General features: G+C 36.6%; 3 protein-coding genes, 1 long non-coding RNA gene and 2 pseudogenes across 6 annotated transcripts; 3 read left to right on the plus strand and 3 right to left on the minus strand.

The window, feature by feature from the left end:
* Positions 1-6,261: 6,261 nt before the first annotated feature.
* On the plus strand, positions 6,262-7,559 carry LOC132610711 (auxin-induced protein 22D-like; annotated as a pseudogene).
* Positions 7,560-9,121: 1,562 nt separating this feature from the next.
* On the minus strand, positions 9,122-13,203 carry LOC132610712 (protein OSB2, chloroplastic-like). Its single transcript, XM_060325068.1, has 5 exons — positions 12,706-13,203; positions 10,326-10,464; positions 10,146-10,230; positions 9,936-10,042; positions 9,122-9,533 (listed from the first exon to the last, which is right to left on the minus strand). The coding sequence occupies exons 1-5, from the start codon at positions 13,107-13,109 to the stop codon at positions 9,348-9,350; spliced, it is 921 nt and encodes a 306-aa protein (XP_060181051.1). The 5' UTR covers positions 13,110-13,203; the 3' UTR covers positions 9,122-9,347.
* A 2,172-nt stretch (positions 13,204-15,375) lies between these two features.
* LOC132610713 (NADH dehydrogenase [ubiquinone] flavoprotein 2, mitochondrial) lies at positions 15,376-26,079 on the plus strand. The gene is made up of 10 exons (XM_060325069.1): positions 15,376-15,557; positions 15,651-15,683; positions 15,763-15,828; positions 17,697-17,813; positions 18,190-18,267; positions 18,364-18,469; positions 18,584-18,630; positions 25,429-25,506; positions 25,612-25,677; positions 25,763-26,079. The coding sequence occupies exons 1-10, from the start codon at positions 15,492-15,494 to the stop codon at positions 25,871-25,873; spliced, it is 768 nt and encodes a 255-aa protein (XP_060181052.1). The 5' UTR covers positions 15,376-15,491; the 3' UTR covers positions 25,874-26,079.
* Positions 26,080-28,413: 2,334 nt separating this feature from the next.
* On the minus strand, positions 28,414-33,276 carry LOC132610716 (transcription factor UNE12). 2 transcript variants are annotated; one of them, XM_060325070.1, is made up of 6 exons: positions 32,633-33,275; positions 31,470-31,577; positions 30,818-30,883; positions 29,866-29,931; positions 28,939-29,016; positions 28,414-28,856 (listed from the first exon to the last, which is right to left on the minus strand). In XM_060325070.1, exons 1-6 carry the CDS (start codon positions 33,029-33,031, stop codon positions 28,620-28,622), a joined length of 954 nt encoding a protein of 317 aa, XP_060181053.1. In that variant the 5' UTR covers positions 33,032-33,275; the 3' UTR covers positions 28,414-28,619. The 2 variants fall into 2 exon arrangements, with proteins under 2 accessions (XP_060181053.1, XP_060181054.1); XM_060325071.1 differs by lacking the exon at positions 29,866-29,931 and having other exon boundaries at positions 32,633-33,276.
* A 2,182-nt stretch (positions 33,277-35,458) lies between these two features.
* Positions 35,459-50,613, minus strand: LOC132610717 (uncharacterized; annotated as a pseudogene).
* A 6,603-nt stretch (positions 50,614-57,216) lies between these two features.
* LOC132610063 (uncharacterized) lies at positions 57,217-59,805 on the plus strand. 2 transcript variants are annotated; one of them, XR_009571002.1, is made up of 3 exons: positions 57,217-57,414; positions 58,564-58,610; positions 59,364-59,805. It is a non-coding gene; the product is annotated as an uncharacterized LOC132610063 (long non-coding RNA). The 2 variants fall into 2 exon arrangements; XR_009571001.1 differs by lacking the exon at positions 57,217-57,414 and adding an exon at positions 57,871-58,229.
* Positions 59,806-72,089: the final 12,284 nt, after the last annotated feature.

Consider the following 72,089-nt stretch of genomic DNA (forward strand, 5'->3'; position numbering starts at 1 on the left):
AGGAGATATTTGGTTCTTTTATTTAGTCCTTTTTTCTAGGAATTAAGTAAAGGTACTTCACTATTCACTAATGATTTACCAAGTAATATTACTACACATCCTAGTATGATAAAAGGTCCTTTCCAAAAAAAAAATATATATATTAACATGAGGTAATGTTGCGATTGACAATACGCCAATAGTTTTTTCTTTTTAATTATTAATTATAAGAAAAGTTGCAACAAAGAAATCACTTGTTAATTAACACAAAACTCCTTGAAGTTAAATTCTCGTATGTCACAAAACATATACGACCAGGCCAACGTGCAAACTACATTTATAAAGGCATTCTGAAAAGGTTATTACATAAGTAATTAAATAAAGAAACTCTTCACGATGACCTTCCTTCACAGTCATTTTTTCCTTTTGTTTTCAATTTTTGTGGGGTGTGGACGTGTGGTGTTGGACTAGCACTGGAAAAGGGAAGTAATTGTATTCAGTGGCGGAGCCAGGATTTATGTCAAGGGGGTTCAAAAATATAAAGAAGTCATAAATGAAGAAGCTAAGGGGGTTCAACGTCTACTATATATACATAAAAAATAATTTTCACCTTATATATACAGTGTAATTTTTCGCCGAAGGGGGTTCGGAACCCCCTCGGCTCTATCTACATCCGCCACTGATTGTATTGAGTGGCCATGCTAACTCAAACCTTATCTAAGTGATGGAAATTTGGGGATCGATCTCATCAATTGAGCAGCCAATAATTCCCATATTAATTACTATTACTAAGCGCATTGTCAAGTTACATCAATGTTTAAGATCATATTAAATGCAGGAATGTGTGGATGAAATTCCCTAATGTAGTATACTAGTAGTCAGCCAGTTAGGTCATTTAAACCTCGAAAGAAGACTCGTCCGTGTGGTTTGTAATGTCAAAAAAAGACCATCTAGGTCTTTTCTTATTTAAAGGTTGAAAAAAACGAATTAAAGAAGAAGAAGTACAATTTATTCTATTAGCTTAGTTTCATTTCCTTGAACTAACTATAATAACGTAATGTAGTGTTGTTAATTTGGTGTATAATTAACTAAAGTTTTAAACCAAGAGAGTATCTTTTACTTTTATTTTTGAGCCGTCGGTCTATATAAGTTAAACTTTTCATTTCAGCTTTTTACTAGTATTTTTTTTTCTACCGTTGATTTAGTTAATGAAAAGAGATTCAAGCGATAAATAGTGATCATATACACTATAATTTTACATAAGCATTAAAAAGATTCACGCAACAAGTTTTGCAACAGATTAATGTAAAATTAACAAGTTTTTTAGCTAGATATACTTTGTTATTTGCAAACGACGGCTTGCAGGTACGCTATCATTTGTGTTTATTCCAATTCAATCAAATTAATGCGATTTCATTAGATACCGCAAGGTGGATTAATCCACTGATTTTGACTAATGATCACCGAAAACTGTGGGTAAGAAAAACTTAACCCCCACAGCATAGTGCCCACTTGCTAAACAGTGGGAAATTTTGCTGAGTGATTGGAGATTTTTTTTTATATGTATGAAAAAAGTAAGTACTATTTAATTTTGTATATACAATATAATTTTTAAAGAAGGGTATTTAGTTGATCACCCCCAAGTTCCTAGGAAATGATTTTCTATGTCCGCTCATAATTTAAACAAAAGAAAACGAATTTACAAAAATCTCCTAAATTTTATTTGTAGAATTTATGTGTTATCTTTTACTATTAATTTTTTGTGAAGAGAGATCACATAACTAAAATATCATTTGTAATGGACACCAAAAATAACATTTCCCATTATTTCGTACTGCTTTATACTCCATCCGTTCCATATTAGTTGTCCACAATACTATAAATATCCGTTTCAAAATACTTCTTCATTTACAAAATTAAAATAGAATTAGTTAAGTTTTTCCTACTTTGCTCTTAACATTAATTGTTTTTTAAAGTAATCAATATTAATAAGAGTGTAATTAATTAATGAGAGATAAGGGTAATGCAGTAAAAATATATTCTTATTTATAAGTTCTTAAAGAGCGCGTAGAGGAGAAAGTGGACAAGTAATATGAGACGGAGGGAGTATCTATATATTCTTCCGGTTCATCGAAATTCCTTAAGCTTGGTTTACTCCAATACGCTTCCCAAAGAGTCCGGAACCTAAATGACCCCAAAAAAGTGGAAATAAACCAAAATACCCCAAGAAAAAAATGTGATACCAAAGTACCCTTAGCGCTGTAAATTACTGCGTTGTTGGACTTAACTGTAACGGCTCAGTTAAGTCCAATAACGCAGTAAATTACTGCGTTATTGTGTTTTTTTTCTTAATTACTCACTTTCGTTTAAATTATCAAACTTTTTCCGTACTTTGGCCCATAAATTAATCATGCTTCGAGACTTCGGAACTTCAATATTTGATATAGAACCTGATTTGTTTTTGTGCGATTAATAATGTAGGCTCAATATATAAAGAATACGCAAAACTACGGATCGTCCGTTTAGTGGTTGAAAAGTGCTCGATTATTAGTGATGTTTGATGGTACATTTGTCTTTAAGCAGCAAGATTTATGATTGTTTGATTTAAACAATGTGGCATGAACTTAAGTAGTTATACAAATCCAATTTGATAAGATAAAATTATAAAATAAAGAGTATAGGGAAAAAAAAGTAGTTGTAAATTGGTGAAACTTTAAACGGTCATAACTTTGCGCTCAGATGTCCTATTTACGCAATTTTTTTTTTTTTGGTTTTGGGTAATTTTTTGAGATCTAGCCGCGCAAACGGCCCCAAGGTGGTTTGGCAAGACCAATTTTAGGAAAATGTCCTTTATCCCATTCATTTTTTGCTTTTCCCCCAAATTGGTGCACAATTTTCATTCATATCTAATGATAAAAAATATATTTCAAGATGGTAATCCCGTGATAATGATGTTTTGAATGTCAATTTCAAGGTTCGAAATTCAATTTATGAAAGCAAGTTAGATAGCATTAGTGAACATTATAAATAATAAAAAGTGTCTACATTATCACTTTCACAAACTTGGCTCGGTGGTTTAGCCTTCTCCTTTTGACTTCTTTTTTATCCCAACCACCGGGGATCAAATCTAGGCAGGCCTTGGTTGGGTGCATGGTGCATGATGCATGGTTTAAGTAAATATTGAGTATATTTTTAGGTATTTATTTCTTCATGATAAATCTTATTTTACTCTTTGTTATCGTTTATAATTAACTCGTATGACATCCTAAACTAATTATAAAAAATATCGCAACATATTCGAAATAAAGTTACGCATTAACTAAAAAATAACACCCCTGAATCTAAACCCCTAAAATAAAAAACTTAAAAGTTAATGATAACAAGTTTTCAAACAAAAACTTACTTCAAGCACTTTTCAACCACTAAAACGACGACCCGAAATTTTGTGCATTCTTGATATATTGAGCCTACATTATTAATCGCAAAAAAAAATATTGGGTTCTATATAAAATATTAAAGTTCCGAAGTCTCAAAGCATGATTAATCTATGGCCAAAGTACGAAAAAAGTATGAAAATTTAAACGAAAGAGAGTAGTTAAAAAAAAATATCACAGTAAATTACTGCATTAAGAGTACTTTGATATCACTTTTTTTTGTTGGATATTTTGGTTCATTTGCACTTTTTTTATTTGGGTCTAGGTTCCGGACTCCTTCCCAAACCATACATACTTTTGTCAAAAAAAAAGTAGATGACTTTTTCCAAAAACGCTTTTAGGTTTTTGCAACCCATACGCTTCCCAAGCTATGATTTATCAAAAAGATCATGACTGGGTGAGAACATAATTATAGAGTATAAAGCTATACAACATAAAAACTTTTAATAGGAGTCCTATACTTCAAGAAAAAAAATATTAGCTGTTATATTCGAATAAGCTACGCTAGTGCAAGATTAAATTGAAATGCTTGCAAATAAAATTACCGTGAATATAACAAAAGTTCTGTACATGATCTTTTTGTCATATATTTCGTTTCAGAAAATTGTATTAGTTAGGCATGTGCTGATCTAGTAAGTTCGATTCAAATATTTTCTGTGTGCCCAAAAAAAAAAAAATTAGAAGTTGGTGGATATATTTCCACTAATCTAACTTTCAAACTTAAAATTGGTAGCGGAGCTAGAGCCTAGAGGAAATTAAAATAGAACAAGGAATTAATTGAAGGACGTGGCATTATCTTATGACATGACAAATCTGAACAAACTGCTAAGGCTAAAGGCTTAATTTATTATTTGTTCAACTTAACTTACAGTTAGTTATTTATCCATTCTTCAACACTTAATTAGCTTACTGTTTTTAGAAGTTTTTAACTGATCCGATTTCCTCATTGTATTTAATACGTATACTTAAAGGGAAACCAATGTTTAAGTGCAGGCCCACCTCTTTCTAAGCCAAAGTTTATGCGTGGACGTAAAGCACATGATGAGCCATGAGCTGGCCGTGAACATGTCTATGTCTAACACACAATTACAAAATAGTTTTGCTGAGAACTTAATAATTTTTAGTCTAAATTTTATTTTTATTACAAAAATCACCTAATGTATATATACATACTTTATTTAGAACTTAATAATATCTTTTTGAGTATTCAAAACTGGTAAATTCAAAATTTTAGCCCACCGATTATATTCACATTCAGACATTCCGTACTAATAAAGTGGAAAAGAAATAAAATTTCAATAGGTGGGCCCTAATTACTAATTGGCCTAAAACTCATCAACCGACACCCATGGACCCCTTTCACATGGGATTGCTTCGCCTCTCACTACCTATATCCTCCATGATCTGCCTATCAAGATTTTTCATATTTTTAGAAAAAAATACTTATTTGCCTTAGTAATAATACTCATTATCTTCTTTTTAACAATCTTATTAATTGACACTCCACTTATTTGAATAATCAAATAAATTTAAAGAAATACTACTAAAAAACAACAACATATTCAATATAATTTCACAATTGGGGTATGGGGTCCAGAGGCCATGTACGCAGACCTTACCTCTACATTTACGGAATAGAGCGGCTGTTTTAGATAGACCCACAGCTCAAAAGAAATGTAATTAATGCAGGAATGTAGGAAAGAAAAGAGACGTCAAAATAGAAAATGTATAAAACAAAAGTACTAACAGATATCAATACATATTAGTGAAAAAGAAACTACGGGACTACCTAAATCATAAGACTAAAAGTACGTAAGATAACACTCTGTTACCTACTAACCATCTACAATGATCCTCGACCTCCATACCTTCTTATTCAAGGTCATGTCCTCAATCAACTGACTCTGTGCCATGTACTATCTGATCACCTCCATCCAGTATTTTTTCTTCAGCCTACCTCTATCTCTCCTTACTCTTGCTATAGCCAACCTCTCACACCTCCTCACTGGCGCATCCTCACACTTCCTCTTCACATGTCTGAACGTCCTCAACTTCGCTTCCTTCATCTTGTCAGCCACTGAGGGCACTCCACCTTGTTCCGTACAACTTCGTTCTTAATCATAATATCCCTAGCTCCTAGTATGCCCACACATTTATCTGAACATACTCATCTCTGCTACATTCATCTTCTGAACATACACATTCTTGATTGATCAACACTCTACGCCATGCAATACATAGTGATGGTCTAACCACCACTCCGTAAAACTTACCATTAAAACGTCAACTATTTTGGACTTAAATCCACAAAAACACAAATAATATGGACACATGATAGTTAGAAATAAAAAGTACATATACAAGAACAAAATTTACGCATGTAATCACGCACGTATTAAATGTTCTATGTTTACATACATCTGTACCTGTAATCTGTATCTTATACACATTACCCTAACCGAGTTTCATGTAACGTAACGCTATTCCTATATTCATCCAGTCAAACTAACTAATCACAAATCAATCTCAACCGTCGATTTTCCGGACCACAAATTTCAATACTGGTTGTTGATTGTCCCTCTTGTGTTCCCTCATCTAACTTCAAGTGACCCAAAATTGCCGGTCATGTGTAACCAACACCAGTAGCTGTGCATGAATTTTGAGTTCCAATAAACGTAACCTTTGTCCAAAAATCGCATAGAACGTGTGTATTCAACACACTGTCTGTTTAATAGGCTACAAGCTAGCGCGTATTGACAAAGAAGCGTGAGCGAGTCATTTTACGAGCTATGAAATTCATGCACATTGGGAATAATACGCCTAGATATTGTCTCGCATTACTCTTCCTATAAAATTATCAATCCCCCATTCTCATAATTCATCATTCACAACTACTTGCCAATTTGCAAAACAACTAACTCTTCATTACCGGAAGTCAGCAATAACTCATCCATAGGAAAATATTTGGTTAAATCTACGACCAATTGGTTAACAGCAGACCGATCTATCACTGAGCTACTGAAGAAAATTGTTTAGAGATGGAAAGAAGAGCGATTTACGAGAAGGATCTCAATGATCTTGAGGCAACTGAATTAAGATTAGGTTTGCCTGGAAGTGCTGAGTCAGAGAAGCAATCTTCTACCTCAACTAGTGCTAAAAATAGCAAAAAAAGAACTTCATCAGAGATGGATAATAATAACTCATCAAATGAACAAGACTCAGCCCCTGCACCAAAGTAAGTGTTGTTGAATTTTCTTATAAGCTCTTTTTTTTTTTTGGGTTGATTTAATTTGATTGTTATATGGAGTGCGTGTTAACAAGTTTTTGTTTGATAATTTCAGAGCACAAGTTGTTGGTTGGCCACCAGTTCGATCTTACAGAAAAAATGTTTTACAAGCCAAGAAACCAGAATCTGATAATTCCTCAGGGATGTACTTAAAAGTAAGCATGGATGGAGCACCTTACTTGAGGAAAATTGACCTTCAGGTTTACAAAAGCTATCCAGAGTTACTCAAGGCTTTACAAAACATGTTCAAGTGCACAATTGGTAAGTTCAGTTAAAAAATTTACATTGTATATATAAATTAAATCCTATGCCAATGTATATTTTTTGTTGTTGGATCAGATAATCTTATGTGTTTGTGTTGAATTCAATTTTTCAGGGGTATATTCTGAAAGAGAAGGATACAATGGATCTGAATATGCACCAACATATGAAGACAAGGATGGTGATTGGATGCTAGTTGGAGATGTACCATGGGATATGTTCATCAATTCTTGCAGAAGGCTTAGAATAATGAAAGGATCTGAAGCTAAAGGTTTGGCATGCCTATAGGTTGTGGAAAAAGATCCATTAAGTTCATGAAGTACCCTTGTAAAGCAACATGGATATACATACATACAGATCTGCATGGCAGCTAGCAGATCTAGGATGAACAAGAAAGACAAGGCTGAGGATTTTGATATCTTTATGATTTCAGTTTTGTAACAGCTAGCCCAGCAATGCAACATCGATTAGTTGCATGGGATAGATCTAGATCTATTTGTACAAAAAGTTTCTCTTTTTTTTTTTTTTTTGGAAGAACTTGCTGTGTATTATTTACGAGTATATATATACAGGAAGAATACAAAATTTAGAACAAGGAACATTTTATGTTGATTGCTAATTACTCCCGATACATCAAATGCAGGGAAAAGATCTATGAATTTTATCGTTTGATTTTTTTATTGCGATGACTCCTAACGAACTAAGACTTGCATTAGAAAAGGAACTACTGGTATTCTTTTGATCATCAATTCCTAGAAGTATATTGCTGCTATTTTGATTTGCACCAAAAAAAAATGGTCATTAAATTTTTAACCAAGTAATTTGCCATGTCGTAACACATATTTAAGACAAAAAGGGAGCATAATCGCAGCAACAAGGTCCATTATCATATTCATACTAATGTTGGAAGCTCATGAACCTCAAACTCCAGCTGATTGTAGTAGCTAGCAGACCTAACATGCTACTATTATACTTTCTGCCCAAGGCACGATTGTTCAAAGTTTAAAACGTCAACTATCGGTGGGATTAGGAATATGCAGTATAGGATTAGCCAAACTCATGCTTGGGATTGGGACACAGGGCTCAATTCTGATCTTGAGCCTACTGGTTATGAGCTATTCAGGGATTATTTGAACCGGATAGCCTTTTTAGAGGCCACTCTTTAAAAGTAATTGGATGAATTTTTCTTTTTGCAGATAAATTTAGTCCCCTGGGTTAAACGGGAACAAGATTTTTTAAATATAAATAGTGGCGTCAAAGAAAGCCATTTGGGCAAACGTCCACTATTTCGGTCGACCAGTCCAATTTCCAAATCCACTCCCACAAACAGGGTCGCCTGACTCTAATTCATTGAATTATTGGAAATGGGAAAAGGTAACCATCCATCCCACACTGTAAGTAATCGTTTGACAGTGAGCATAATTCGTTTTGTTCTTCTTGCTCATGAAAATACGGTCCTAGAATTGGTGGCATAGTATTAAATTCAGTTCTCATCCGATTTCCAAGTTTATACTCAGAGCCATTTGGACATGTGTCAAACCATGTTTGGACATGTAATTTGGATGTCCTAAGTTGTATCTTCTCTTATAGACATAAAAACTCCACAAGTTTTGAAAACTATCAAAACATTATCAATTCTTATACAATCTTACCAAATGAGCAAGTAATAGTTCATAACAAATTTAATACGCTACTAAAAGGTCTTTCTAAAAATACAACATCAATTGATTAAACTTTAGTTCAATAAAAACGAAAATTTAACATGAATAGTAACGAAGTTGGTAGACATAAATAAAGGTTGGTGAAAGTTAATGAGATTGATAAATGGTTGGTGGGAGTAATTATTAAAAATATCTACCAACTTATAGGTCTCTTTTTACAAAACATAACTTAGGAGTCAAATTTTATATTTAAAATTTTTGAAATCATGATTTGAAACCCCAAATCATGCCTTTTTGGATGATTTGGGGTTTCAAATCATGATTTGAAACCATGAGATGATATCATGTCCAAACGCTGGTTTCAAACCACATATCCAAACGCCTACTCAGTTATTTCCTGTGTGATTGAAATGTCAATGGGAACTATAAACCCAACTAATAGGAGTGTGGTGTGTGCTCCTGTAATTCTTTAAACGTGAATCAATCATACCCTGTTCAAGTGATTGCTCAAAGGATGCTGAAGGATCTTAAATTATGAAAATGACAGTTATCAATCCTTATAGCTTACAACTACAGAATGACAGAGAACTTTCTGTGAGCATCTAAATTCCTTGAATAGCAACACTACTAGGGGAACAAGTAACATACAATTTATGTTCCTACCGGAAGAAACATAACTATACAAGAGTATATTTGAAAGTACAACCAAAACCAAATGGAGAACAGCTAAAATTGGAAATTATCCATGGACATGAACTCAGCATTCCTGCTGCCATTTTGATCATGAAAAGATTCCATCTTTGAATCCAGTACTGCAAGTTGAGATTTCACCCATGTTGGATTATACCTGCCTTCTACCCACAATGCTTCACCTGTATCTTTGTGCTTGAAGTCTGGATAGTTTGGACTCCTCTGTCAAAAGAAATAATATCACTGGATAGTTATTTTGTGACAGATGCTATTACTAGCAAAATAAATAACATTATGAAGTCTAGTTAAACTTGAAATTTTTTAACACCCAAGTTTGGCATTGGTACATTTCAAACAATATATCATTTTTCTATTTGAGCAAACTGCAGTATTTTTTATCTAGAATTAGCATGACATTTCACAAAGGAGCTACACTATATGAAAAACATGGCACTCACAAGCTCAATTCTGCCACAAACTCACACGCATTACACATGCACTTACAAAGACAAATACAAAACTGCAACTTGATTAGGATACTAGGATACTAAGCCAACCAAGTGATGTTATTGTAATCGACAACTTATTGGTTATATCATTTGAAGAAATGCTTTACTAGGGTACCTTGTTCTTCCTATTATCCCACCATTCCAGTGGATTAGCAAAGAAAGCTTGCCATAGCTCCTCTGTGGATCCAGTGGTATTTGCAGCATTATTATTTTGCTTTCTACCTGCAAAGCAACAAGTGGAAGTCTCTCTGAATATTTAACTCCAAAAAAACGTGCACCCAGCTATAGCAGTAAACATAGCTTTAGGTAAAGAAGTGTTATATACTTGGTGCCATGGAATTAGAATCCCCATTATACGAGGCAACAGAAGGAGAGGTCTTTTCAACAAAATTCAATTGTTGAACAACCACCTGCCAAAAAAGAACGTAAAAGTTCACAGTCAATCAGATATTCGGACAAACACGATGTCACTATAACACCCAAAGAAAAATATACGCAAAGCAACCTTGTAATAAGTCTGTTGTTTCCCATCATCACCTTCAACTGTATCTGAGATTAGGCGACCAGAGACATATATCTGGTGTCCTTTCTCTATATGCTGATTGGCAACATTAGCCAACTCATCCCAAAATGTCAAATTAATCCTGAAACCACAAAAATAGAAACCAAAGAACTGAAATTTCTACCAATTGGTCATTAAGCAAGATTAAAAAAAAAAAAAGGGATAAGAACGGAGGGTTGCTATTCCAAGAAGAATAAGCTTCATCACTACTTAACCTCTCTTTCATTCATTAAGGAAGAAACAGTAGCAATGCGAGAACAATGAAACAAAACGTTTATGTATAAAAATCCTGGTTAAACTCAAATTTACTGAGCGAAAAAGAACATGATCTGGGCCTTCAAAGAAGACATAAAAACGGAGGACAAAACACACTTGTAAACCTCACACTGTAAAAGAAATACTCCCTCCGTCCCAATTTGTTTGACACTTTTCGCTTTTTGAGAGTCAAAGAAGTTATTCTTTGACCGTAGTTTTTTCATATTTTTTTTTAAAAATATTTTAAACTATTAATTATGATGACTTATAGTACTTTTTACGTAGTTTCCAAATATGTAAATTTTATTTCAAAAAACTTAAAGATTCTATGTTCAACACACGGTCAAAATTAAGAAATTTGACTCTCGAAAAGCGAAAAGTGTCAAACAATTTAGGACGGAGGGAGTAAAATTTAGTCAAAGTCCTAATGAAAATAAAGAAAGCCTGAGGCAAGGAGTAATGCCAAACCAAATAGCCACTTTCAGATATTTTAGTCCTAAAAGAAGGTAACTTCCATAGAGTTAAAAAAGGCATCCACTTGGAGAACAAAAGGGTTCTTGGTTTCACATTACTTATGAATCAAGTAAAATTATTGTCAAAATCAAAAGTGTGAAAGCATCTCTAAGAATGCAAAAGGAATTGGATAAGGTAACTTCAAAATTAGATCTTGCTTCAGCGACTAGTTTACGCAAGTACACTTAGCTCTTGCGCTAGAGCAAATTTCAGTTCTAGGAATTGGTATCAGCAAACTCATGAACACTGACTTTCTGAGCATGTAGCATGGAAAACTCAGAGACTGTCCGGTTGTGGAAGAGGAAGAAAAGTAGATTAATGAACATTAGGATACAGGGATTCTAACAACAGAGATAGCTTTCATAATTCAATGATTTAAGAAAGTACTTAGTAAGTCATAGGCTTTGCCACATTGAATCTTGACTTAGGTAAAAGAAAAAGCCAAATTTGTTTCAGTTGCAAGCATAAATTTAGCCTTCTAATTTCACTACTTGACATGTTAAGATACTGGAAGTACGCGTATAACGTATTGCCAACACTCTTTTTCAGTTTTGTGCTGGTCAATTGAGGATTTCCATAACCTCAGGGTGCCAATAGTAGATTTATTGCATTTTTCATTTGATTTCCACATTGTAATGTTTCAGTAGATATTATTTTCAAGTTATGACGGCTTCAAGATAACCCTTTACCCCGTAAGTGTAACAGAGAGTAACACCAAGTTGGAACAATGTGAAAATATACAACTATCCCGGTAAAAATTACACCAAAGTAAAGCAGCCATTATTTTTTTATTTTTTTTTATAACCATGGTGTCTGGGCCAGCTTGCGCACACCTCGACTAACTCCAAGGGATACTTGTTACCTCCCACCATGTACCCGGTAGCTCTATCCACCATGGCTTAGACAGATGGGAACAAATCACCTAATTACACCAAACTAAAGCAGTCATTACAGAGTGCCTATTAGATGAATTACAGTTGGAACATTTAGATTGAATTGTTATTGGCCTCGAGCTTCACATTAACACGAAAAATTGCTCCTAAACTGACCCGCTTACATTATTCTACTTCTATAGGTGAATGAAAATTAGTTTTCTCAGTGTTATAATATGTTTGTCTTACTTTCCTTTAAGTTTGTTTTAAAAAAGAATGTCTCTTTCCTAATTTGGCAACTCTTTAATTTCACATCCCACATGACATAGTATTTAACCATACAAGATTAAAGGACATTTTGATATATTATACATATCTTTAGTCTAACACCACGAGATTGAAAAGGTTTCTTTACTTTCTTAAACTTTGTATCAAGTCAAACTAAGACAACAAATTGAAACGGAGGGGGTAATAGAAATGCACCCAAAATCCATACTTATTAATGCTACAAGTGTTGGAATTGAAGTTACAGTCTAGTAATTGCAACTTCAAAAATGCAGATTCCACAAAAGGTCCTCCTTACATCCCACAAAATGTCAAATTTTTCCAAAGTACAAACAGAAAAAAGAACAAAAATGCTCAATAAGTAACCAAACAAATCAATTGTGTATCATTTAATTTACCAAGTAGTGTCGTTTTGAGACTTCCTTACAGCAAGACGAGTCCAAGCTACAACCTTTCCAGAGTTCAAGTGCTTAATTTGCACAGGCACAGCAACATTACCAATAAGTTGCACTGAATTACAAAGTTCCTTTTTCCACTGTATTTCTGAAGGCCTTGGGTATTGTGAAACCCCAGCATATCTTTCATATTCATAAACACTAACGTTGTTTCCATTTCCAGAACTATTATTGTAGTCAAATGAACATCTTATACGACCACCTAAGGTAAATCTTGATATTTCCACTTGCTTTGAATCTTTCTTAAAAGACAAAGATTTTGTAGGGATGTGAGTTTTGGTAAAAGGGGTTCTTGGAGTTGAAGAAAAGAAAGGGTTTGTGAGTGAAATTGTTTGTTCTAAAGCCATTACTGAATTTTTTTTCGGTTCTTTCCTAGGTTGACAGTATTATCTTAATGCCGGGCTTGCTGAGATATTTTTTACCCTTAAAAATCGAATTCCCCTCACTTTTGACTAGGAGCCGTTTGGATTGGCTTATAAGTTAGCTCAAAACAACTTATAAGATGTTTTCAGCTTTTTTGAGTGTTTGGCTAGTCAGCTTAAAGTCATTTTATGCTTAAAATAAGCTCAAAAAAATAATTGAACCTATTTATCTTAGCTAATCAAAAACAGCTTATAAGCTGCTTTTTTTTAAGCCCATCCAAACGGGCTCTAGATGAATTCTAAGATTTTAATTCATCCTGATTTAAGAGTAAATTTTGTAGGGATTATTAATATAAAATTACTGAATGAATTGATAATAAAATAATTAATAACTAAGAAAATATTTAGCAGGAATTAATTACTTGTCTTTAAATAGCTTAATTTTTGCATTACTAGTAAATGTAATTTTATTCTCATTGTTAATTAAAGGCGGAAATATTTTTTTCATAAAAAATTTATTTCTCTCCTAAATTGTATAAAAGAACACCTAAAACCTTTTTAGTGATAATTTCAAATTCTTTGAAAAATTATTTTCATATAGTTAGTTATGAATATACCTCTAGGGGATGTCTGAAATTTTTCATAGTGGAGGCAGTAATTGTTTGAATTTAAAATATATAGGTGTACAAATTGAGTTATATTATAGAAGTGTTGAATGTATATAACCTTAAAAAAAATGCCCCTTTAGTTTTGTAAAACTTGGATGATTTTGGGTTAACGAATCAAGCATAAACTTTCGCAATTGTCTTTTCTTGGGAATAGTGAGTTTAACAATGACTCTCCTTTTATTTCTCTTGTAATTTATGAATCTTTTAAACAGCGATCTAATTTATTTTTTTTTTGAGCAAAGTAATAATCTAATGTGAAAGCGTAAGACCATGGTTTAAATTTTTGTACTTGTTAGACGACAGTCTAATACCAAAAATTATAGTTGCCAACTTTTTATAAATATGAATGGATTAATCTAAATGATGACCTGTGTAATGATACCTAAATCAAGTTAGTCAACCCAACCCACTGTGCATTTGAACATCAGTTTTTTGCGCGTATTGCCCTTCTTTTGGGGCGGTCTTTAACTTTTGTCTCTCATATTTGTGGTCTTTAAATTTTGCCTCTCATATTTGTGGTCTTTAAATTTTGCCCTTCGCTTGGTAAGATGGGTGAATATCTGAGGTTCTGGGTTCGAACCCCCTTTCAGGCATAAAATAAAAAAATAATTTCGCAAGGCAGGGCTGGGGGTACACTTCTTAAGGAATAACTAAAGTTATGCCGGATCCGGCATATTTATGCCTTATGAGAGTGTATGTCGGATCCGGCATACTCTTCTTAAGGAATAATTAAAGTCATGCTGGACCCGGTATACGTATGCCTTATGGGGCAGACTTTTAGTTAAGGCATAACTAAAAGTTTGTCCCATAAGGCAGAATTATTCCTTAAGGCATAGTTTAGTTATGTCTTATGGGACAAACTTTTAGTTAAGACATAATCAAAAGTATGCCCATAAGGCAAGAACTTTTCCTTAGGGCATAGACTTTGCCTTATAAGGCAAACTTTTAGTTATGAGTTAAGGAAAAATTCTCCCTTATGGGGCATACTTTTAGTTATAACTTATGGGACACACTTTTAATTAAGGCATAACTAAAAGTTTACCTTGAAAAGTAAAAATAAAATAAAATATATGCATCAAGGCAAAGTCTGCTGGAGGGGCATAACGAAATTCAAAATCTGCCGTACGAATTTTTTTAAAATTTTTGATTGAGTGAGAGTTCGAACCCGGAAGCCATGTGTTTTAGCTGAAGGGTAAAATTTAAAGACCACAGGTATGAGGGACAAAATTTATAGACCACCCCAAAAGAATCTTTTTTTTGTTCGGATTGCCCTTCATTTGGGGTGGTCTTTAATTTTTGCCCTTCAAATTGGTAATCTTTAATTTTTACCACCCGCCTAACACCCTGAGGTTGTGGGTTTGAACCCCAGCTCAGGTAAAAAAAAAAAATCTGCCTTAAGGCAGAATTTGAGCCCATGGAAATTTTGCCTGAAGGGCAAAATTTAAAGACATCATTTTGAGGGAGGGGTAAAAATTAAAGACCACCCCAGGGAAGGGTAATCCTGCAAATTGCCCCAAAAGAATTGCCCTCTGAACAAGAAGCCCAAAGTGCCAGGCCCAAATGCAGTTCACGGCCTTGATGAGGACACGCGAACTTGGATTGTCTCGTGTGTGTGGCACGACCTGAGACTTGCGATTTCTCCATTTCCTCTCCCCAAAACAAAATCTCCATTTTCTCCGACCACCGGAGACACCAAAAAATGTTCAGTCGCCTAGCTGCCCAACGCCTTAACGAGATCCGTACGGCCTTTAGCCGGACTACTCAGGTCCAACCCTCATTACTATATTCTCTGTTTTCTGTTTGGATTAGTTCTACCTTCCTTTTAATCAGAATATCTTTTCTTCTTCTTTATTTACAGGCATCGCGATCTTTTTCTACTGCACTCAACTATGTGAGCTTTCTTATGACTTTAGATTTGAAATTTGAGTATTCGGTCGAGTGTTTATGTGGATTTTTTTAATTGTACGCAGCACATTGATACACCGGACAACAATCCGGACCTTGCTTGGGAGTTTAACGATAAAAACAAGCAAAAGGTTAGCATTGCTTATTATCCTTCTTTGTTGTATGACTTGTACCATTTCTCAGAATTTGTGTTGCTACATTCCCTGATAGATAAAAAGTTTGAATCTTTGTTATTCATGATCTCTTTTTTCTTACAGTATGTGTCTGAATATTATTTACTGTCGACATGATCCTAGATAGGAAGGTATGGAGGTCGAAGATTACGGTAGAAAGGTAGTAGGTAGCCGAGTGTTGTACTACTTTTAGGGGGAAAGGGGGCAACTCTCCTATACTCATCTCATCCTTGTTTAGTAGTATTAGTTAGTATTCTCGTAGTATCATATTCTTCATTTCTTACCATCTATTGTTGCTTCATTTGCTTTGTTGATCTTGCCTTTGCTGGCGTTATTTTCTTTCAAAACTTATTTGATTACTTCTTTTGAGCTGAGGGTCTATCGGAAACAGCCTCTCTACCCCACAACACAAAGGTAGGGGTAATGTCTGCTTCTTATTCTCCTCAGACTTCACTTGTGAGAATGCACTGGGCATGTTGTTTTTGTATCATATGTATGTAGATATTGAGAGCTATTGCTACCTGGAAATGTTCATTGTATTATGGTGGAACAATGATTCATGACATCTCCTTTACTATAGGTTTCAAACTTTTTTAAATCAGGATATGCTTTCTTTTCATGCTTTGATGAGGATGTATTCTACTCTTAAACTATATCTGTACTATTATCTCTGTAAGCTATTTAGGTGCCTATCCAGGCTTTGAATTTCTGAACTTGGTTAAAAAATCGCATAAAGATTGAATCTAGACTACTCAATTGTTGAGCTTGGCTGTGAAATGAATAGCAAAGCTTTGAAATGATCTACCTTACACCGTAAATTCGAATTGCATCCGCATAAGAAAATTTTCTAATTGAGCATTTGAAACCTAGTTTCTCATTTGGAAATGAATGGGAGACTTGTTATTTTCTTAAAAGAACCTAATTTTCAAGCTGCATATCCAACAAAAAGAAAAAGCTGGAGAAGGAAAAAAATGAGAAGAGGCAACCACAAATAAGAGGAAAATACCATGAAAGCTTGTAGGTGATTAATCTTGTCGTTCAAGGCATATCACATGCCCTGTTTGTTGCCTGGTCCTATTTTCATCATGCTATTCAGTAGCACTGCTGATGCATTTACAAAAAATTTGCGGAAGTCACAATATCAACTTCCATTGCATTCTTTAGCAGAGGTCATAACTTAATTTTAAGAATTTACTAAGAAAAAAGTATAATATGGAACTTCCTTGCTTCATAGGGCAGTTTGTTTGTTAGTACATAGGGTAGCAAGAATGGAGATTTGTAAGACAGGGTTAACATGGAAAATGCCTGAGAAAATTGTACAAGTCCTCGAGATGTGGAATAGTTATGCCAACCTTTCTGGCCACAAAGAGAGATGGAGAATTATACCACCTTGCATCTAGTGGTCTGTGTGGAGTGAAAGGAACCTTAGATATTTTGAAAATAAGTGTAATTCTTTACAGAAGATGAAAATGAACTGTCTTGCTTTATTCTACTTTTGGTATAAACAGGAGTATATGGAAGATCTAGAATCATTTATGGATGTCTTAGGTTCTATATAAGTTTTTGTTATAGGATTGAAGATCTTCCGAATACTCCTTTGTAACTATGGAGACCTGGAACTGTTTGTGGCAGGTCAGGTCTGATTTTAAAAATAAATATACAAGTGTTACCTTTTCAAAAATAATAATAAAATAATTCAATTCCAGATGATTTCCATAGTGGTGTACTTAAATTGTCTCTTATGCATTTCTTTAATTGGTAGTTCTTCCTTAAATTTGCTTATCCTCTATCTTGAATCCTACTTAATCCTCCCATGCAATGTACAGGTGAAGGAGATACTGTCTTTCTATCCATCCAACTATAAGCAATCTGCAGTGATTCCTTTGTTGGATCTTGCACAGCAACAACATGGGGGGTGGCTACCTGTTTCGGCAATGAATGCAGTATGTTGACACTGCTCAGATTGATTCTTGCACTTTTCGCAGTATTATAAGTTTGTGACCTAAGGATCAGATTTTTAACGGTTACCACTGTTGAATATTGATATTATTTAATGCACTTCTTTACACTTACTTAGCATTTGATTGCCAGAAGCAATTCAGCTTTAGTTCTTGCCATTATTGTACTTGTGTTATTTGTCATATGTGTATTAATTTGATTTTCGTATTACTCCCTCACAAGTGTTTCCTTTGTATACCCTCAAAGTAAGCACAATGCAGTTTGCCGTTCCTTAATTAGGGGTTATTTGTTCTATAATTTTTCCACCTATGTCTAAACTGGAATTCAAAAGTATCTAATGTAGTCTTCTAAATGTTCAAGGTGGCTAAGGTTATTGAAGTCGCCCCAATTCGTGTATATGAGGTTGCAACTTTCTACACGATGTTCAACAGGACAAAAGTGAGTAGTATGTCTTGACCTTTGGCTTGTGCAAGTGCAGGGAATTTAAAACCAATTTTTACTTAACATAGCTTACTCAGTTGCTTGTCCCTTTAGGTTGGCAAATACCACCTTCTGGTTTGTGGCACAACACCTTGTATGGTCCGTGGTTCAAGAGGTATCGAAGAAGCTATACTGAATCACCTGGGAGTAAAGCGCAATGGTTAGTGTTGTATGGAGATCTTTCCAATTATTTTGTTTGCTTTTTTAGTAGTCCTAATAATCCTATTGTTGAAACATGTTCTTATTCGGGTTCATGTCTTATTCGTGCATGCAGAAGTAACCAAGGATGGCTTATTTTCTGTTGGTGAGATGGAATGCATGGTGAGTTATTTTTCATGCATCTTAATGATGTTGACCTTGCTTCTATTTGGTGGCCTTGACATAATGTCTTACATGACTGTTTTTGTGAGCTATTTTAGGCTCATTTGCTTTCCGAACCTAATATCTGATGTTGAGATTTGTGTATGTTATGCTTATCTGTTATGCAATAAATCACATGACCATGCTTGTGAGTTGTGACTGATAGTAGCTAAATTAAGGAACAGAAATTGGCTTATCTTTAGTGTTGGATGGCTGGCGCCTTGGTTGATTGTAGCTCGTAAGGCAATTCTACTAAGACAGCAGAGATTTTCTCAGCTTCCGGCCTTGGTTGTAGTTGTTTTGATGATCAATGTATCTTGTAGTTGCATGACGCATATGCACTCTTTATCGCGAGCAAACCCTGCTTTAATGGCATTTCCAGAGAAAATCTTGATATCTTCAAGTAGCCCTGTCTAAGTTTTGAAAAGATTCCCGCGGATACTACAGTAATACTATAAGGGTGGGGTGGTTTCTAGAAAACACTAAGATAGATAATGTCGTAAAAGTGAATTTCTATCACTTATCCTCTCTTGTGCTCAAGTTCTTGTGGGCGGAGCCAGGATTTCAATTTTATTGGTTTTGGATTTTAGAATGACTATTTCAAGGGGTAATAATTGGTTTCTAATTTTAATATCTGTATATATTTAATGGACTTCTTAACGCAAACACTGTTTGAATAAAAGCTATTGGGTTCGGCCGAACCCCTGTGCATGTGCATGCATCTGTCATCACCTCATTGGTCGAAGCTCAAGTGGTCCATGAAAATGTGTTAACATGTTAAAGTTGAACTGAAGCGAGACCCTGTGATGTTCTGATGTTTGTGGTGCTAAACAAAGATTTAATGCGACTGCAAAGCACCCAACCTGCTTTTCTCTCCATACGATCGTCCATGGTCCTTAGGTTACTTCACTTAGGTACTAGACATATTACCCTTGGTCTTCAAGGGTTCGTTAGACTCTTGTCTAGTTTGGCAAGCAGGAATATATCCAGTGACAAGCATAATTTATCAATGCATGGTGTAAACTGGCCTCCAGACAACCTGATTTGATAACTCACATAAGTCTGTTGCTATGAATTAAAACTCCAACATATATAGTCAAGACCTCTATAACAACCACACGTTTTCTTTGGAATCAAATCTTTAATGTTACATGTTACTTCTCTATAACAGTAACAACCATCATTACATTGATATATTTTTTGTAGAGTTACCCCTTTATAAAAGGCCTTACTCAATCATGTTTAAAAAAAGGGCCTTACTCAAATATCTATGTACTTATTCCTTCATCCCAATTTATGTGATGCACTTTCCTCTTTAGTATGTTCCAAAAGGAATGACACATTGATATATTTAGAGAAATTTTAACTTGAAACTTTCTGTTTTACCCCTAATAAGATAACTTATAGCCACACAAAAATATATGACTTGTTTTAAATCACAGGCTTCAAAAGTTTTTGTTTCTTAAACCCCGTACCCAATGCAAGTGCATCACATAAATTGGGATGGATGAAATACTATTTTATATTATAATAACAACACCACAATCTTTTAAAAATATTTTTTGGGAGACATAAGTGTAATAAATTTTGTAAGTTCCGATGAGGAATTTGGAACGTCAAAATTCTTGTGAACTTGAAACATGAGATTTGCTCAAACCTGGAAGAATTTAATTTTCAAATAATTTCAAATTATGTGCCTTAGAGTTTACTTGTAGTGCAGAACTAGTTATGGTTTTGTTAATATTGTATTAACTTTTAATATTTCTCGTTCAGGGACGGGGACGGGGACGAGGGTTAGGAGGAGTAAGTGGGTTAAAGGAGCATCTAGACTGAGAGTAGGTTCTTGGAACATTGGGACGTTAACGGGAAAGTCCATAGAGCTAGTTAAGACCCTTAAGAGGAGGAAGATTAATATAGCTTGTGTCCAAGAGACCAAATGGGTAGGACCTAAAGCTAAGGAGGTAGACGGGTATAAGCTTTGGTTCTCTGGTAGATCGAAGTATAGGAATGGGGTAGGCATTTTAGTAGATAGTGATTTAAGGGATCAGGTGGTGGAGGTTAGGAGAGTCAACGATAGGATGATGTCGATTAAGGTGATCGTTGAAGGGACCACTTTGAACATTATTAGTGCTTATGCGCCGCAAGCGGGCTTACGCGAGGAGGAGAAGAGGCACTTTTGGGAGGATTTGGACGAGTTAGTGGGAGGCATACCGCCTACTGAGAAACTTTTCGTGGGAGGGGATTTCAATGGGCACATCGGGTCTATTTCGGGAGGTTATGATGATGTGCATGGAGGCTTTGGCTTCGGGGACAGAAATGGAGGAGGAGTTTCACTTTTGGATTTCGCAAGAGCTTTTGGGTTGGTGATAGCCAATTCGAGTTTTCCAAAGAAGGAAGAGCACTTGGTAACTTTCCGTAGTTCGGCGGCTAAGACTCAGATAGATTTTTTACTTCTTAGGAAGGATGATAAAGGTTTGTGCAAAGATTGTAAGGTCATTCCGAGGGACAACCTTACAACCCGATATAAGCTCTTGGTGATGGATTTAGGGATCAAGATGACGAGGAAGAAGAGGGTCGGGGATGATCGATCTAGGATCAGATGGGGGAGTTTGACCACGGCTAGTGCCCTGTAGATGGAAGAGAAATTGAAGGATATGGGGGCCTGGGATAGTAGTGGGGATGCGACCAGTATGTGGGATAGGACGGCTAGTTGTATTAGGGTTGTAGCAAGGGAAGTGTTGGGAGTCTCGACATGTAGTCGTGGTCGGCATCGAGGGGACTGGTGGTGGAATGGAGAAGTGCAAGGGAAGGTGGAAGCAAAGAAGATGGCGTATGCGAAGCTGATAGAAAGCAAGGATGAGGTGGAGATGTGGACGAATAGGGAACTTTATAAGATAGCGAGGAAGGAGGCGAAGTCGGCGGTTTCGACGGCAAAAATGGCAGCTTTTGAACGCCTCTATGCTGAACTAGAAGAGAAAGGTGGGGATAGGAAATTGTTCAGGCTAGCCAGGGTGCGGGAGAGAAGGGCGCGCGATGTGGATCAAGTGAAGTGCATTAAAGATGAGCATGGAAAAGTATTGGTAGAGGAGACTCTCATTAAACAGAGATGGCAATCATATTTTCACAAACTCTTGAATGAAGAAGGGGAGAGAGACATCGTGTTGGGAGATTTGGAGCATACAGGGAGGCGTCACGATTTTGGGTATTGCAGGAGTATTAAGGTCGAGGAGGTTAAGGGTGCTGTCCGTAGGATGCGCAGGGGAAGAGCGACCGGACCTGACGAGATCCCTGGGGAATTTTGGAAGAGCGCGAGCTCGGCAGGTTTGGAGTGGCTGACTAGGTTGTTTAATGTCATCTTTAAGACGGCAACGATGCCCGAAGAATGGAGGTCGAGCGTAATGATCCCTCTATACAAAAACAAGGGGGATGTCCAGAGTTGCGAAAACTATAGAGGTATCAAGCTACTAAGCCATACTATGAAAGTGTGGGAAAGAGTGGTGGAGATGAGGGTGAGGAGAGGCGTGTCTATTTCAGAGAACCAGTTCGGATTTATGCCGGGACGCTCAACTACAGAAGCCATTCATCTTGTGAGGAGACTGGTGGAGCAGTATAGGGAGAGGAAGAGGGACTTGCATATGGTATTCATCGACCTAGAAAAGGCTTACGATAAAGTTCCAAGAGAAATCCTATGGAGATGTTTGGAGGCTAAAGGTGTACCTGTAGCATACATTAGGGTGATCAAGGACATGTATGAGGAAGCCAAAACTAGAGTAAGGACAGTAGGAGGGGACTCAGAGCACTTTCCAGTTGTGATGGGGTTGCATCAAGGATCAGCTCTTAGTCCGTTTTTATTTGCCTTGGTGATGGATAGATTGACGCGACAAATTCAAGGTGAGGTGCCATGGTGTATGCTTTTCGCGGACGACATAGTCCTGATCGATGAGACTCGTAGCGGAGTTAACGCTAAGCTGGAGGATTGGAGACATACCTTGGAGTCTAAAGGATTTAAGCTGAGTAGGACCAAGACAGAGTACTTAGAGTGTAAGTTCAGTGAGACACCCCAGGAGGTTGGCGTGGAAGTTAGGCTTGGTGCTCAGGCCATCCAAAAGAAAAGTAGTTTCAAGTACCTTGGGTCTATCATGCAAGGCAGCGGGGAGATTGACGATGATGTCACACATCGTATTGGGGTAGGGTGGATGAAATGGAGGCTAGCTTCAGGAGTGCTATGTGACAAGAAGGTGCCACCACAACTGAAGGGCAAGTTCTACAGAGTGGTGGTTAGACCGGCTATGTTGTATGGGGCGGAGTGTTGGCCAGTTAAGATCTCTCACGTTCAAAAGATGAAAGTTGCCGAGATGAGAATGTTGAGATGGATGTGTGGGCACACTAGGAGCGACATGATTAGAAATGAGGCTATTCGGGATGAGGTGGGAGTGGCCTCGGTGGAAGACAAGATGCGGGAAATGCGACTAAGATGGTTTGGGCATGTGAAGAGGAGAGACATAGATGCCCCAGTGCGGAGGTGTGAGAGGTTAGCCATGGATGGTTTCAGAAGAGGTAGGGGTAGGCCAAAGAAATATTGGGGAGAGGTGATTAGACAGGACATGACGCTGTTACAGCTTACCGAGGATATGACCTTAGATAGGAAGGTGTGGAGGACCCACATTAGGGTAGAAGGCTAGTATATAAGTCTCGTTATCTTTCCTTATTAGTAGGCGCATTAGCGCATTATAATTTCTTGTGCTTTGATTTATGTTATTATTTGCTACTTTCTGTACTTTGATTACTCTATTTTATCTGTGCCGCTTTCGTGATTTGCATTTCCATATCGCTTTGAATTCCTTGATTATCCTGTTTTACTGTGTCGCTTGCATTATTTCATTGCAATATCGTTTTAAATCTTTTAACCTTATATGACCCCCTTTTTATGCTTCTATTGAGCCGAGGGTCTCTCGGAAACAGCCATCCTACCTTGGTAGGAGTAAGGTCTGCGTACATTATACCCTCCCCAAACCCCAAGATGTGGATTTCACTGGGCTGTTGTTGTTGACATAACTATCTTTTAAAAGTTTAAACTTAAATAATTTTTTTCTTCTATAACATAAAATAATTGATTCATACAATATTTTTTGTCTATAACAACTAAATAAGATCTAAAGGTCAAATGTTGTTATAGGCGTGTAATAGCCAACTACTACAACAGGCAAAAAAGGTTCAGACAAATGAGGTTATAAAGAGGTTTGACTAATGGTGTGCATGGAGACATATACAAACACACGTTTTATATGGACGAATACACAATTGATTCCTCCTATACCTAAAGTGAAGTGACAAAAGGTTTCAGTAATTGGGGCAAATGAATTCTTTTTTAAACCTGCGAAACTAGCAACTGGCAGAGGAACTTCTTTTTCCTCATAACCGTTTTGACGTTTTGAGGCCACAAAAGGCTTGAATTCATGGATTGCTAAGAGGATGCCTTTCTTGGTTGGATGGTTTTTAGATACACGAGAAGAGAAAGATGTGATAGGCTGGGAACTTTTCGAAGTCGGAGAACCCATCTTTACTGTTAATCAGCTAGTTTTCTCAAACCAAATTCTCTTATTTTATGTTTGTCATGGTGAAATTTGACTAGATCTTTGGTTACACGGTTCGGAACTCGATTAATAATGGGCTGTCCCTAAATTGGTGCTGACAAATAACCAACTCGCAAGGTTAAATACTAGGATTTTGTTTGCGGCAGGGTTCGTAAGTGCCTAACCTACAGATCACAAGCTGCACTTTCGCCACTAGACCAAGCGTCGGAGGCTAAATCTGACCAGATTAAGTTTGTGCTGTTACATGTGTCAATGTCATTGTTGCCAATGCATTGAGGTCTTATCCATTGGACCATGTCGAGATCTGAAGGGGGGACTTACTATTGATTTGGAACCCTCGAAAAGGCATGAAATTTATAAAGATATATCACATACCAAAGAAAAAGCATCGCAGGAAGATAAAAGTTTTTTTATTTTTATTTTTTTTGAAGGGTAAAGTTGAAAAGATTGTCTTTGTTTACTATGTTTTGCTGACAGTCTTAAACCTATTTCACACTAGCTTAGGTACTCCTAACCAATCTTGTGAAGGCATAAGATATGATTGTGGAATTGAAACAGTAAAAACCAACTGTTAATGACAAGTTATGCTTATCCATCAGAAGACAATTTTCTATAGAGGTAATTTCAATATGCTTATCAAAATAAAAAATTCAATAGAGGCATAGAGAGCCCAAAAAAAATAATAAAAAAAAAAATAGAATTGCTCTTCAGATCCCAAGGAGAATTGGTCTCTCTGTGACACTGAGAATTTAATGGTTAGGGTTTAGCTATTGCTTATTTAGAGCAAAGACATTAGAGGACGCAAAGCTATTTAAAAATGTGCAATGTGGTCACTAACTACAATAGACAGCTATTAAGTCCTCCACACTATTTCCCTAACACTAGTGGTCCTTGTATATTGGCAGCCAAAATTGTCCTTTTGGGGCTGCTGGCGGGTGGGGGGGGGGGGGGGGGGTTGGTGGTGTTCCTTAAATGACCGGATAGGCTATTCGTGTTGTTAAACTACTGTGTGTGACATCCTTCTTACTTTCCATGCATCAGAGGCTCTTCACCTGGGAAACCACCAATTAGGTGCATATATTCGTTCCAGAATGTTGAACACCATCCAAGTCATTGCTTATTTGACATGTAACTATTTTAATATCATACCTTATTTTTGTGGCAGGGGTGCTGTGTAAATGCTCCAATGATGACGGTGGCTGACTATTCCAATGGATCTGAAGGATATGCTTACAATTATTATGTGAGTTAATACTTTAATCCTGTTTTGGTCGCTAGGTGTTCACTCTTGTGGTAATAACTAATAAATTTAGTTGAAGCTCAATTGGTCTCCCCTTCTTTTCTGCAGGAGGATCTCACTCCAAAGAGAGCTGTAGAGATTGTTGAGGCGTTCAAGAAAGGTGAAAAACCACCGGTAAGATGACTAAGCTGCATACACTAATTTTATCAGGCATAATGATATTACAGCGTTATTGATTCGCATGCTTTTTATGTTTCAGCGCGGCACTCAGAACCCAGGTCGTATCAATTGTGGACCGGAAGGAGGAAATACTACATTATTAGGTGAGCCTAAGGCTCCTCCTTGCCGGGATCTAGATGCTGTGGAGTAAATTTGTTCTTGTTGTTCAGTTCTTAATAATGCAAAACAATGGATGGGGAGAGGCATCCCATGTCATATGCAGTAAATTACCTACTGCATTGAAGTTTAAAAATTGTTTCGTCTGTGAGTATGATTACAGGTGGAATTATTCTTGTTTTTTAATCCATTAACTTGTACCAGATCTAGTGAAAGTGCTTGTTTTGGGTCAGGATGTCATATTTTGCCTAAAATTAGTTGAGTAGATTGGTAGTATACAATTAGGAAGTATAAATTATTAAAAGCCAGTTGCTTTACCAATCAGTACACTCTAATGGGGTAGTGGACTGGGAGCAATGGCAATGTTGTTCGGCATTTTTGATGTGAAAAAGGAGATTTTCTACTGAATAAATAAATTCGAACTGGCGTTTAAAGCTAAATTTCTTATTTTCCCCTTTTATTTGTTACTATTGACTGTTATTGGAGCCGAAGTTTGCTGCTGATGCTGCGTTTATTTCTGGGGGAAAGAATGTTGCTGCCCCTGAAAAACAAAATAATTACCCGCTCTTACCCCTTTTCCTTTCATGCCCCTCAAACTATTTACCCGAAATGCCCTGAAAATTATGATACCAATATGGTATATAAATATATTGAGATGGCATCATGTTCATTGATTCAAAACACTTTTCTAAAAAAACACATCTATGATACCACCATTTTGTATACATATATCGTGATGTGATGGTATCATGGATTAAGCAAGCGAAATGATAAAGACATCCTTTCAATTTACAAAAAAACTTCGTTTTCCAAACAAACTTTTATTTGTTTAAGAAGTAAATATATAAAATTATATCTGATATATTCACAATAAACCAGACATTAAACGAGAAATAGCTCCTACATTACAATCATTGCATACTAATGTTCGCATGCTAATCCCTACATTATTGATTGTTAAATTGTCAACTCCTATATTATTAATTTCTACATTACAATCATTATATTAGTAATTCTTGCCTAACTTGCCTTTGATCAAACGACCCTTAGCAAGTAATTTGGACTGCATTTAAGGCTTGTATTAGACGCTCATTTCATCGAATAATCAGCAGTTTAGCCCTCTGTATCAAAAATATATGTACTTTGTATTTTCCAATAGTTAATATATGAGTTAAAAATACTCGAATGACATTAGTGACTCCCACTTTCAATGTAGATGAAGTTGAAAAAAGACGATCCAGTTCCAAACCAAATAGAGTATTACTCCCTCGGTTTCAATTTAAGTGTCTTAATTTGATTAAGCACGAAGTTTAATAAATAAAGAGAGACTTCTGAATCTTTTAACTCTTTTACTTATTCTGAAATTAAAATTAAAATTGGGTGGGTTTTACTTATTCTGAAATTAAAATGTGTGACCAATTACAAAATGTCATGTGACTTTTTAAAAGAGTTAAATTTGACTTGTTAGTTTGAGGGGTATATTTGAGCCAAAAACAAACTTTAAGGGTATTTTTAGACCTAAAAGATGGATGGAAGAGTATTTTTAGATCCAAAGGTGGAAGGATTTATGAGCCTTTTTTAATAAGTTAGAGGTATTTATGAGCCTTTTCCGATTAAAATATCATTTGAATCTTGTAATTATAAACTTGTCATGTAAGATGTTTGAATTGTCAACTTACTAAATATAAAAGAGATTTTTTTTGCAACAAACTAAAAAGAAAAATAACACTTAAAAACTTAAAAGACTTGACCCAGAACACATGTTTAATCAGCCATCAACATTTCAATATCCTTTAAAGTCTTTGATAAAAGTTGATTGTTTGAAATTTGAAACTAGTAATGAGAGTCCAAGTCAAATTACTACTATCACAGGATAGGATAGGACCAACCCAAAAGAATTATCCAAGTTATTATGGTAAGGCAAGAAAATACTACTATAAAGTAAAGAAGCAAATGGGTAACAGCTTTCCGTCGTAGCTGCCTTTTTCATTCTCTCTCCAATGATGCATTTCAATAATGATTCAGGAGAAAATTAGAGAATTAAGTCAAACCACTTTGAGAAAACAACCACATGCGCTTTCCAAAAAAAACGACTAAACAACTTCTTTTTTTGAAAAATAATCCATTTCTGAACTATAAATCTTAGGTCATGGGACTATTTGATAACCACCCTATTAGTTAGAATTAATATGGGAACTCAAACTGTTCCAATAAATACTTGTTACTTCACCAACACAATTTGGAATGAAAAAAAATATCATTTTCTAACGAATCTTGAGTTATGTGATTTTTATCTCACTTCATTGACCGCTAAGCTATTAACCACTAGGCTACACAATCGCAAATGCAAACAAAAAGCTACTGTTATTACCACTAGCTAGCACTGAAATAGATTGCAGTTGATATATTTAGTTTGAGATTATGCCAAGTTTATGTATGAGTATTAAAGGGCCCCAATTTCCACTAGCAAAACAGAGAGACCCCACCACACAAGTGCTTCTACATCCACCACTAAACTATCCTAGTCCCACCATTCATTTCCTTTTTCTTTTTTACACAAGAAGACACATCACATGAAGAAAAGTTTGACAATTTCTGTCTTACTAATTGAATATATCAATGACAGAAAATGGATTACTTTATACACAACAGTAAAAAGAAAAAATAACCTGTCTTTCAACAAAGCTAAAAAGTACTTAATAATAGGTAAATGTAGGAACCATCCACTGCAAGAAGAAAATTCTCATGGTCATTAGCATGTTATCACCTAGGGTCTCTCTCTATGAAGGAGGATTTGTTTCTGGCTTAACAAGACTTGATGTATCTGGTGGTTGAGAGTGGTAAATTGCTGATGCAAGAGAAATAGGCATGATGCATAGTGCCTTAGACTGAAGAAATTGCATTGCAGCACCAACATTTTCTTCCATAAGTTTAGCCACTTGCCTTTCTGTGCCATCACTTGACCACTTTTCCCAGGCTGGTTGGTTATTATTATTTCCACCTTCACTGCTCTCTTCCTAAATAAGACAAAGCCACAAGTATTAACAAACAGGGTGGACAATTCTGCTTAAAAAGAAGTTTAATATAATTAAAAAGAACCTCTACTGATGATATTGGAATGTCTGTAACAAGCGGTGCAACTGCTCCAGCTCCTCCTAGCCTACTCATGCTCAACACCTATAGCATCAAATATGATTTTTAACTTAGAAAAGTTCCAAAATGTTCAATAATGCAAGAAAAAAGTATTGATTCAAAAGGAGGAGAAAACAAAAGGAAGAAATCTAGTGCTATGCCCTCTAAAAAGGAAAGGTAAATTTCCCATGATGTGAGTGGAAGATCCTTTATGACATCTCATTTCACTATTTTATTCAAGTAACTTATTTGAGAGGCTTCCACTCAGCAATACTTCCTTTCAACACCATACTCGGGGGAAACTGTTTGCTGACCAATTATTTTGAACATATAGACATCATATTCAACTAATTAGTCCCTCCGTCCCAATTTATGTGGCACCGTTTGACTAGGCTCAAAGTTTAAGAAAAAAATGAAGACTTCTGAAATTTGTGGTCTAAAATAAACCTTAGACATGTGTGTGTCTATAAATCAAAGGGTGCCACATAAATTCGGACAGAGGGAGTATCATTTAGCACTGCAGACAACATGCATAAGGAAAATGCTACGCAAAAAATGACGTGGGAACATTTCTTGAAATGAAAAGCCATTGAAAAGAGCAATGCAAAAGCAAAAGCAAAGAGAAAGAATATTCCGTAGAGAGTACATTTTAAATAATTTTATGCAGAAAAACCAAGCAGGTCAAGATGCTAGTTTCTGCACCTTGGAGGTACTACATTCACGACATTTCTTTTAAATTTAAAAAGTTGCAGTTATATGAAGCTCTGTGTATTATCAGTAGTACCAGAATGCATTCCTGAAGCACCTTCCCGACCAAAATCAACATCAATACGTTAAAAAGGACATAGAGTGACACCTGACTGAAACTATTGGAAAGACTCTAGTTGAACTCACCTTCACTTGTAACCGTAGGAATTTGACATAATCTACAATTTCATCAAGCATTACAGCTCTATCAGTCTGCAAGACCAACAGACAAAGGAAAGAACAGTTGATGGATACCTCATGACAAACTTTACAAATGTTATAGAAAAATAATTATAACATGTTAAATATTGTTAATGTTTATACTTTATAGTTATATTGCGTCAAAATAATTAGAAGTGGGTGGCTGAATGTTTGCATTAACCGATAAATGCTTATAATCTCTCAAGACCATCAATTCAACATATTCTTGTTTGGATTCTGTGTAATCCAATCTCCCTGAATTATAAATGGTATAACTAGTGGACTAATCTAAATTGAAGATCTCCTTCAATTAACGTATCTAAGTATACTGAAATATCAAGATTAATCCTCTTTAACCAGTGACTACAACTATATGTCTTCTAATAGTGACTTTATCAAGCTTGAAATATAGACCATAATATGCATCATGCAGTATCCTCACAATAAGATGCTTATCAGCTACTCCATACTAAAATTCATTAACGAAAATAGCAGGAGACAAAGTCACTTAACCAATCAACTTCAATTTTTTACATTCTTTCAGGTAGACTAAAAGACACTGGAGAAAAGTTCAAAACCGCACACATGGGAAATTCATATCCATGTGACCCTACTATTTTTGAATGAAGTCTATTTTAGTTCTTCATTTTGAAGTCCTTATTGCTACTCTATCAAGAATCATAACTTGAACAGACTGAAAAAGTTGAAGAAGGTAGTGTTTTTAATTCTGCAAATAATATCCATCATTCCAGAATCCTTAGTGAATGCATAAAGTCCAGAAAAGAAAACTGTCGAAAGAAAGGGGTTTGCATGTTTTACCCTCTTCTTTTCTATCTTCTCAAAAGGATGCTCACAGTAAGTGAAACAGAGTTCACTATGTAGAAGAAAGAAAACTGACCTTATTGACACTGGGAACCAATTCTTGCAATGCTCTAATTCTTTCTGCTATCCTCTCTCTACGTAACTGCAGTTAAATAATAAAGTGAGTTATGGTAAAGTAACAACAACAGAAGACTAGTAAATAGGCCTTTATACATAGTACTAAGCCTTTTTTTTTTTTTTTTTTTTTTTGCGAATGTAAGTAGGATACATAGTATTAAACCTTGCACCAGTGTTTGGGAAAAGGATGTTTTCTTCCTAGTCTGGCTTAGAATACATAGTATTAAACCTTGCACCAGTGTTTGGAAAAAGGATGTTTTCTTCCTAGTCTGGCTTAGAATACATAGTATTAAACCTTGCACCAGTGTTTGGAAAAAGGATGTTTTCTTCCTAGTCTGGCTTAAGAATTATCACTATATTATCAGAAATTTCTCTTCTCAATGTATAACCCAAAAATAATATGAATTAGTTAGATGATCTCCAGTGAAAATAACGTTTCACTTTGTGGAACTTAGTTCAACCTGATTCATTTACAATGAAAAGTTGCAATGATAATAAAAAGAAGAGAGATAATTTCCTTCTGTCCAAACGCTAGAAACACCAAAAAAGCATGAACCTTGTTAAACAATCTGCATAACTTTAGAATACTTTTTGGTGTAAAAAAATCATACCCTCTCCGCAATGCTGTGTGGATCAGTTGCTTGTCCTCGCCTTGCTCTCACCCTTGGACGTATTGCAGGGGGATGAGGCATTGAAGGCATCGGTTGGCCATGAAAACCCTGTAAAAGATTGAATCTTGCCATTATATTCAATTGTATCTCAACGAAACAAATGGTAAAATCACTTAGTAAATGGTGGAATTCCTTCATATTTAGACCTCGGACCATGGTTTCGCTTTCATCACCTGGTAATGGAAAAAAATATCTTTACATATCAAGCCCCTTTTCTCTAGATGAAGCTAGCAATGCTAATCTCAAAATAAAATATCCTACATGAACCAGGCCTCGGGTCAAATCCCAGTAGAGACAAAAACTCTAGGCGATTTCTACCTATCAGTCCTAGCCTTGGTGGACAGAGTTACCCGGTACCTGGTATCTGTTGTTGGCAACTATCCCATGGAATTAGTCGAGGTGCGCGTGAGCTAGTACAGACACCACAATTATCAAGAAAAAAGTATATCCTACATGATCTCTAGCTTGAATACCAAAAGATATAAGCCTTCTTTGTTGGAAACAATAATTTAGAATTGTAGGAAACCAAAATTGGTTAGGATTTGGTATTTTAATTCATGTGTAACTAGGATTTATAGTCAAATTAGTATAGGAATAGGTTTTTCCCGTTTTGAGTTAAATTAGGTTTTATACCGTTATAAATAGGGCTGCTGCTATTTATTTTATATTGTGGAAATTGTAGAGAGCGTTTAGAGTTTCGTAGAGTTTATCAATAAAATATTTTCTTTCGTTCTTTTCAAATTACATGATTCTTTACTCCAAATCATACATGACTAACAAGTACACAATAGGAAGGGGAAAAAGAAAACACAAGAATTGATTTCCCACATACCAAACTCATACATAAACGTTTTCCCTCTGTATATTTTAATCCCAGAAATAAGGTGGAGCTAACAAATGCCAGATTCAAGCGAGAACTAAAATTCAGAAAAATAGCAGAAAGGTGAAAACTTTTTCAAGAACACATTCTACAACAGTTTGCACACACACACAAAAAAAATCCAAGAAAAAAGAAACAGAACATCACAAGATAGTTTTTAATGGCAACCAAAAAGAAAGCAATAAACTTTTAAACCAAGAAAAGAGATAGTAGCAATATTTACAGGTTTAACAGAAGAAGAAGCTCTGCTATCAACAACATCATCTCTAAATCTCCTTCCAGGTGCTGCTGCTGCTGCTGTTGACATATCATCCATTTTCAAGAACCCACTTTTCCCTTGTTCTAAACTCAACCCCAATGGAAAACTACCCCCACCACCCCCATGATGATGATGGTGGTGATGATGATGATACCCACCACCACCACCACCTAACCCAACACCAAGACCCACTCCTGAAAACTGACCCGACCCGTCACCTGAGTTTAACTGGAGCATCATCCCCTGTGGTATTGCTCCAGTTTCATTTCCCGCCATATTTTGTTCTGCTCCATTGTATGCAGGAAAACCCAAGATTTGATCAAAGAAATCATCTGGTGGTCCTTCAGATGGATTGTTAGCCATGGTAGTAACAAAAAAGATTCAATTTTTGTTGGATCGGACCACCTTAATTTCTCACAAAAAGCATTTGAACAATAGTAATTAAGTGTTTTGTACAAACTAGTAGTACTAAGTACTCACAAGTACTTGTATTTATAGAAAAAAATAATAATGGAAGTGTGTGTTTGGCTGGTGCTAACTTTCTAAAGAACAGTGAGAGCGATGAAGAAAATAAAAGGAAAGGGGAAAGCGAATGGTGTCACCATAAAGCTTTGCTTTAAATATATAGACACATTGTTCCAATGGTGTCAACAAAAGCAATTGTTTAAGGGTGTGTTCGGTAAGAACCAAAATGTTTTCTTTAAAAATATTTTTTTAGAAAAATAAGCGGATTTCTTATTTATTTTCTTTAGTTAGGTTTGTAAGTAAAAATATTATTTTAAAAACATTTATATGTAATGCAGACATATACTTCGAGGGCCGAGGGTGGGGTGGGATGCTGAGTTGGTAGGGGGTGGGACTCGGGTGGGGGTGAGTGGTAGGGAGGAGACAATTAATGTGTAATGCCACTTGTAGGACTTGTTTTTCCTACTTTCATTAGAAACTCATTTTTCTAAAGAAATTTTTTTCTTCATTTTTTTTGTGCCAAATGCCCTTCAAATGTACTGGTTTTTAATTTTTGCTACTCAAATTTGAAATTTTTAATTTTTGTTGTTCGCCTAAAACCCATGGGTTCTGGGTCCGAACCCAACTCAGTCAAATTTTAAAAAAAAAATCACAAGGTAGAAGTTTGTAGCAAAGTGAGGCCTATTCGAGCAACGTTAGGCCTTAAGGCAGATGTTTGTAAAATTCCAACTACGTAAAAAACAAAAATTGTCTGAAGGTTGAGGTGGAGTTTTGCAAGTAAAACTTTGCCTTGTGATTTTTTTTTAAATTTTTATTGAGCGGGGATTTAAACCTGAAATTAAAAGATTTTTAGCGAAAGATAAAAATTAATGACCACCAATTTAAGGGACAAAATTAAAGACTAGCGCCTTTGAAGGACAATCGTGCAAATGACCCTTCTCTTTTATTAAAAAGACCCGTTTAAATACAGTCCTTTTGTTTTATGTTTGTTTTATATTGGAAAAACATTCAAGTGGGAATGTGGGACTAAAAAGTTTCGCCTTCTGTAAATCGGAATCAATTAAAAATTAATACTGTTACTTTTGCATAAAGGTGATATGAATAAATTACAAAATGATTGAAATAGCCATTAGCCAAAACGCAGAAGTTAGACACACTTCATTTTCCAATCCTAAATCATGGAAAATAAACAAGCACATTATAGATGGATAAACAAGAAAATAAAAATTGAACAATCCTTGTGGAATTTTGCTAGCACAATTTTTGAGTTTTTCAGTTAGAAGCAAACAACTACTATGGCCAAATGGCACCCTAGCTAAATCTGAGAAAGTGGTTATAAAGTTGGACATAAAATAATATTTTGATGGAATTTGACCGACCTTGTTCGTCTGAGCACTTCCACTTTAACTAAACCTCAACTTTATCTAATAGATCAGTGTTTATATACTAACTCATATGTAACATCTTTAAAATATGCCAACCATTGCCTAACTCAAATTTTTAAATCACCTCCTAACCATGGGAGTTACTTTACTGTTCTATAATCAGTCATAACTTGGCCACAGACAAAAAGAAAAATATAATCTATCTCTCTAGTTTTCACCCCACCAAATATAGCTACTCATCGCATTAAGTTATTGACCTAATTGACACAAGCTATCGTTTTTAACTATATGCAAATTAATTAATTATCTTTAATATTTAACATTAGAATGACTCGGCGTGGATTAGAAAATGACTCAGCATGCAAATTAATTAATTAATTCTCTTTAATATTTAACATTACAAGACATTTTAGGCATCTAGTATCTCGTACCAAAGAATCTAGTCGTGCTAGAAAATATAGAACATTGCTGCTTTCTGTAATTTAATATCTATCTGATCAATATATTTATGTCACTAGCACGAATGAATAATTCCTTGTTTAAAGAATATGTGCTTCCAGGATTGTTTAAAAGAACCTTCAATAATGATGTTCAACAAACATATTCTGTTAGAAGGATCCTAACGTATTGTTTAATTGAAATATTTTATCTTATCTAACTTTTCATTTTGCAACATATAAAAAAAGTCTCTTTAGTCTATGAACATGCCTCAGAAGTTCGGGCAAACTGCTCGGAAGGATTATGCAATGGAGAAAACGAACACAACTGCCTAAAGGAAAATCAACTTAAATAGCCAACTGTCCAAAAAAAAAAAAAACAGCCGGCTGATGTATAATATATGCATAATTAGTGTATAATGTTTGTCTATTGGCTAGCGGATGTGAATATTTTTAGTCGACCAACCAAATGCGTAATCCGCATTAAACACATGCAACCAATGTATTTCCAAAGATAAAAATATCATAGAGAAAAAAACAAATATAATGGTTACAATAACTAGAGGGGGATATCAGTTGTGATCTCTCAAATCCTTTTGACACCTAAGTATCTGTAGTGGCTGCTAGTATACACAACCACAAAAAACTAAAGTTGCCATGTGAAATTCTCTGACTACATCTTTAAATTGTTTAAAATAATTATACTCCAGTTTTACAGTAGAAGTTAATGAATGATAAAGATACAAATATTTCCAACTTTTACAACAAAGCTCAAGACCTGTTTAGATCTTCCTCTGGTTCCCACTCCATATTTGAGCCGAAGGGTATGCTAAAATCCATATATCCCCAGAAACCTCGCGTGCTTTTGAAAATAAAACATAAAGCTCGCGATGATTGGACGGGCATGATAAGCTGCCATTACTATTCTGTTCTATGCCGGTCTTTAGAATTGCTGTACATGGGTAACAACCACACGGGGCCATGTTTCCGTCTCCCATAACATCGCCAATAAATCACAAATATTACAGCTATTACACACACAGGGATTGCCCACCTGCAGGCAGCAGCAAACAAGATAGGAAAGGAAATATTACTAAAATGTGACTGATGCAAGCTAAAGCAACAAAGAAATTCACAAAGGATATCTAGAAGTAACAGAATTTCAGAATAAAAAGGTAATAATTTCAATACCTGTCCAGGTCGAGGATTGGACTATACACAAGCGTTTCCCAAGCAGCTACAATAAAATGCCACACTGGATTATAGTAAAGTGACTCTGCAGACCAAAACATTCTTGTATATGTTTCTAAGAAGATAAAAAGTATCCACGCGCCAATCTCGACCAAAATAAACTTTATGACGAACCGCCCAACCACCACCATGAAGAGTGAGAAAGCCACCAACCAATTAAAGAGTCTGTGATTATAGTCCTTAATAAATAAAGACTTTGACTTCTCCAACATCTGCATGATTTGTAGATATACGCAATTCATTTAGAGTAGGCTGTATGAAATGGACAAGGGGAAGGTGGAAAAAACAATAATTGAACTCGGAGTAATGCATAAGCATGTATAAACAAGACACAAAACAGATAAAATGGGTAAATCTGGAAACCGAGACTGATACTGCTTAATTCAAATGATAATTCATCATCTGTGACTCTTGGTTATACTTTGGACAGGTAAAGGAATTTTCCTTTGTTATTGCTTGCATTGTCTTAAGAACACTGGCAAAATCAGTTTCGCACAGTTTATCTGCACACATGGAGCAGGGGGGAGAGGTGGAACTTCCGTTTCTTAATTTCAACAATGAATTCACAGAGACACCGTATAATTTTAGAGGCCACCTCCAGCTAAATTGATTCCAAAGACGCTTCAGAATCGTGTCGACTCTTTCTAGTGCAATTTTTTATTCTTTTAACTAGAAGGGGGATGTAGTCTACTAATATTAACTAATCCAGAAAGAAAACCTACTGGAAGAGGGGGAGCAGGCAAAACATCTCATAAAAGAACATTTGTGTGACAAATAATTTCTATATTCAAGAGTGGCTGTGCAACTAATGAAGATCAAAGCAAGAATTCGAAAGCAACATAATTACTAGACATTCTTGACTAATTCCCAAGGGATAAAAGATGATGGAAAGGATATTTTCACTTACTGCAAAAATACTATAGTTTATGTTTGTCTGTTATCCAGATTTGTATAGTCAATTACAAGTAAAAATGTATATTTGCCTAGCTTCCTGAATGTTTTTTTTTTCCTCATCTGTTAATCCAGCTTGATGCAATTAACCTACATATTCACCAGCAGACGGTCAAGTCTCGATCCATGGCTCACCTTTTGGGTTCAATTGTATACTTAAGGTAGGGGCTTCCTGATAAAACACATCCTATTTCTTTCTCTTCTCCAACCTCCCAACACAACCAAAAGCAATATTATGGTAAGAGCTGAAGTGTACACGCAGTATATTGAGAAAAATCTTTTTGATTAAAAAAAAAAAAAAAAAAGAAGCAAGTACTAGAAACTAAACGTATTAAAACCTTCATCATCCGCTTTTCGTAGTTGATTTTAGAAGGTCCGACACATTCACTGTGAAAGCTTTGGTTACACTGGATGAAGCCAGCATTAAACTTTGCCATCGTAGGAAGTCTGAGGACCTGAAGATTGTCCATTTTGTCCTCACAGCTAGTATACAGAGCCTCACACAGCTTTGAGGATTGATATTCATTCGCCAACATGATATTCTTATGCACCTGCAGTACATGTGGCAATAAGATAAAATTTGAGAATTACATAAACCTATGCTTGTTCAATCAATTTTAAACCTTTTCAATCTCTTCATCCAATTGATCAACTGATTTTTTTGCATGGTGATGACCAAAATGCTGTTCGTCAAAGACGTTCATCGCCGCCTGTCTGTGCTCTTCATGAGCCTTTTGCAAAGACTCAGCTGGCATTGGCAAAAGCACGCTTGCCATCCGCTCATTGTACAGTTTTAGACACCGCTCCAGGATACCCTTGTTGAAGACTTCCACAAGCGACCCCGTGGATGGAATCTCCCCTTTATTCAACGCATCAAGAATCTGGAAACAAAGTTGTCATTTAAGAGCAATAAGTTCAAAAAAAGGTCGTAAGTATACAAAAGCGATTGATTACAATCAGGATAATTGGTGGATAATCACCTGCTCAAGGAATGATACAAACTCCTTCCCGTTGAGAGATTTACCCTGGACAATTTTTGGACGAATAATAGATGCTACAACTTCTTTTAATTGCTCCCTCTTCTTGACATAAAGAGGATCCAGCTCAGCATCCTTCATATCACAAAGCTTTGTGCGCTGAAGATGGGGCTGTTAAAGAAATATGCGTGTTATTATATCTAAGCGCATAACTCTGGGAAGTTCTTATACAAAATGCTCAAATCTAAAGGCATACCAAGTTTGCTATAATACCTTAGCATGTGTCTTTACTATCCAAATACCAATGCAACTACATAACAAACAAAAATTATTTTCCTTCATTTTCTGGGGAGAGAGGTAGGATGGGATTTGCGAGGCAGGAGTCTAGGAGATGATAAAGCTATTATTTAGCAACCATACCTACACTTACGGACATTAAATGATACCTTTCACATATAAGTTTAATCGGTTCTCCATTTCCCTTAAACCCCCACCTACTTCAGGGAGTGGGGGGTGGGGGAGGGAGAGTCCAATATGATGCTATAGTTGTATAGCGTGACTTGCTTAAGCAAAACCAATGTCTTATCAAAAGCGAAAAACGCCAAGGTCTGCTATAAAGCGCATTCAAAAAGCACATGCTTTTATAAAGAAAGTCGCAAATGAAGAGAAAAATGATCAATGTGTGTGTTCATAGGGTTTTGCTATTATCAGATTAGCGTTGTGTCTACTTTTGTATTCCATAGAGTACTCCTAGTAGAAAAATAATAACATAGTAACCCGAAGGAAACTAAAACATAGTAACGGAAAGGACATTTTTGTCTTTTGACCAGAAAAGCTAAACCCAACTTTATTTTCTCTCTTGGTATCTCGCCCTCTCTTATTTTCTCATTGATTTGTCAGTGGTTGCCGGACCTCTGACTAAATTGGCCCCTGTTAAACTGCGGCAGTAACACTGGCAATCTCTCTTTAACTCCTGATGGGTTTTGCTGCCAAATATAGTGTATTCATCATTGACTCGATCCCCAAAATGTAGTGCTTGTTGTAGATCTTATGCTTTTTTTTAAAAGCCTAGTCAGTCATCCGTTACTTTGCAATTCTAAGGGTGTCAATTGGAAGCATAGCATGTGAGCTTGGACTACGGGATATCAAAAAGCAGTCAGACTGGAGGCATAGAGAAATTGCTGATCTAGAGAGCTAACGGAGCTTTCAGGAGGGAAAGAGATGAATTAGGCAGGAAGTAGCAGCACTAAGTGCAGGAAGTTGGGATGGTAGAAGTAGTGGCAGCGTCCGAAAATGGGCAAAAGCAGAGACAACAATGATGGTGGCATTGAAGACTATAGGAGGTGAATTGGGTATAAGAAAAAGACGTGTGTTTGACACAAAGGAAAATGTTTGACTTGAAAATGATTGTTTGGAAAAGGTTCTCCGGTGTAGTGTTAGTGGAAAATATTTATTAAAGCTTGATAATAATATCAGCAAATTGGATAGTGCTCCTATTGGAAATTTTATGAAACTTTTGAGTGTTAAAGATTGATAACAAAGTCTAAATTAGAGTTGGAATAGTTGAAAAAAAAAATCAGCCTTTTGATGGAAAAAGTTTTCCTCAAAAAATACTTTCGGGTAATCAAACACCAAAAAATGACTTCCTCATGGAATTTTTTTTATTGGAATATGATATAAGTTTGGGTAATCAAACAACAAAAAATGACTTCCTCATGGATAAAATTTTATTGGAAAAGGATTTCCATCATACCAAAGATACATTTTCATGTCTTAATGGATATTTACTGGAATAAAAAGTGGGGAAAATGTTAGCAAACTTATGTGTGGTGTACGCATGCACATCTCTCTCTCTCTCTCTCTCTCTCTCTCTCTATATATATATATATATATATATATATATATATAGAGAGAGAGAGAGAGAGAGAGAGAGAGTAATGCAAGAAAAGAACTATAATCCAAACAACAATTATACGGATAAATGAACTGAAAAAGTAAAATTCAGCGAAAAATAGTATAGCCTCAAAGGTTGAGTGATGGTAACTTCCTATCAAAGCAAAATAGTGTATCAACAATGAGAAATTATCCTTGATCAAAATTAAAACCAAAAGAAATGACGGAAGAGAAAAGAGTTGGAATATTTAGACTCATCCAACAACATGCCCAATGTAATCTCACAAGTGGGGTCTGGGAAAATCTAGACTTATCCAAAAAAAATATCTATATAGAGAGTTGGAGAATCTTGTAAATATAGTCACATTGACATACAGTATTTTTTTAACAACAGTGGTGATCGAGCCAACTCGCTGGATTTGAACCCTGGTCTCCAAGGTTTGCACCCACCTAATTGACCACTAGGCCACACCCTTGAGTGATAGTCACATTGAGATACATATAAAGATAACATGAAGGAAAATTCGATTAAACTAATATTGGTTAGGGGCTGACAGCACAAATCTAAGTCAACTTTCCACCTTCGCCAATCTCGAATATTCAAGAATGTGAAATAAATTAATTTTCTCTTTCGCCTTTTTTTTTTTTTTTTTTTGGTTATCTATAGTTTACAAATATAAGGAGCAAAGTTATAGCAGGCCGTTGCAGGAAAGGGATGTAAAGAGGAGGTAGTTGAAGAGGAGGTTGGAAATAAGTTATCAGTATGATTTATAGAGATCAGAAAGTAGTGAATTTTAATAGTAGAGTAGGCTACTTCCTATTATCATCGGGTGGCTGGACGGACAAGTTTTTGGCGGTATCGGTGCATGCTCAATGAATTCAGGCTGTTCCCGGATTATTTTCTAATAAAGCTACCAAGAAAAGAAAAACCTAATGGCATCTTCTTCAAAGGCAAGATACAATGACCATAAGAAGAGTGGAGACAGAATAGCCTGGGTTCTTGCACCTAAAAGAGGTGCACACTTGGACAGCACAGAGAAATAATACATCCCAAAAGGTGCACAGATCACGTAGAGAAGCAATATATACCTAGAACTATAAAGGACGGTTTTAGGTTAGATATAACATCTGGTGATTGTTGCAGTCACAAAACTATCTAAACGACAATTGAATACTTTTATTGCACTAAGCTGTGAAATGCAAAACTCAAGGAAGAAGAAAAAGATCAAAGGGCAGAAGAAGTTAAGGCATACTTGTGGTAAGCTGAAGGCTGTGCTATTATCACCCATAATGGCTAAAGAATCTCGAATCTGGTTCACCTGAAACCATGCATTACAATTAAAACCAATCTATTAAGGCAAGAATCTTCACCATGTGCAGAACTCAAGATTATAAAGAGCACCTGATCAATATTTTTATCACCTGTGGAAACAGAATAAGCAACCATAGTTAGCTTATATTAGGCTTCATAGTTATTCATTATGCATTTATATAAAGGTAACTGAACCAACCATCACTATTAGGGACATGTCGTAGTGCTTCATCAACCATTTCTTGCACAGATTTTCCTTCTGTAAAAGGTACAAGCTCAGACAAATTACAACAGAAGGAACAGAAACAAAAGGCATCTCGTTATTAGATGGAAGAGAACATACTGAGTAAACACTGATAAATTTTACATTAAAAAGATTATATTCAGCACTTCAGCTCATTTGTTCATGTCCATAAAGGATGTCACATACACAAATTGTCAAACAATTGCACATATGAATCTTTGGGACATCATTTCCCTACTTACGCAGAAAATCTCGTTGGATGAGCCATAGTAGCTTTGCAGGTTCAAACGCAACATCTTGCCCCTACACAACATCCATCAACTGAGCATGTCATATAACTTGTTACGCAATTTTTCTTTCATTGCCCCTTTCAATGAGGTAGAAAATTAATAGGCTTTCATGACTCCGAAATGCTTACCTTAACTCTGGCCGCAAGGAGAGCAGAGATACAACAATGAAACAGCAGAGGGTCAGAAAAGCAACAAAGAGAATGGAAACTTTTGAAACAAAAGTTTGTCAAATATAAACTAGAAACTTTTGAAACAGTTTATCAGAATTGAACCTTCCATAGAACTCCTCAGCAAGTTCAACTGCGAATGACAGCCGGGATATGTCAGCTTCACGTATCTAAAACATACAATACAACACAATGCACAAAAAAAGATGATTAGGGAGAGCTTATACATTTAGGAAAATAGGACAGGAAATAAGCTACCAATCTCAGAGCCAAAACTTTAACCATTCAGTTTCAGTTTCAAAAAAAAAAAAAAAAAAACAATTGCCCTACCCATATGTAGACAAGAATTGGTGGAGCAACAACTGCTTTTAATACAAATAGACCAACCATTGTATTCTTTGGTTATCTTCTAGCACTTGCTCGCCACTTATGCCGTTAAATGAGCTTAAAGAAAATTTCTATGTGATGGCAATTATATTTTGCTCAGCTGGCAGACTCTTCATCAATTAAGTGTTGTGCATCACCTACTTACATTGAATAACTCCAGTATTGGAGTAAACACTATATACTACAATATATAATTGGTACTTGCCAAACGAACAAAGAAATGCAAGCTACACACAACCCATCTCTAGTTTATTAGTTAGTAAATTTTTATTTTTTATCCATGTGTAATTGGGTTAATGTGGAATTACTATTAGGCACCATGCTGCCTGCTGGCATGTTCGCCAATTAGCACATGAGACCACCAAATATTATTTTTTTAGACTGTGTTGTCTCGGTCAGCTAGTGTGCACCACAACTATTTCATCGAGTACCTGCTACTTCCCACCAGTACAAGTTCCGCATAACTCTGTCCACCAAGACTTAGACAAATGGAAAGAAATCACCTAATATTTTTTTGCCGTTGCTGCGATTTGAAAAAAAAAAAAACTAAAAAGTAAAATAACCAATCATTTGGGTGGTTAGGTTTTCTATTTGTATCTTGACTAGTAATATCGAGACTACATTACTATCGCATCTAATAAGTAGAGTGAGTGGTCGTTCTCATTCCCCATGCTGGCATGTTCTCCACTTAGCACATGACACCTTCAATTATTTTTGCCACACATTTTCAGGACTTCTTGCTCAAAAAAAAATAAAAAAAAATAACCATTTGGGTGGTTAGGTTTATGGTCATTAATCTTTCAGTTTCCGCCTTAAGAAATCCTGAAAGCACACTGAAAATGATCAACAGTTATATGTTTGAAAAAACAAAGGGACCAAATCGCACTAATCCTATAGCACAAAATTGAAAACCAGAAGTTTGCCACATTAGCATTTTAAGTCATAAAATGTTATTCAGCGAAATAGCAGCATCAGTAGCTGTCAAGTTGTATTCTCCTTTCTCAATCACAGGATGAGTCAGAAGAATCACTATGAACAAAAGAGCTAATCAGAGGAAAATAAGGAGTATTATTCTCTATTACATGAACTCTTGTATAAGAATGCCAATTATTTCAGGTAACACAATAGCCGCCTCAGTACGTACATCTAGAGCATTTAGTTGGTCCACATGTAATCCAAGCACAGTGAACATTCACAAGGTAATTTGAAATGATTAAATACTTGCATGCCAATGCTAGTAATGTCAGAGGCACCCATAAAACGGCACTTCAGTGCAGGCACCAACACATCCGTCTCAGAGACATGAGCTCTTTCATGAAGAGAGTGGCACTAAGTAAAGTGATGCATTTAATTGTTAAGAGAAAATGTTATAGATAAATATATTGGTGATTAGTAAGAGGAAGTTTAAGTTTTAGTACAAAAAAAGGTAGTCAGTAAATCTGGACTAGAAACTTAAAACTGTATCTACATCTGATCAGGGACTTAGTGGGATCAAACTTGATTGACAAGGTTTTACCTCCATACATTTTGCTAATGCAAAATTTTCAAATACTTTGTCCACATAATTGTTGTTTGTGTTTATAATTTTTTTTTTTTGGCATAAAATTTATATTTTTTGAAACTCTGCCAGTGTGTTTCGCATCCTATGTGAGCTTGCACTTTCGGTCCAAGCCTAGTTGATTGCCAGCAAAAAACTAGTCAATTTATGATCAAACAAAATGGATATTAAACATTCATATAACTGAGATCAACCTATTGGGATTGAAGTTTAGTTTTTGTTAATTTACATTCTTTATTCTTTTCTTCATCCATGCCATTTTGCACTAAATACACGTGCTTTAGCTATGCTTTGCACTTACTGAAGTGTAGTTTTTGTCAATTTACATCCTTTATTTTTTCTTCATCCATGCCATTTTGCACTAAATACACGTGCTTTAATTATGCTTTGCACTTATAGAAGTAACAAATTTTGATGCCTTTTTACGTTGTCACCTTGGACAACACAGTGTAATCCTCTACCTTCTCATCCCATCATGTTGTCTACTGACAAAATAATAGCTCTCAAGAAATTTGTGATGACATGGTTGCTAAATGTGTGAGGCTGTTCAGTTTAGTTTAATCATCAGATAGCTTGGGACATTATTGTGCATGCTTCTTTATCACCTAAAACCCTACTAGAAGCAATATCAATGTGCTTTGAGTACCAAATTATGGCCATTTTTCCTTGAACAAATGCTCAATTCAGAATGATCCACCCCATCTCATCCATCCTATGGCTATCCCTCACTATTGATACTTGTAAATACATTCAAGAAATCCACTATCCGCATCTATCATAATATCAACATTTGAAGTAATCGAAGAAGGACATAAAAGTGTCCCATTCCTATCATTTATCTTCTCAAAAGGAAAAAATTATAAGAATCCAAAGACATTACAAAACATGAGGAGAAGTTCAAAAAATGTGAAATTTTGCTAAACAGGGGTAGAGGAAAATCTAGGAGGCTACCTCACCTTTTGGGAAGAGATTTTGAAGAGGTGGGCAGATTTAGCAAGACCGTTAAGTTTGCTATTGAAAAAAAGAAGGAGAGGTACATTTTTGGAACGATAGTGTTCTCTTGCGGGGGACTTTGAGGACGGAAAATTATTTCCCATTGCAGATTACAACAGTGCAATGGTTGAGAATGTGGCCTCAAGGTATGAAGACGCTATTTTATTTGGGACATCCAGTTTAGAAGAGCACTAAATTAATGAGAGTTAGAGGACTTGCCTTAATAATTGGTTCATCTCAATCATATGAAGGCGGCTCTGAAGGAGCTGGAAATGGACATGAGAGTTTCACCTCAAGTAATTATACGATATGCTGCTTGTTAGAGAGAGGAGGAACTTCCACATGGGGCTATTTGGGTGCCCAGTCACCTAAGAAGTTAAGTATTTTGAATTACGAGATGCTTGGGAAGCTAGAAAATTGGAGCGAGAGGATGGTGCTGATACTAGCTGGTGGTTTTGGTCCAAGCAGCAGAAGATGTCAACCAGCTACTGTTGTGCATTGCAGTATTGCCTCAACACTATGGAACTTGACACTACATAATTACCACAGGGATCAGTTAGAAAATGGAAGGCAAGGAATAAAGGGAAGAAATAATGACCTGGGAAGTTACTCGGCGCGTGATATGGACTATTTAGAGAGGGAGAAATAGAAGTGCTTTTGAAGGAAGGAAACAACAGCCTCCCAAATTTCAAACATCACTTTTGCATATCTGCTATCTCCTTTTTTTTTTTTGAAATTGTCACTTTTGCATATCTCTTGAGCACTTATACAATGTTATTCATTGAAAGTAACACATTTGTTGTGTTGAATTATGTTACTGCCTCATCTAAAAGCTTAATCCACACGTGGGCCTTATTATTTTTCATAGGTCAAGCACATGAATCCTTTTTAACTAAGGATGGTTGTAAGACTCAAACTTCGGACCTCTATTTGCTCTGATTCGTGATGTATTGTGTGACAACCTCATTTAAAAGCCTATACTGTTAGAGATGGCACACTTCTATTCACTTAATTATATCTTCAACACATATAGCTTCTTTTTTGCTTTGTATACATCTTGTATCCCCAAAAGGTTGCCAGCGTAACACTTACTCCTTTCTTTTTCTTTGTCCCAAAGATGGTATAAGAGCCAACTTGCATGCAGCTCGACTGTTCCACCAACACGTGTCAGGTAACTTTACCCACCAAGACTTTGACAAATGGAAAGAAATGACCGAGCCTTTTTTACCATGGTTAGAATTTGAACCATCTTCTCTTGTGGTTTTCATTCCGCTTTATTGAGCTTGCAGACATACAAAGACCATAACCTACAGGCGCACAGGAAAACGAGATATTATCCAGCGTCAGCATCAAACCCTGCTTTTTCGGCCAAGTATTGGCAGCAGAAAATAACTCTCCATATGTCGTACATCACACCCTTGGGAGCTATAACACTTACTCCCTTAATGAATAATCACATTCTGGCAAAGAGTTGTTGAATTGACCAATTTACCCCCGAGAAAATAATGCTTACGTAAACCAACTATATTATCACTATATTTCTAATTGTTTGCTTAGTTTTTCTCCAGCAACAAAAGCAATAAGACCGGTAAGAAGCTTTTTCTTCTTCTTTCAAAGTCTCTCAGACGTTATAGATTGGATCATGTTAATACAAACATTTGGCTTGTTAGACAATTGCTATTTGCTTGAAGACATGTGTTCTTGTGTAATCTTTTGATGTATGAACTTAGTATTTTGTTTGTACAAGTTCTTTTTGGGAAACATGTATGTTGTTATACATGTTATGATTTGTTTTTTTCTTTTCTATTTTTACAACCCCAAGTTCCAAGTGTTCTAATACTTACTTTAAACTCATCATACTTGAGGAAATGCATGGAGCCAAGCTTTCTAATGATAGCTTAATTGTCTGAGTACATCGTCATCATTACATTATGGAGCCAGATTCAACAGGTCAGCAAAAATTGAAGTTCTTGATCTATCATATAATTTAAAATTGCATACTCATTCCATAATCTCTTAAGCAGCATGCTTTATAAAGCAAAATAGAAAGAAGATACATATTTCGCTTTCATTCTTTTACTTTTTGAGATGGATAGAAGGAAGATAAAGTAGCTTTGAAGCAGAGAACAATATCATGCAGAAGCCTCGCTATCAAGAAACTAAGCCTGGTCATAGTTTGAGTAAAAATATGGTTTGTCCCTCCCCAACACAACCCCCACCCCCCACCCCCTTCATAGGAATGGTTGTCACAACTTTTTGTGAGATAATAATCGCTACCATTCTCCAACGACTCATCTCCACAGAGGGGATACATTCTCCAGATATCATCACTCGACACTTCAGGGACAATTAAAAAATAACCGGTTCTGTTCCAATAGAATCCACAAAACTCAAATTGTACATGTTTCACCAACTTACATTGTCATGGCTGAATATAGAATTAAAATGAGGACTAATCTGTACAATTTCATAGAAAAGAGAGTGGATATTATGGTAAGAGCAACATACCGTCTCAGGGAGATTATAAATAAGCACAGAACTCATAACAGCTGCAAGGGCAAAAATCCTGAGAATCAAAGGCACCCAGAAACAACCGCAGTTAGTCAGATATATATGTTAGACTACAACATCTGAGGATTAGCATATTACCGGTCATCGTATACATTAGATTTTCCAATGCTTTCAAAACCTTCCGTGTCAAGGTAAAAAACAGAAGTTTTTACTCCGTTGATATCCAGCTCTACTGGAGTGCCCCAAACCCATATTCCTGGAAGAAAAGGAAAGGATGAAGTTAAATGATGTCCAAATCTCTTTTTGAAAGAACAATGTCCAGCAAAATCTTGCATGTACACCTTTTGTCTTTGTATCACGCATATGCCCAACACCGAAACCTGCAAAGATAGAACTCCATCGATCAGTTGCTTAAAAAACTGCAGAAAAACCTTACAGCTACCAAGCTAACAGCAAACCTTAACCTAAACAAAAAATGATGTCAGCTATCAAAAGAATAGGGCGCACCTTCATAGCAAGACAGGGAAAGGAGCTGATTAAGAGTAAATGATTTTCCCGAACGATATGGACCAATAACCTGGTCAAATAGTTTACAGAAATGTCAATATACCAGAAAAGGCATTGGTGGCAAATAAAATTTAGGTAAGGAACGGCTCAGCTACCAACTTCCTCCAACAAAACCATATTCAGATGCACAAAAAGACAGATAATAGATAATCCAAACCAGTGCATGCAAAATTTAAAAAAATACACATAACAGTACTCCCTGTTTGCCAGTAAAACTAACCTAATTTCCTTTTTGGACCACTCTGAAAAGAAAAAAATTGACTTTTTTCCTTTTCAATAGAGAATTTTTGTCTTCCTTTTTTCTTATTTCTCCTTCTAACAATTAGACAAATATGCGATTACATCTATTCAAGATTATTTCAAATTGATGCAAAGAAAAAAGAATTGAAATGGCAAGGGTTAAAACTTGATACAATACCTTGCCAGCTAAATATTTAACTTTCCATTTCAAAACAGTTATTTTGAATAATTTTTTAAATCAACGCAGTTATCTGTTCGGACATTTTACTAGGGGTCACCATGCAAGTCATACTAAGTATAGTTTAACGAACAGGGGTGACAAATACAGAACAGGACCAATCCTTAAACATAATAATTGAAACTTCCATGCAATAACAGGGAGACTCAAACTTCCATAGAACTGTGCAAGAGATGGTAACTTTTTTTTCCTAAGAAATGACAGGCTTTTTTTTTATGACGAGGGAACCTGCAGCCGGTACCCTTCGGGTGAGCACAGGGGAAAGAAATGACAAGTTTTAAGTTATAACAAGTGCTAGATACTAATGCAAAACCTACAGCAACAGCTGCAATGGGTGTTGTTATCTTCTCAATTGCCTCCAATCCTTCTCTTGCAAGGCGAAGTTTTGTGTGACCTGGATCAGGCTCTATAATAGGAAACCTGTCAAGTAGAAAGATAGCTATATGTTGAAACAACAAACGGCATTCCAGTAATAATAGAAAGATAGCAAACTATGTACAGCAAACTATGTACATCCATACGCAAAGATGACATAAAGCTTGTGTACATTTAACTAACTGAAACCAACTTGCATGTAAAAGGATTATGAGACAACATTGATCATATGTCATAGTGCAAATAAATAATCCAATTCTAACACACACACGAAAACAATAATATACTGCAAAGATTCTGAGCATTCATGTTCTATCTGTCCAAGCTGTAGAGATACTCATTAATACTGCTCCTTATCTTTTTCTCTATGCAAGGAAGTCCAGGCCAACTTGCATGTAAATCGATTATTTCACCAGGTATCTGCATCCTCCCACCGGCGCACGTTCCATCTTAGGCATATGGGAAAAATCATCTAGGGTGTGTTTGGTGTGGAGGAAAACATGTTTCTAGAAAATGTTTTTCAATTTTATCATGTTTGGTTGGTCAAAATATTCTGGAAAACATTTTCTCTAGGAAAACAAGTTCCTTAAAATTGAAGAAACTGACTTCCCTAATAAAAGTAGGGAAAACAAGTTCTATAAGTGGCATTGCAAGATCACTGTCTCATCCCTATCCACCCAACACCCCTAACCCCCATCTCTTGACCATCCCACCCCCTGCCACCCCCGAACCCCACCTCCCACCCCATAGTGTTTTGCTAGATTACGTATAAATGCTCTTGGGATAATATATTTTTGCTTACTAACCAAACACTAGAAAATAAGTGAAAACCCCACTTGTTTTCCAAGAAAACATTTTTCCTTCGTACCAACACACCCCTAGCGTTCCACCTTTAGGTACCATACAGCTTATTATGTATGAACTTTATATGACTGGCAAGCTAGTCTAGATAGAGTGAAATGAATAATGAGGATTCATACAGCCAATCCCAACTAGCTCTAGATTAGACTTAACAGTAGTAGTTGTTATTGTTGTTGTTTATAATGGACATGCTAGCCATAAAAATAAAGTTAATATAGGAATCCTACCTAATGAATATCAGTACAGGTTCAATCAGTCCTAAATGACCATTATACTTAAACCATGTTAGCAGTCATCAACTCATAAGAAAATTAATTAACTGATTTGAACCTATGTCATAGCATTTTACACTAATATTACTACAGATCACAAGAAAACACAAGGATTTGAACCCAAATAACTCAAAGTAAAGATCATGCAACAAAAGGGTATGTACAAAAGTCTTACGCTTGATGAAAATTCTCAATACAATAACACCCAGATGCGAAAAACCAAAGAAATGTGAAAATAACCGAGATTTGCCAAGAAAGCTTCATTCTTGATCTGTGGATTCAACTGTTATCTTGCAAATGCAATAAAGTTACAAGCATTGCAAGGAACAAAGTAACTAACAAAACATAGAAAACTGAAGAAATGGGATTTCAATTCTTCAAAAAAAGAGAAGTCATGTGCAAGGGTGCACGTTAAGGATCGTGGACCCGTTTCTTGAAAAGATTGGTTTTTTATTACTTTTTAGGGATTTGATATTTTGGGGTTTCAGAGTTTATGAGATTCTTGTCCAAGTAGAAGGAATTTGGAATGTGTAATAACGAAAAGAAACTTTTATCAATTTCCTTTCCTTCCAAACACGGCCAAGGGTATTATTGTCGATTAGTTTTCAGAGTTGACCCCAAAATTCTAAGTACACAACTTGTTTGGTGTAAATTAAAGGGCACAATTGCCCTTCTTTTGGGGTGGTCTTTAAATTTTGCCCCTCATATTTGAAATCTTTAAATTTTACCTTTCGGCTAAAATTCATGGGTTCCAGGTTCGAACCCCCACACAGTTAAAATTTTAAAAAAAAATCGTAAGTCAGAGTTTAAATTTCGCTATGCTCCCACCGGCATACACTTGTGAAGGAATTACCAAAGTTATGCCAAACCCGGCACACTCATGCCTTATGGGCAGACTTGGCATAAGTATGTCGAGTCCGGCATAACTTTGGTCATTCCTTCACAAGTTTATGCCGGGTCCGACATAAAAGTTTGCCCCCACCGGCATAAACTTGTTAAGGAATTACCAAAGTTATGTCGGACCCGGCATACTTATGCCAAGTCTGCCCATAAGGCATGAGTATGTCGGGTCCGGCATAAATTTGGTAATTCCTTAACAAGTGTATGCTGGGTCCGGCATACACGCGACTCAAACCTTGCTTCGCAATTTTTCTTTTTAATTTATGCATGAGCGGGAGTTCGAACTCAGAACCTCATGATTTCTGCGTGAACGCTCAGAGTTGCAATGCGAAGGGCAAAAATTAAAGACCAGCAATATGAGAGGCATAATTTAAAGACCACAAATATGAGGGGCAAAATTTAAAGACCACCCCAAAAGAAGGGCAGCCCGTGCAAAAAAAATGTAAATTAAATGGGCTATGACTTGGGAATTGAACTATGATTCGTAGAGCATTGACATTTGGGACTCATTTAAGGCATAGCCAAACTTTATAATTTCTTGTAAATTTAGTCAATTCGTAAATAAATTCCGTCATACATGATTGAAGTTGTCAAAAATTTTGTTCCAAATTTTGCTAAAAGGTTGGCATATTGCTTTGCAAGCAAACTTGCGACTTACGCATATGAAAGTTTGACTTGTCAAAGTTAATTTCCGACATACGCGTCTGAAATTTAGCTTGTCGAAAACTTAAGAGATTAATGCTTGAACATCAAGCATATACTTTATATCAAATTTATTAATTAGAATTCAGAATCTACTCATAAATTAGGGTAAAAAATTAGTATAGGCACATTATGTTTATCGATCGCTTGATTGTTCAGTAGGAGTAAAAAACCAGAAAGAAAAATCTAGTTTCAACATCTTATAGTTTGGGTTTTTACGTCAACGAAGAATTTTTTATTTTTATCACTAGTGCTCTTCGTTAAAAAGATGTTGCTAAAAGATGTTTTTTTTATCCTGAGATGTTATTGACGAATCAACAACCAACCCCTTTTTTTTACTACTTCCGTGCTTTGATCGTTATACATTAAGTTTCTTTGGGTTTCTTTCTGTCTCGAAATGCAAAGTTTGATTTTCACAAATCTTGCGCAGAGGAGGAGAAGGTTGAGGAAGTGCTTTTGTGTAAAGTTCTTAAAATTGGCCACAAGTTAAGTAATTTGGAGGAAAAAAATAGATATAACTTAAATAGTATGGTGAAAACTGACAACCATATTAAGTTAGGAGAGAAAACATATGTAGTCACCCACAATGAAGAAGTTTTAGCCGTGTAACTCTAAATATTCATTTATCAGAAATAGCCATAAAACTATAACATTCAACTACAGAATGAAATTGGATCGAGGCTACACAACCTGTTTGGTCTAAATTGAATGGGCTATGATTCATATAATGATCGAACATTAACACTTTGGGGCCCTATTTAAATTATAGTTGAAGTTTATAAGCTTTTATAAGTTTAGCAACTTCAGAAATAACTCTCGACATACGTGATCGAAGTTAAAAAGATCCACGTCCGAAGTTTTGCTTGAAATTTGGCATATCAGTTATCGCTTGTATAAGTAGACTTACAATATACGCATCTGAAGTTTGGTTTTCCAAGGCCACTCTGATATACATACTTTGAAGTTCGACTTGTCAAAGCCAAAGTCAGAAATTATAGTATTTGAATTTCACGCATTTATGCATGAATTCAGCCATATCAATTTTACTTATAATAATTGAAAATCTACTCATATGTTTAAGCAGATAACCAGTGTATGCATATTAAATTAATTTGTTGCCTTATTGTTCAAGAACGAAGAACCCAAAAGAATGAATCAATTTCAGCATCTTCTACTAATTCGAGTTTCCGAAGAATGTCTTGTTTTTATTGAAGGCTGGGTTCTTTCTCAGATTTTTTCAATTAGTCCTCGATAAAAAAGATGTTGTTAAAAGAGATTTTTGTATCCTTAAATCTTATGGACGAATAAGCACAAAAATCATCTTTTACTACTTCTATGCTTTGATTGTTATGCCATTGAGTTCCTTTGTATTTTATTTTATTCTTGATTTAGATGCATAAAGCCTCAGTTTTTCATGCATCTAGCACAAAATTAGAGGAATAATTTATTTATTTTAAGTTCTACCCAACAACACAGTGGGGATTTAGAAAGTGGAGGAAGATGAACGTTGTTGTCTAAAGTTTTTAGTATTGGCCAGAAGTTAAATAATTTGAAAAAGGATATAACTTAAACAATATGGTGGAAACGAGTCACCCCATTAAATTAGAGAAAAGCATAATTAGTCGTTCATAATGTTGAAGTTTCAGCCATTTAGCCATGGATATCCGTTTATAAAAAATAGACATAAAAGTATAACATCCAACTACAAAATCATTCCAAATCGAATTAGTGTTCAAATTTACTATGTGAGAATTATGCTAAAACTATATGTTCATGGATGGCAAGCAAATTTTTAGATGATTCCTACTAATTCAAACGCAAATAAAAATCTAAAGTGTGAAAACATCATATCCCCAACCCGTTCCTTTTTCAATCTGCAAATGGATTGATACGAGCTAAGAAATTGAAGAACAATTATAGAAAGTAACCGAGTGTTCCTAAGGATTGAATGAGAAAATCAATCCTGAACAGATGCACTCAAGCTGGATGAGCTATGGAGATATTGAGAGTTTGTGAGAGAAGAATTAATATTGGAATTCCACTACTTGAATGAATCCTTACAACTGAAATGAAATGCAAATTATATGCTAATCAAAAAGAGCGGGAAAGTTGGTTATGCCAACTATTCAAATCCTAACAGAATTTGGGAACATGTGCTAGTCACGTGCAGTAACTAACAACCCAACTAACTTGACTAATGATGCTAGAATTTGCTTAACATTTAACTAATACATCAAAATAGGAAAGAGTAAAATTGAAGCTAAATCTGGATCATATCAATACCCCACCCTTCAAAATGATCTTTGTCCTCAAGGATCAAGGAGAAGCACTGGTGTCAAAATGGGGAAATCTTTGACTAAAAGCATGCAGTTCCTCCCAAGAATTGCCCTCAAGGGCAGCATTCAACCATTTCACCAAGACCTCAGTAATAGCTCGATCATTCTTCTTTGCCAATCTCCTATCCACAATAGCTTTAGGTGTCAACAAAATATGCCCAGACGCTAAGTGAACAACAGGCAAGGTGACAGAAGCAGTGTGAGAACTAAGCTTCTTCTTGAGCTGAGAGATATGAAATGTAGGGTGGACTTTAGTGCCAGCAGGTAGGTCCAAGGTGTAGGCCACAGACCCCACTCTAGCAATGATCTTGAATGGACCAAAGAACTTAGCAGAAAGCTTTTGAAATGAATGATCCTTAAGTGACAACTGCCTATATGGTTATAACTTGACAAAAACCCAATCATCAACATCATAGGACTTCTCAGTCCTGTGTTTGTCAGCTTGCACCTTCATCCTATTTTGAGCCTGACCTAAATGAAACTTCAACTTCCTCAAGGTTGCTTCTCTAGCCTGCAAGCTCCAATCTACCAAGTCCAGTTGAGAGTGGAAGGGAAGGTATGGGAGTAAAGGTGGTGGTTGTTGACCATACACCACCTCATAAGGTGACATCTTGATAGAGGAATGGAAAGAGGTGTTATACCACAACTCTGGCAGGGCCAGCCAGCTGGGCTAGTCCTTAGGTTTGTCAAAAGTCATGCATCTCAAGTAGCCTTCAAAGCATCTATCAACAACTTCATTCTGCCCATCTGTTTGAGGATGGTAAGCAGTTGAGGTAAGCAAGGAAACCTTCTGAAGTTTGAACAACTCCCTCTAAAACTTGTTGAGGAAGACATTGTCTCTATAAAAAACAATGGACTTAGGCAACCCATGGAGCCTGAAGACCCCATCCATGAACAACTGAGCCATATCAAAAGCAGTATAAGGGTGTTTGAAGGCCATGAAATGAGCAACTTTGCTCAACCTATCCACAACAACATAAATTACCTCCTTGCCAGCTGCTTTGGGTAATCCCTCAATAAAATCCATAGAAATATCTTGCCACACCTTCTCAGGTATAGGCAAAGGCTGCAGGAGACCAGGAGAAGCAAAATTCTCCCCTTTACACCTTTGATAAGTGTCACACTCTCTAATGAATGCATACACATCCTGCTTCATTTTATTTCAATAAAATTCCTGTTTAATTCTGTACAAGGTAGTAGTAATTCCTGAGTGTCCTCAAGTAGAGTTGTCATAGAAGAGAGAGATAAGTTTCTTGCTTAGTGTGACATCATGCCCCACCATAATCTTGCCCTTCTTGCTAAAGATTCCAGCTTGGAATTGATAGTAAGGCTTAGAAGAGGCCCCAGATTGAATCGATTGTATGAGAGAGTATAGATGAGTATCTGAGTGCCATGACAACTTAACTTCCTCAATCAGATCAGCTTAGACCCCAGAGATCTATATAGTTGAACCAATTCACCCCTCCTTGAAAGAGCATCTGCTACTAAATTCTCCTTACCCTTCTTGTACATGATGGAATAATCATAACCAAGTAATTTGACAAGCCACTTCTGTTGACTAGGGGTGGAAATTCTCTGTTCAAGTAGGCACTTAAGACTGTGATGATCAGTCTTAATAGTGAAGTGCCTACCTAATAGACAGGTCCTCAATTTCTGAACAGCAACAACCAATGCTAGTAATTCCCTCTCATAAACTGAGAGTGCCTTGTTTTTGTAGGATATGCCCTTACTATAAAAAGTAATTGGTCTTCCTTCTTGGAGCAACACAACTCCAATTCCTTCTCCATAAGCACCAGTCTCAATGGTAAACTCTTTAGAGAAATCAGCTAGAGCAAGCACAGGACCAATAGTCAAGGCTGATTTTAACTTGTCAAAAGCAGCTGACGCCTGATTCCAATGATAGTTGTCCTTCTTAAGAAGATCATTTAAAGGTTTAGCAATGGTTCCATACCCTTTAATGAATCTCCTATAGTACCTTGTCAGTCATAGGAAGCCTCTCAACCCCTTGAGATTCTTAGGTTGGGGTCAACTCATAACTGCATCAACTTTCAGCTTGTCCATTGACACTTCTCCATTTGAGATCACATGTCCCAAGTAATCAATCTTAGTGACCCCAAAATCACATTTACTTCTCTTGACAAACAAGACATTATCCTTCAAGATATTCAGAGCTTCCCTTAAATGACTCAAGTGCTCAGTCCATCCAGGACTGTATAATAAGATGTCATCAAAGAATACAAGTATAAACTTTCTAAGATGAGGATGAAAGATTTTGTTCATCAAACTTTGAAATGTAGAAGGGGCATTAGTAAGACCAAATGGCATCACTATGAATTCATAGTGGCCATGATGAGTCTTAAAGGCAGTTTTAGGAATATCATCCTCAGACATTCTAATTTGATGGTATCCAAACCTGAGATCCAGCTTAGAGAACTACCTTGCACCATGTATGTTACATCCCGTATTTTCATGCGTTGGAGAGCGTGCGAGTTAAATGACATTAGTAACGGAAACGAGGTTATCCCCCCAAGCTTATAGGTGGTTAGAGTGAGTACAGATGTATCATAAGGATTAGAAGTTAAACAAATCGAAGAAAATAAATTTTGTCAAGGTTCGAAATTTATTTGAATAAAATACGGTCCAAGCTATGATACCCCGTATTTTTGAACTAGGAAATTGGACCGTCCAATATGAGAAAATTTACTCGAGCTCGAAAGATTTGGTCACATTCTAGCGTGGAAGTCAAGAACTTGGTGTATAAAAGAATGAAGCCCCGAAATTAATTAAGACGGTAAAGTGTGACGACGATGGTTGTAAATAATATTTTATGTATGGCGAAAGAGGCTATGGACTAAAGTTCTACCACATGATTATGATAATGAGTATACGAAGTGTATTAAAAGTGATCTTTGTTTAAATAAATTGGAAGCAAGGAATTAAATAGCACGAGAAAGTAAGCAAGTTTTCATAAAAAGGAATAAAGAGACAAATGTATTGGCATGACCACGTGTATGCATTACAAGGAAACAAATAAATGACTAATGCCATATAGGGTCTGTTGGGGGATAAGTTTTAATGATAGCAATACATTTTCCTAAGTGGTGGGCCATAGGGCCCTACGTGTAAGGACAGGAGTTAATTATGTGTCCTATACTAATTTAGTCACAATTCTCTTAACAATATGTTTGCTGCACGTATACTTTTAGCAAGCAACAACAAATTTTAATTCTAAAAATAGTATCATCGTTTTATGTTGAAGAAACAACAACGTCTTCTTCATCTCAAGAAAGAAAGGAAATGTAATCCCTCTCAAGAACAGCAAACGGATTTTTTTCCGCACCGCTTTGATCTCGTTGTTTCTTTTATCGCATTGTTAAATTCGGGTTTCTTCGTAGTGAAGTAAGGTGGAAGAAGATTATTTCTTGGAATATAAGGTAAGAATTCTTCTCTACTAGATATATTTAAATTCGTCCAGGTCATAGTTAAATTGAGAGATGGGAACTACGACATTAAATGCGGGGAATCGGATAAGTCATTGAGTCAATATTGTAATTTTGGGCTGTATTGAGAGTGATCTAAAGGTGGATTTAATTCTAGTTGATATGAAATGTACTAGTATGTGTTAATTTTTATGTGATACCTTTAATTTAGTTGTGATAGAAATTTTCGAAGTGGATTATTAAGAAATTATCAAAATATTATACTTCTACACGTTAGTTCACCAGCCAAGTATTTCTTTGGAGTTTAGTTCACCATCTTTTTCTTATATATATATATATATATATATATATATATATATATATATATATATATATATATATATATATATATATATATATATATATATATTTAATTCATTAGTAGATTGTCTTGTTGAATAAATATGACCACTTCTTTATATATTACATTGTACCTATGGATATCAACTATGTAGTCTAATGGGAAATTGTGCTACAGGGGTTTATATATCATTTATTGAAGAGTTATTAGGTGGCAGTCTTTTGGATAGGAGTCACCTAATGTCAACACGTGACTTGGCCAGCTTTACAACATTTTATTTACTGATACTTCATGACTAAGTTATAGATACAAAGTTATGTTGTCGAAGTAGGTAATAGCAGAATTACATTCACATATACCAAGAAAGAGGAGAACTCACTTTGACGTGCAAAAGGACTTTCTTCATAGATTAAGTGTTGTAGTGGAGTTTTCTCAAATTTGGCATCAGATCATTGAGCTCGGACTAAAGGTTAGTTTTTATTAAGATCACGGGACGGTGATCGAAAACTATGGGTTCAATTTGTAATAATTGTATAAATAGGTTATGTGTTGTTTTGCTATGGCATGAAGATCAGTGAAAGAGTAAGGAATTAATTGTGGTGATAATCGGAGATTAATTGGAAGTTCGGATTAGACGAGTTATATAGAGGAAATGCTGCCCGATTTCCGTTAAGTTCTTAACTAACCAAAATCCTAATCAAGAAAGTATGAACTAAAGAATGGTTCCTATAAGTGATGGGTTGTAGATTTATAAGCTAGAAAGTATAGTTTACTAATAACAGTGTTACTTTCATATTAAATAGGCTAAAGGGGCGACGAAGCGAACTTGGTTACGGTTAACCTATAAAAGGTATGTAAAGCTATCCTTTCTTTCTTTTTGGCATGATCCTTATGAAACGAATAGACGATATGTATATGATTCCAAAGAAGTTCTTACTCTTAGAGTCAGTAGGATGGCTACTGTTATTGATTTCCAGAAGCTATTTTATTATATCTTGTTAAGTATACATGATTCCAGGAGTTCTATTTGGATATGGTCCACTGTGACATTCGAAAGGTATTTGATATGACTATTGTCTTGATTTTCAAACGATAGTTCGTTTTGATTATTCCATTGAGTCTCAGATATGATTTAAATTGCATATGGCTTCTCACTACTCTGCTCGTGCATGCCTCAATATATCTTTCACTGAGTCCCGGGCCAGGACATGTTTTCGTGCACAGTTTCACTGCATTGTTCACCGAGTCCCTCACTAGAGGGCCGGGACACGTTATATATGTATATGATGATATGATGATGTGATGATATGATGATATGGTGATATGATGATATGTTATGGAGGCCAGGAGGGCATATGATGACTTTATTCACCGAGTCCCTCACTAGAGGGCCGGGACACGTTATATATATGATATATGATATTGATATGCATGACTTTCACTTCATAAGGCAAGTGTATTGATGTTTTAAAAAGCCATACTCGTTTCTGGTAATCTTTGTTTCAGTTATGATCCTCTTTTACTGAATTTCATAATTTACATACTCAGTACATATTCCGTACTGACCCCCTTTCTTCGGGGGGGCTGCGTTTCATGCCCGCAGGTACAGATAGTTGGTTTGGTGACCCTTCAGCATAGGACTTCTACTCAGCTATCTTGGAGAGCTCCGTTGTTTCGGAGTTTAGACTTTCAGTACAGATCTTGTGAGATATATATGTATATGTTATCCAGGGGTACGGCGGGGCCCTGTCCCGTCATATGTTACTGTTGATATTCTTAGAGGTCTGTAGACATATGTGTGGGTTGTGTATGGGTTCTGTTCAGCTGTGTCTATACGATGTGCTGTGGTATGATGTTCGTCTATAGTGGCAGCCTTGTCGGCTTGCATATGATATTGATATGTGATGGCGGCCTTGTCGGCTTGCGTATTATTTCATGATATGATCAGTTGTGACTCCTCAGGAGACAGTGTATCTGAATATACATATATGATGAGGCTATGAACCTTCAGAGTTCTTTCGTAAAGTTCCATATTGTTCGTAGTTTCAGTTGGCTATATATGATAGGTACGTATACGGGTGTCCAGGTCGGGCACCAGTCACGGCCTACGGGGTTGGGTCGTGACAATGTAGTTCATCTAGTAGTTCCTCAATAACTGGGATGGGAAATTTATCTTTGACTGTGCTATTGTTCAACTCTCTATAATCCACACATAACCTCCAAGAACCATCCTTCTTCTTCACCATGACAATAGGTGAGGAGTAAGGGCTAGTACTAGACCTGATCACCCTAGAATCTAGCATCTCATCTACCATTTTCTCAATCTCATTCTTCCGCACAGTAGGATATCTGTTAGGCCTGATATTCACAGGTGAAGTCCCATCCTTGAGAACTATTCTATGATCATGATCTCTAGAAGGTGGAAGTGCTGTTGGAGTCTCAAACAAATAAGTGTACTGATCTAGCACATTTTCTAATTCAGATGTTTCCACCTCATCTCTATCATCTCCTTTTAGAGCAAATAGACTAGTCTCTTCATATTGACCTTCCTCTAGGAGCAGTCCCATAGAAATCATACATAACTCAGCAGGTTGAGCCAAAAGTTTATCCATCTTGTTAGTTCCAATCAGCTTCACAACAGGAGGTTGGACCCCTCTAAGTGAAACCTTCTGCCCTCTCATCTTGAACTCCATCTTCAGTTTCCTGAAGTTCCACATTATATCACCAAGAGTGATTAACCATTGAATTCCCAATACCATGTTACACCCACCAATGGGTAATATCAAAATGTCAGATTCAAAATATACCCCTTGCATCTTCCATTCTAACTTCTTGCATACATAGTGGCTCCTCACTTTGTTGCCATCAGCAATAGATACTAAGAAGGGAGCAATTGTTGTTAGTTTGCATCCTAGCTTCTTGGCAGTATTGAGATCCAAAAAGTTATGTGTGATTCCAGTGTCTATCAGTACTTATACAACTTTGCCCTTTACTGAGATAGTCACTCTCATAGTCCTGAAATCATGCACTCCTGTCATAGCATGCATGGACACTCTAGGTAAGATAGATCCCTCAGCATCAGTCTCCAATCCTTGTGCCATAATAGCCAACAATTCACTCGGATCCACCATTAAGTCCTCTTCTAGGTCTGGTGTCTCTTCAGGCTCCTCCAATTCCAAACAAAACAACTGTCTCTTCTTCTTGCAGTTGTGGCCAAATGTGTACTTCTCATCACAGTTATAACATAGTCCTTTACTTCTCCTTTCCTCCATCTCAGCAGGTGTAAGTATTCTAGGACTTTTGTAAGCTGGTTTAGAACTGCTAGCTTGAGAATTAAAGGATTTTGCAGGCATGCTAGTTTTGGTATAAGGCTGGTTATAGTTGTGTGAAATGGAGGGTGTGAACTTTGGCAAATTTCTAGGGTTGGTTAGGATAGGGGTTTGAGTGAATAATTGTTGTTGTACACATATAGTTTGCTCCTGTATTCTAGCCAAACTAATGGCTTTAGCTAGAGTTTTAGGTCCCAACATTTTCACAGTCAAACCAATCTCAGGTTTCAATCCCCTCACAAAGCAACTCACCACATATTCCTCAGATAATTCTACTCTAGTTAGGAGTTCATCAAATATATCAACATAATCCTGAACAAAGTTCACTTGTCTGAGTTCCTTAAAGTCCCCCATTAGATCATCAAACACTTCAGATCCAAACCTAGAATAGAGACATCTAACATACTCCCCCTGTCTAGGCTAATCTTTGGTCATCCTTTGCTTCATAAAGGCTTGATGCCATTGTAATGCCTTACCTTCCAACCTACGTAATGCCAGTTTGACTCTTGTATCATCAGGAACTTCCTCAACATCAAAGTATTGTTCACATTTATACAGCCAATCCTTCAGTCCAGTACCATTAAAGCTAGGAAACTGCATTTGATAATTGTGAGGAACATGTTGATTGTTAACAACTCTTCCATGTTCCCTAACAACTTCCTCCACTGGTACTCTATTATCCTCCAAGTTGACATGAGGTATATGGCCATTTGGAGGGTTCAAAGTTCCTACTAACAAACCTTTTAATCTCCTTCATTGCCTGCGCAAACTTAGCATCAACAGATTTCTGCACTTTTGTGACAGTGTTCACTACTCCTTCCATGGATCCTTTCAAGGCATCAACCTCCCTCCTTAATTCCAGCATACGTATGTTATGATCTCCCATTTCGTAGATCAGAGAATCACTGGCTCTGATACCAATGATACGAGCTAAGAAATTGAAGAACAATTATAGAAAGTAACTGAGTGTTCCTAAGGATTGAATGAGAGAATCAATCCTGAACAGATGCACTCCAGCTGGATGAGCTATGGAGATATTGAGAGTTTGAGAGAGAAGAATTAATATTGGAATTCAACTACTTGAATGAATCCTTACAACTGAAATGAAATGCAAATTATATGCTAATCAAAAAAGGCGGGAAAGTTGGTTATGCCAACTATTCAAATCCTAACAGAATTTGGGAAGATGTGCTAGTCACGTGCAGTAACTAACAACCCAACTAACTTGACTAATGATGCTAGAATTTGCTTAACATTTAACTAATACATCAAAATAAGAAAGATTTGGAAGTGTTGCTGACTTAACATTTAGGTTTGGAACTGTTATAGTCCGAATAGAGTAAAATTGAAGCTAAATATGGATCATATCATGGATAAAACATTAGATTCATGATAGTAGTTAGTAATAGTTGTAAATGTTTTTTTTTTTCAAGGGCATAAAGAGAAAGGTGAGCATAAAGCACGAGTATTTCTATAAATTATACTTCCTTACAAGCTCCTTTAAAAAATAGCCATCAAAATTAACAATCGTTTTACATCCCTCTAATCAACCTATCTTCAATGCATCAAGGGAAAAGAGTCAAATTTACCCTTGTACTTTGATAAATAGTTTATATTTACCCCTAGTAAATTATACTATTAGCCTGTATCCTTACCGTTAACAAAGTAAACAAAAATGCCCCCGACCCTAACGGCCGTCTACCATGGCAATGGACTTCCCAATCAATAATGTCACATAATTAAATAACTAAACTCTCAATTTTTCATTCTACTTTTTATCTTTTTCCCTTTACAATGTCGCGTAATTAAATAACTAAACTCTCAATTTTTCATTCTACTTTTTATGTTTTTCCCTTTTCTTCTATTTCTTTCTCTTTTCCCCTACCATCCCAATCAATCCCCTTTCTCTCTTTTGCCCACTACTACAGCGACCATAAATCAACTATAATCACTAAACCCATGAAATGACTTCTTTTTTTAATATTATATTTACCCATGAAAGAATTAGGTACTTGTATTGTGAGAAAAAATTTAGACTTCAAATAGAAGAACATTAATTTTTTAAAAAAATGAAATTTAGCTTCTGATTTTAGGATATTTGTGGGAACCTTTAAAATCTCCATTGATAAGGTTTGATAAACTTTAAGTACATAGAAATGAGTCGTAGTAAAATTTCGACAGAAAAAAATGGAACCATCAACCCAAACTTTCAAACGACCTCATCTCAACAAAACACCATGAACGATTGCATCAAAATTTTTGAAAATCAAAACAGAGAAAATGGGATTCCCTGAATGGTGTGGTGTTGGACTGACTGATGGTGTAACAAAACTTTAGGGATTGTGGAGCTCACATGGGGGTTAGGAGCCTATTTATAGGAGATGGTAGATTTAGACAGTGATGGGGCGTGTTGGGTCTGAAGAGAGACCAAAGAAGGACAGGGAAAAGACAAATGGGCAGTGGGACCCATCAATAAAAATTATTTCAAAATAAGAGATATTATTAAAAAAAAAGATTGAAAATACTTGGTTATTCAATGTCCAATACGAAAATGACACGTGTGTAATTGTGAGAGTTTAGGGTGCCACAGTGGACAACCGATGTGGAGTCATTAATTGACATGACAATGTCACAGTGGGCAGCCGTTAGGGATGGGGGTAAATGTTAATATCTTATTAACGGTAAGGATACAGGCTAGTAGTATAACTTACTAGGAGTAAATATAAACTATTTCTCAAAGTACAGGGGTAATTTTGACCCTTTTCCCAAGCATCAAAGTAAATATTGAAGTAAACAATTTTTTTTTCTTGGTTGCGATTCTCTGTCTGCCCTCACCCAACATGAGCTACCAGGATTAGTCTGGTTTATCATATCTGCATAATCACACAATCTTGCAAATTTCATCTTTCAATCAGCCATGAACTTTTTTGTAACCTTCGATTTTGTCAAATAACACACAATTCTTCCAACATACCATTTGAATTTTAATCTCACCAACTCTTGAATTTTCCACTAGTGTTTTTAAAGACGGGGACGTGAGAAGGGACATTTTACTTAGCACGAGGTTAGGTGTAAGCCCCGAGGCATGAGGCGTGAATCTTATGGATCTTTAAATTTATAATTTATAATGTAGTAAAATAGTATAATAACACAAAAATTAAAACAATGCATTAATAGCTTAAAAAATTAAAAACATGATCAAAGAAATTCATTGAAAACAAAACTTCTAACATTATTTTACAAGTATAAATAATTAATGATATAAAAGCTATTATGAGATGCAAATCAACTCTAACATCTTAACTTTTTAAAAAAAAAAAAATCAAATTTTTAAAAATAATTATTATCATACTATGCAATATACCTCCGTGAAAGAAAATAATGAATAAACATTATCAGTATTATACTTAAAACATCACCCTTTCATGAATAAAAAAATTACTTTCAAATAACAAAATAAAAAAATATAATAATTTTTAGACATAGGACAAAAACATGAAGACCAGTGAAGCTGTAAAATTTGGCTATGTATTTCTAATATAATTGTTAAGTGATATTCACTCTTACGATGTTCTCAAATAGTATCTATGCAATACTACGACCTGTTATTTGAGTTACTCTCAATCTTCTTATTTCTATAGATGGAAAAAAAAAACTATTAAGCATCATTCATTTATTAAAGAATTATAAGGATCAACAGTGTTAATTGGATTTGACACATAATTTCTGTAAGAACTGTTAGACGAGCCATGAGAGTTGGGTGTTAGGTGTTTTTAGGGTACAGTCGAACACTTCGGACGTAAATCTCACAGAACTAATGTCACGACCCGACCAGGGGCCGTGACGAGTACCCGATACTTGTACCGAGCACCCCTTAGCTATCCTGTACAAACAGTGCCATATTTTTTTTCTTCTAAACATTAACATTTGCAGTAAACTTTCTAATATCGCGTTACACCAGAACGCGGACCATTCGGAATAAAATACATTAAACTGTACATAGCTGACTGTGTATATCTGTCTACGAGCCTCTAGACATAGTACATTTATACATAAGAAGGGCCGAGTACTATCGCGCCCGAAAATACATACACAAAATAGTACCGATGAAATAAGGCTCCGGAACAACTGGAGCGCTGTCGAATGCTGCTGATAGGGCACTAGGAATCTGGTCCGTATACCTGCTGACCTGCGCGGCATGAAACGCAGCGTCCACAAGAAGGGACGTCAGTACGAATAATGTACCGAGTATGTAAGGCATGGAAAACAATACAAGCAGTAACATGAAGTACGATCAATAATAATATCACGGAGCCATAGGGCGTATAACGAGGCAAGAACGTAACCTGTACATAGGAAGGCCCCTCTTTAGGCCTGCTGTCATGTAGGCTTGTCTTTTCGTCTTTGAAACGTTTCTTTTCATAGGCATAGGAATCACATCTTTATATTACTTATTCTCGTGTACAGAAATAAAACAGTACGTTTCAGTAACGGTATCATTTGCTCACGTTTACGGACACCGAATACAATCGGCTCTCCCAACCCCCCCTCGGTGTCCCTTATTCATGTATACAGAAAACAGTACAATTCAGTAGACGGTATCTTTCATTTACATTTACAGACGCCGAATACAATCGGCTCTCCCAACCCCCTCCCCAACGATGACCCAACATAGTACATCACATATGTATCACACATTATATATATATACAGACGCCGCGTACGGCTCATCCCATATCCCGCGTCCGGGCATCCCGCGTCCAGGATGGAATCCAGCTGATCAGGTGGTGATATCACAGTGGCCCTTCCCTTTTTCCCCATATACACATACATATATATTTACTCATCTTTTATGCATATACCTGTCTCATACACAATTACTTTATCTTATATATATACATATCCATACACGTTTACTCGCTTTATATACATATATCCTGCAAGCAAACAAGAGAACCAAGAAAAATCATGTATCCATCGGAGTGACGTAAGGTCGGTAACCTCCGATTACAGTACGGAATGCTAGTGATAGCTTTGTCTCACCTTGAAGGAACAAGTATTTTAAAGTGAGACTTTTAACGGAGAATAGTGTTACAGTAACCAAAAGTGAAATCGCAGGCATTTTAGGTGACAGTCATAGGTTTTGGAATCTTAGAAAATAAGATTATAACTAAAAGGTATAAATACAATTTAGAAATTTAGTTTATTAATTTAATGTTTACGTAAGGTACTTGGCTTAGTCATAGGGTCATTCCGGTCGTATTTATCATAGCTACATTCTCTTGCCCGACATTGTCATTATCATTATCATCATAGGGGCACTCCCGTTGGAGCAGTCATAGCACTTATTACTTGGTGACGGAATCGGGATCAAAGGCCCCCTTTTGATTCACTTCAAGTACGTTAACCAAGACTATAGGAAAATCCGAGAGTATCGGGCCCACCTCGAGCCGGATGAGGTAGCGTATACAATTTACCCATATTACGTGTCATAGCGTTACTTGTATGAGTCTTAGGGTAATCGGGTCCCACTTAGGCAAGTTATAGGGGTCTAGAAGGTCACTTCATCATTTTGCACACTTTCTACTTCAATTCAATTGAACGAAAAGTTGAAAACTTTAGGTGCGGATTCCGGGGATTAGGGTTGTCCCCGAGGCTCGTACCCGACTTCTTTTAGTTAAGACATGCCATAAAAAGAAGGGTGAAACCTTACATACCTCTTTTCGCTCCTTTAGCTACTCCAAATTCGCGTCACAATCTCGTCAAAATCTGCGAATTGGTCATTTTTACCAAAACTTCCATTAGTATACTTTGAGTTAGAATCTTACGGGAACACTTGGCTACCGAAATTTCGGCAGCATTTCCTCTGTAATTACACCATTCCCAACATTCAATATAGCCAAATTCTTGACACACACAATCCGGGAATTCAAACCCGGCCAAACTATTAACATAATCAACAATCATCCTAGCAATTCACATATTCGACTCACGATACATTATATCAATTTACCACTTTCTTCAACACTTTCCAACATCTATAAATCCAATAACAACCATATATATACATTCCAAAACATCATTCTAATATCATGACATTTCATTCATGCAAGAACATAACATTCAATTCACATAACCTTCCGAAACGAACTTCCAATTACTAATATTTTACTAAGTTCATTATGCTTCCACAACACGACGATCGACATACCAATTAAGACTTGCTCACTATCCATTCATCAAACATACACACACGGCCATTTTCAACTACACACAACTTCAATCTTTCCAAAATCATTCAACTTCCATTTTCCACATTTCATTCACAACCATAACAACCAACACTAGGCAAGATAATTAAAACATACTTTCTACACACATATATATACATATATATATACGGCCATGCTTCATATTCCTCCCCTTCATGAGTTTCATCAATTTTAACATACTACTACACATATAAACCATGCATAACTCATAAAACAAGATCAATACTCACCTTTCTTCTTCAACTTCTCACTTGCCTATCTTTTGGCAACTTGTAGAATTATGAGTTGTTCTTGCTCCAACAACAACTCCACCTTGTTAAGAACCTTTAGCTTGGTAGGAAATGATTTTTGGAAGAATTTTATCAATTTTTCTTTGGAATTTCCACTATGGCCGAAAGGCCCTAAGGGTTTGTTCTCTCTTTTGTTCTTCCACTTCTTGAATTTTCTAGAGAGCTTATGTGATAAATATGACTTTATCATCTTATTTATTTCACAATATATTCCATTTTGGGCCTAGCCCATCAATATGGCCGGTTGGGCCTATGATTTTCCCTTAAAAAAAATGTCAAGCCCACTTTGTATTTTGGCTAGTTCTTGCAATTCTTGAAAACAATTTTTCCGACTTCCAAATTTGCCCTTCGTCTCCCTCCATCTTTCCACGAGTCATATTGCGAATTTCCTTTTATGCCCTTGACCTTTCTCATTATTTTTACTTCTAAATTTTTATAAACACTTGTACACCAAACAAAATCAAAATTATAATCTTGCTCTTAATCTCCCGCAATTACCTTAAATTATCCGAATGCGAAAAATGCGGGATATAACATCATCCCCCCCTTTAGAACATTCGTCCTCGAATGTTAAACTTGCCTCATAGCGCAGCATATTATTTCAGGGAGGTTTCCTTTGTAGATGCCTCATGTCACTTAGCATGTCCATCTTAGAGGCTTAGGTTGCCCTCTGCGATCTTTACAGTTGTGCTCCTTTCTCCGTGGAGTCTGCCGCGTCTATCCCTTCACTAGACATGTTCCTGTATATCGCCATATTAGGAATTCCTTGCCATAGACAGTGTGGACTCAATATTGGTCCCACCCTGCAACACCTGTACTTTTCTCCTTCATTCCCAAGGCTTTCTGTTGTCATGGCTTTTCTTTTTCTGTTAGTTTAATCTGTCTCAGCCTATATGGCTCGTATGGGGTTTCTAACCACTTTTCACACCCCAACTTACCCTGGGCTGCCTAATTTTACACTCGTCTCTTGTTTCCGCATTTATGAATTTTTTTTTTTTTTGCATATTTCCCAGGGGGTCACCCATCATGGAATTACTCCCACCTGAGCACGCTTAACCTTGGAACTTTAATGCATTCGGATGTCTCGGCGTCAATATTTTTACTTCCGCTTCCCCGTACTACTTATGTCACATAATATGGAACGAGTTGGGGTCTCGGCAGTTTTCGAAACGTCCGCGTAACACGTCTTTTCCTTTATTTACAATTCCGACCTTTGCAATTGGCAGTATTCGCCGTTTACCTATGCGTATGGCCACCTTTCATCCAAATTTCCAAATTCTTAATGTGTCCAGTAATACAGAGGACAGTATAGGAAAAAAAAATCGAGTTAATTAACACACGTCTATCACAGAAATTACTGAAAAGTACCTGTGGCCGCGTCTGCAGAAGGCTCAGGATCCTGTCGTCCTGTCAGTGCATATAGGCGGTGCGGAGGACCGGCTGAACTAGGTGCTCCTCCCCTACCTCGGCCGCGGCCTGCTGGAGCCTGAGAAGTCTGTCCACGAGGGCGCACGGTCGACGTCGAACCGATCGCTGATCCGGCTGGCTGAGTTTGGCCTCCTCCATCCTTTAGCGGGCAATCACGTACAAAATGGTCAGTCCGACCACAGGAAAAGCAACCACCGGTGTCTAAGTAGCACTGCCCAGAGTGTGGCTTGCCACACCGAGCACATCGTGGTGGGGGAATCCCCGTCCTGCCGGAATCAATTCTGTACTGGGAATCCGAAGCTCTGGCACCCTGACCTGATCCTGAATAAGTAGGGCGATCAAATCCCCTATCCACAAATCGAGGTGGGGCACTGGCCGCTGATTGGCCTGAATACCTGGATTACTCTTGTGCTTGCCCCCCTCTATACTCGCTTCTAGCCCTGGAAAATCTGCCTCTTTTTCTGGAACCCCTCTCTGGATAGCTCTCCTCTCTCCGTGGCTGATACTGCTCTTCCAGATTTTGGGCGTGGGCCTGGATGCGGGTAATAGTCATCCTGTCCTGGAGTGAGGCCGTCAAACACTCCTTAACCAAATGTGGCCCTAGCCCACTTACAAACCGGTGCACATGGTCTCCCCTATCAGCTATCAGGGCGGGGGCATACCTGGCTAGCGAGTTGAAACGAAGACTGTATTCTCGAACGCTCATATTTCCCTGTCTCAGGTTCAAGAACATATCGGCTCGAGCCCGTCGAACCTCTGGCGGTAGGAAATGTCGTAGGAAAGCCTCAGTGAATTCCTGCCAAACCGGAGGGGGTGCATTTGCTCCCCTCGATGATATCCAGTTACCGTACCACAAGACTGCCACATCCCGCAGCCTGTATGAAGCCAACTCTACGGACTCCGTATCTGAAGCATGTATGATCCTCAGAGTCCTCAGCATCTCGTCTATAAAACCCTGCGGGTCCTCCTCTGGCTTCGATCCATAGAACTCTGGCGGCTTCAGGGTAATAAAGTCTCGGGCCCTTGCGCTTACCGCCCTGTCTCCCGGGTCTACATCTTGCCGCTGAGCCTGCGCGGCAACTAACTGGGTCAATAACTGGATGGCCTCTGCCATCTGTTGGCCCGGAGCTGCTGGCGGTGGGACTGGAGCTGGAACTCTTTCCTGCTCTGCTGGTGCAGGGGGAGCAGGAAAAGTCTGAGGGGGAGCTTCATTGTGAGATTCTTCTTCGTCTAGCTCCCGTTCAACTCTGCGGGCCGCCACCCCCTTGGCTTTCTCGGCCATCGTAGCCTTTTTCTTCGGCGGCATTACTGAAACCATAACACAGGTTTAGGAAAAGGAATATGGAAGCCTGGCAACTTAGCTCTATCGCACGATTTCAGAATGCAAAGAAGGTCACATTTCCTAAATGCCCTGTAGCCTCCTGTTTATAAGTGTGGCGCGCTACACACCCATAGACAAGACTCTACTGGACACGGCTCGTAGACAAACCCTAGGACCGAACTGCTCTGATACCACTTCTGTCACGACCCGACCAGGGGCCGTGACGAGTACCCGATACTTGTACCGAGCACCCCTTAGCTATCCTGTACAAACAGTGCCATATTTTTTTTCTTCTAAACATTAACATTTGCAGTAAACTTTCTAATATCGTGTTACACCAGAACGCGGACCATTCGGAATAAAATACATTAAACTGTACATAGCTGACTGTGTATATCTGTCTACGAGCCTCTAGACATAGTACATTTATACATAAGAAGGTCCGAGTACTATCGCGCCCGAAAATACATACACAAAATAGTACCGATGAAATAAGGCTCCGGAACAACTGGAGCGCTGTCGAATGCTGCTGATAGGGCACTAGGAATCTGGTCCGTATACCTGCTGACCTGCGCGGCATGAAACGCAGCGTCCACAAGAAGGGACGTCAGTACGAATAATGTACCGAGTATGTAAGGCATGGAAAACAATACAAGCAGTAACATGAAGTACGATCAATAATAATATCACGGAGCCATAGGGCGTATAACGAGGCAAGAACGTAACCTGTACATAGGAAGGCCCCTCTTTAGGCCTGCTGTCATGTAGGCTTGTCTTTTCGTCTTTGAAACGTTTCTTTTCATAGGCATAGGAATCACATCTTTATATTACTTATTCTCGTGTACAGAAATAAAACAGTACGTTTCAGTAACGGTATCATTTGCTCACGTTTACGGACACCGAATACAATCGGCTCTCCCAACCCCCCCTCGGTGTCCCTTATTCATGTATACAGAAAACAGTACAATTCAGTAGACGGTATCTTTCATTTACATTTACAGACGCCGAATACAATCGGCTCTCCCAACCCCCTCCCCAACGATGACCCAACATAGTACATCACATATGTATCACACATTATATATATATATATACAGACGCCGCGTGCGGCTCATCCCATATCCCGCGTCCGGGCATCCCGCGTCCAGGATGGAATCCAGCTGATCAGGTGGTGATATCACAGTGGCCCTTCCCTTTTTCCCCATATACACATACATATATATTTACTCATCTTTTATGCATATACCTGTCTCATACACAATTACTTTATCTTATATATATACATATCCATACACGTTTACTCGCTTTATATACATATATCCTGCAAGCAAACAAGAGAACCAAGAAAAATCATGTATCCATCGGAGTGACGTAAGGTCGGTAACCTCCGATTACAGTACGGAATGCTAGTGATAGCTTTGTCTCACCTTGAAGGAACAAGTATTTTAAAGTGAGACTTTTAACGGAGAATAGTGTTACAGTAACCAAAAGTGAAATCGCAGGCATTTTAGGTGACAGTCATAGGTTTTGGAATCTTAGAAAATAAGATTATAACTAAAAGGTATAAATACAATTTAGAAATTTAGTTTATTAATTTAATGTTTACGTAAGGTACTTGGCTTAGTCATAGGGTCATTCCGGTCGTATTTATCATAGCTACATTCTCTTGCCCGACATTGTCATTATCAT

This window comes from Lycium barbarum, chromosome 9 (assembly GCF_019175385.1).
Source record: "Lycium barbarum isolate Lr01 chromosome 9, ASM1917538v2, whole genome shotgun sequence".
Taxonomy (NCBI): domain Eukaryota; kingdom Viridiplantae; phylum Streptophyta; class Magnoliopsida; order Solanales; family Solanaceae; genus Lycium; species Lycium barbarum.

What these genes read in the sequence shown, in the direction of transcription:
- LOC132610712 (XM_060325068.1), bottom strand. Translation starts at nt 13,109, where the DNA reads ATGGCTTTAGAACAAACAATTTCACTCACAAACCCTTTCTTTTCTTCA. An exon ending in TCTCAAAACGACACTACTTG is followed by an intron (nt 10,465 to 12,705) that starts GTAAATTAAATG and finishes TTGTGGTTTCAG; the next exon opens with GATTAATTTGACATTTTGGG. An exon ending in TTCTAATTCCATGGCACCAA is followed by an intron (nt 10,043 to 10,145) that starts GTATATAACACT and finishes GTTGCTTTGCAG; the next exon opens with GTAGAAAGCAAAATAATAAT.
- LOC132610713 (XM_060325069.1), top strand. Translation starts at nt 15,492, where the DNA reads ATGTTCAGTCGCCTAGCTGCCCAACGCCTTAACGAGATCCGTACGGCC. An exon ending in CGATGTTCAACAGGACAAAA is followed by an intron (nt 18,268 to 18,363) that starts GTGAGTAGTATG and finishes TTGTCCCTTTAG; the next exon opens with GTTGGCAAATACCACCTTCT. An exon ending in AGAAAGGTGAAAAACCACCG is followed by an intron (nt 25,678 to 25,762) that starts GTAAGATGACTA and finishes TTTATGTTTCAG; the next exon opens with CGCGGCACTCAGAACCCAGG.
- LOC132610716 (XM_060325070.1), bottom strand. Translation starts at nt 33,031, where the DNA reads ATGGCTAACAATCCATCTGAAGGACCACCAGATGATTTCTTTGATCAA. An exon ending in CTTCTTCTTCTGTTAAACCT is followed by an intron (nt 31,578 to 32,632) that starts GTAAATATTGCT and finishes AATCTTTTACAG; the next exon opens with GGTTTTCATGGCCAACCGAT. An exon ending in TTCCAATATCATCAGTAGAG is followed by an intron (nt 28,857 to 28,938) that starts GTTCTTTTTAAT and finishes TGTCTTATTTAG; the next exon opens with GAAGAGAGCAGTGAAGGTGG.